The sequence below is a fragment of the Chenopodium album genome, chromosome 7 (assembly GCF_948465745.1).
Source record: "Chenopodium album chromosome 7, dcCheAlbu1.1, whole genome shotgun sequence".
Classification (NCBI taxonomy): domain Eukaryota; kingdom Viridiplantae; phylum Streptophyta; class Magnoliopsida; order Caryophyllales; family Amaranthaceae; genus Chenopodium; species Chenopodium album.
In genome coordinates, this window is record NC_137840.1 from 16,524,243 (window position 1) to 16,590,557 (window position 66,315).

General features: G+C 32.1%; 2 protein-coding genes across 3 annotated transcripts; both read left to right on the top strand.

The window, feature by feature from the left end:
- Positions 1–2,074: 2,074 nt before the first annotated feature.
- On the top strand, positions 2,075–4,948 carry LOC145640954 (uncharacterized). Its single transcript, XM_081692179.1, has 4 exons — positions 2,075–2,298; positions 2,641–2,839; positions 3,246–3,332; positions 4,524–4,948. The coding sequence occupies exons 1-4, from the start codon at positions 2,075–2,077 to the stop codon at positions 4,677–4,679; spliced, it is 666 nt and encodes a 221-aa protein (XP_081548305.1). The 3' UTR covers positions 4,680–4,948.
- Positions 4,949–10,720: 5,772 nt separating this feature from the next.
- On the top strand, positions 10,721–20,749 carry LOC145640955 (amino acid transporter AVT6A-like). 2 transcript variants are annotated; one of them, XM_081692180.1, is made up of 5 exons: positions 10,721–11,237; positions 11,380–11,538; positions 17,778–17,981; positions 18,900–19,365; positions 20,113–20,749. In XM_081692180.1, the coding sequence occupies exons 1-5, from the start codon at positions 10,802–10,804 to the stop codon at positions 20,246–20,248; spliced, it is 1,401 nt and encodes a 466-aa protein (XP_081548306.1). In that variant the 5' UTR covers positions 10,721–10,801; the 3' UTR covers positions 20,249–20,749. The 2 variants fall into 2 exon arrangements, with proteins under 2 accessions (XP_081548306.1, XP_081548307.1); XM_081692181.1 differs by lacking the exon at positions 17,778–17,981.
- Positions 20,750–66,315: the final 45,566 nt, after the last annotated feature.

A 66,315-nucleotide genomic window follows, 5' to 3' on the forward strand; every position in this document is an offset into this window, starting at 1 on the left:
ACAAACTAAAGACTCACACTCAAGTTCCTCTACGAACTTGAAACCCCGAGGAACAAGTCACCCAACTTGTTACTCTTCTCTTCTCTTTCTCTCTTCTCACTTCTCTGTTCTCTCTTCTCTTTCTCACTTCTCTTTCTCATACACAGAAGTTCACTCAAACTTCCCCATTCCTCAAATTACAACTCGAAAGAAGAAATAAAAACTCTAGTATAAGAATATTAAGAACACTCTAATTAACTTGTGTGGAATTGGACTCTTAACTCGAATTAAAGCTTGAAAACATATGTGATCAAGGGTGAGTTTTTCCTTCTAAAATCAATAGCTATATATAGACCAAAATTCGTTTAGGAAAAACTTCTTTGTGCATCAAATCCACTACGCCACTACTCCAACCCACTAAGAAGATCATGTTCCTAAAATTAAGGAAGCATGAACTCCTCAATGTGCAAGACCATGACTTGAAGAAAATCATGGAGGAGTAGGCCGCAAGCTTTTAGAAAACGTGAGAGATTTTATTTTCAGAAGATATTTTTGAAAATCAGAAATAAAATAAAATCCTCTTTTTGTTTGAAAAGATAATCGTTAGAGGATAACAACTTTCCTAAAAAATAGCATGCACAATATTATCTTTTTAGACCAATTCCACACAAATTTTTCGAGTGCAATTTAATATCTTATACTTACATAAATCCTAGAATATAAAATATATTTTAGTCTTCATGTCTCTGATGAAGCTTCTACTCCGAGGCTTCCTTCTCCTTGGAAGGAACTTCTCTTTTCTGATGAAGCTTCTGTTCCCTGAGGGGAACCTTCTCTTCTCAAGTCTTCATTTCTGAAGCACCAGTTTCTGAAAAGGAACTCTTCTTTATGGATAACTCTGCTTCTGGCCTTCTTGTTCCTCATGGTATTTTTATAAGACACTTAATTCTTCTGGTCTTTGCAACTGAGCACACACTTAAACAATCAATCACTTATTACTTGATAAGTAAGTGAGGTTGTGTCATCATCAAAATCATTAAGTCCAACACACCAGCCGACCACCAACAATCAACAAAAATCCCTCACAATAACTGCAACAATCTATAGGCCTCAACCATAACTAGCAGCCCAACACTAACCTCCAACCAATTATAATGTCACGTGTCGTTGTCTCGTAGTTTGGCTGCGAGATCTGGCTTTATTATGATATGACATGGTATTATTGTATTAGATTATGACATGACACCCTCCAAGCCAACTAAAATTTATCAAATAAAAATATATAATTGCCTACGATTTGTCTTTTTTTTTTTTTTTTTTTTGAAAATATAGATGTATTAAGTTTAAACCCGGGACATTGCACTTGCACTATCTAGTGCACAGATACTATAATACTCTGTAAATAAAAAAAAAAATTCACTATTATTTACTCCATATGAGTCCACATGAACTAACTTAGACAAGGCCCAACCTAAAGTCAACTCACGTAATTGCGTAAATCAGTCCAATTACATGATATGACCCTACTAAAGTATGACTTGAGTACATTGACTCGACCAAAATCTAACTCGATTATGACTTGAACACAATTTAAACCCGACTCATACACTTGAATTAACATCTCTCACTATGAAACATTATTGATTATTCAAACCAACACGATCCAAATACAACCCGAACAAAAACCGATTTAAATTTCAACTTGTATGCCACATAATAATTTAGTACTCGTAGAACCCGTATTCAAATAAACCCGACCCACCTGACCACATCAAATCCTTCCGATCACCCGAATTAACACATCATCCTTTTTTTAAAAAAAATATATATACAACACCTCATCCTCAAACTTCTCCTCTCCAAAAAAAAAAAAAAAAAAAACCCATGAATTTTTAGACTTATACCAACAAAAATAAAATCAACAAATTATTTTTTACCACTAAATTTTTTAAAAGTTTTGTTTTGGCGGTAAAAGAAAAAAAAAAATCCAAAAATCATTGTACTTGGAAACTGAAAACAGCTTCTTTCAAAGACCGCCAATTATACCAAAACCCCAAAGAGAAACCCCAAAAAATAACCAGCAAAAATTGAAAAAATGGAGTTGAAATGCAACGATGTGAAGATCTGGAAAGAGGCTCTAACTTCCTACCAATCTCGCATTCTCTCTCTTAGTCTCAACAAACCAAAGCTTGTTTCCCTTGATGATTTCTACCGTACTCAACTTCCTTCACTCATTCATTCCCGCCTCCCTACTCCCTACCTCACCCAATCCGAGCTCCACTCCCTTATGCAATGGAAGCTCACCCGTGGCAAATTCAGGTAACTCGCTTTATTATCATTACGAGTAGTTGGTTAAAGTTTCCGGGTGGTACCCAAGACTTGAGATCAAATTTATCGGATAGTTAAAGTTTCTTCCGGTTTTAGAAGATTTTGGAATTGATTCTCGTTATTCGCCTATCTAAACACAAATTAGTTGGTTAAAGTTTTTACGGGTAGTAGCAAAGACCTGAGATTAAAACCCGCTAAAGTTATTGTTATTAATAGCTCCGTATTCAGACCAATGATTAACGTATCTGAATTTGATTATAATTGGATTGTTTTAATTCAAATTAATAGAGTTTTTATTTTTTATTTTTTTCCCAATTTCTCTGGTTTTTGTAGACCAAGGTTACTGGGTTTTGTGGCGGCTCTTGATGAAGAACTTGTGAAGTCTGCGTCTCAAAAAGCGTTTCTTTCTCTGCCGGATGATTTATCTAAAGCGGTTTCGGAACTTACAGTTCTTAAAGGTATCGGGCCAGCCACTGCCTCTGCAATCCTCGCCGCCTATGCCCCTGACCTTGCTCCATTTATGTCCGATGAGGTATTGTTGTGTATATTTTAAAACCTTTGTCATGTAAATTGATGTTCCATAACATCTTAAGAAGCTGGTATAGCAGATTGTTGGATTATTAATGAATTTAGTACTTGATAAGATCATTGAGGTTTTAGGTTCTAGCTCAAGCAAAGGTATCCTAAATTGTGTAAAAAAAAAATTGATGTTGAATTTTCGAACGAAATGATTCTAACTGAATTTGAATGTTTGCCTGTTTGCCACTAGTCACTAGCGTGGCAAAAATATGCAGTTGCTACATGAGTTTAGCAGGAATTTTCATTTTTATTGAATTTGCCTGTAAACTTCTATAGTTTGTTTTTGTTGCCCTTAGTATTTGAAATGTGTATGTTTGGTTGTCAAGTCATTTACAATGTGTTTTATGGTTAATCTTTAGGCTATGGAAGCCGTGTTGAGTCAATCAAAAGATTACTCGTTGAAACAATATCTTCTGCTTGCCAACAAGTTAAGAGAGAAGGCAAAGGTTGGTGTTCTATGTTTTATTTTTCATGGTGCTTGATTTTTCATGATGTATTAAGTAGGAAAATAGGATTAATTAGATAATAAAATGAAGAATTGAGTATGACCTTTCTTTGAGAAGGGGAATCGACTTGACTAAGTCACAGTGAGCTATGTAGTTAAAAACTAAACAAAGATCAATTACATATTTACATACAAGTCTTGATGCTGAGATCAATATTCAGATGGTCAGTCGTGTTATTGTGTTTTGCTCGAGTATCAGATTTCATTTTTGCATTCATATATATTTTGATGATGATGGCAATTAAAAAAAAAAGAAAAAAAAAAAAAAAAAAAAAAAAAACATGATTTGATGATGGAAGGGGAATATATACGCACATCTTTGACCTTTTGGTAGAATCCTTATGTTGATACATTTATGTCCAAGATCTTTTATATATAATTTATTATAAGAATTGCCAGATGACCTTTCCTTATATGAGTATCTAAGTCTGTAACATCAACCAATATCCGAAGGAAATGAATGTCAATGTAAAATCACTTAAGCGACAATAATAATCTTATATCACATAAGTGTATCTTGTAATTTAGCAATGAGTTTGTTATAAATGTTTGTAACTGAAGCTTATTTATCTGTCCTGTGAGGCTGTGACATTTGAGTCAATTTGTTCCTTTGAGTGAATGTATTGAAGGCTTGTATCTTCAAATTTGGATCTTCTTGTTCTATCACCTATCTCCAATTACAAATCTATTGCAACTTTTATCTAAATTTCTCCAAGTTCACTATTTAATAGTACTATTGTTTATTTCTTGGCAAAAGTTATATAAATAAGCTGAGTACTTGCTGTCAATCATAGACAATTATATAAAAAAAAATCCACTATACTCCTGACTTGACTAAAACATGTGAAGTTGATGTTAGAAGTTATTCAGCTACTTCCACCTTGTGAATATTTAGTCGAACTTGCTGCTCTTCCAGTTATTTGTCTATGCTACACATCATCAATTATCGCCATACTGCAATGAGTTAACATGTAGTTAATCCAAAAAAATGCTTCTGGGGTCTCCCTAAGTTTCAACCTTAAAATCAAAATACATGTATTAAAGGTTTTGATTAACTTAACCTTTTTGGCGTCTGTCCTCATTGCATACGTTAGTTTTCTTTTATCAATAGGTTAATTGCCTGTCATTTCAGGAATTAAGTTCAGAAGATGAGCAATTCACAGCATCCGATGTGGAAAGGGCTCTCTGGAGCTCTGCTGTTGGAGCTAAACTGACTGCTTCCTCTGCAAAGGGGCAACAAGATACTTCAACGAAATCTTCTGGGAGAAAAAGAAAAAAGTCTGCTTAACTCTTGCTGTTAGAATGATGTCAAGGATTTGTGTCAATAATCAATTCTTAGGTCACACTAGAAAATTAGCCTTCGTTTTGGTAGCTGAAACTGTTACTTTTAAATTCTGATAAATTAGCTGCTGCGGTTGTGGTTTTAGGATGTTTAAGACGTACTTTCTGCTAAGTTTGCTAACAAACTTGACAATGGTTAGAAATAGCTATCAACAGCGTTTATCTGACACTGTACTTGATGTAACTAACAAACTTGTTTAATCTTCTCCTGCTCCAGCTCCTATCACTACTACAAAAATGCCCAATTAATAGTGCTTAGAAATAGCTGTTATTTGTTAACAATGGTTGTCATCCTTGTCAACTGTTTTAGAGTAAGTGATGTTGTAGGAGGGGGTAACATATGGTTGGGACCTGGAGAACCATATAATGATTGGGGTAGGTTGATCCGTTTGAAAAAAAAAAAAAAAAAAAAAGTGCAAGATTGTTGAATTAGAATGTAAACCTTAATTAAGTATAACTATACTTCTACCCAAAAAAACAAAAAAAAAAAAGTACAATAACTATACATCCCTATTATATAAGTCAAGGGATGTGGTGGTGTTTTTCTAAAATCACTTTATTTTTTCACAAATTCTTGGTCTATGACTATATACACTTGCATACTAAAGCAGTTTGAACATTGAATCTCATTGAATATAAACCTCACTTATGAGTTAGGCCAATTGACTCAGTACACTCGGTCAAAATACATGAGTTATAAAAACGTGGAAAGAACTTTGTATACAAATACAAATACACGTGCAAAAATAAAAAAAAAAATTAAAACGATTCTCCTCTTGATTTTAAAGATTGATTTATTATTTTTATTCCTTGATTCATTATTTATATTCCATATTACTTTTGATATACAAAATTTCATTTTTTTTGTTAAGAGAAAGAAATTGGGTTTATAAAGAGAGAAACTATGGAATTTTGAATTTCAAAGTGATTTAATGTTATTTCGGAGTTGATTTTATTGTTTTGATGAATCATTTAATTGAAACATCGATGTAATTGACAAATTCGTTAGTGAGAAAAAGGTATTTTCAAATATTTTTTGTTATCAATTTTTATGTTTTGGTGTTATTTTCTAAGGTTGAAGATGATGTTCTTCCTATTTTGATGAATGTTCTTTTATCATTTTTTTTAATTGCAATGAAATATGTTTTTTTTAAAGTCTAATCAATATGTTCTTTGAGTCTAAACTATATGTTCTTTACAATACAAACAATGTTCTTTAAGGTAATATATATTAGTCATGTTCTTTGGTTATAATAATACAAATTATGTTCTTTTTACTTATATAATATGTTCTTTTATTTTGAATTTCGAATTTTTGATATTTAAGAAAAAATTAAATTATATTTGTGTAAAATTAATTTTAGATAGAGAAATTTTTGATATCTGAATATTTTCTAATTCAAATGTAATATTTTAAAATGATTTGACATTAAATTATTGGTAAAACTCAATTCATAATTATGTTTTCTTTCTAATAATAAGTATCTCATAATATAATGTGTTTTTTTATATTTCAGTGATATGTTCTTTTATAAAATCATGATGTACTTTAAATTTATTTGCTATGCTCTTTCCGTTTTAATCTGGGTGTACCATGACCCGTGTTTACAAACAACCAATTGTCATATTGGTAAATAAAAAAGACCCATAGCAATAATTTGGTAAAAAAAGCTTACTCCGACGACAGTTCGGTAAAAACAATAAACTACGACGACATTTAGACCAAAAAATCTACTTTTTTTTCCGACAAACTCTTTAAAAATCATAATATTAATTTATTTTTAAATTTATTTTTAAAATCTCCTTTATATTTTGCTAAATTTCGATACCACATTTATTTCCAACTCCTTTTAAAAACATTTCGTTAATAGGTGGTATGAAACTTAAGTGAAAATTGATCTTAACACGTTTTTTTTTTTTTTCCATAAAAAGGGTTGATAAAAAAATCATGAAAAACAAACTAAACTAAGTATTCACGAGTAATTTGTTGGAATTTTTTATATTTTTGGGTTAAATGTTGCTTGAGATAATTTTTTTTACCAAATTGTCGCTTATGGCTAACTTTTTTTTACCAAATTGTCGTCGGAGCTATTTTGTTTTACCAAATTGTCACTAAAAGTCTTTTTCATTTACCAATCTGGTCAATTGGCCCTTATGAGTTATGACCATCTTAACTAGAAAAAAACCATGCTGTAATAATCCGCACAAATATCCCAACTTCCTAATTTATCACAATATACATCATTTATTTACTGAATTTACTTATTTATCTATTTTGAAAATTTTGTCAAAAACCACATTTTAAATTATTATTTTTGTAAAAAACTAATTTTGAAAAAAAAAATGTGGTTAAAAACCATCATATTTGAATTTTTTTTTTTATTTTTTTTTTTTTTAAAAAAAAACCACTTGATGGAGGAAAATGAACTTTGACTAACTCACAAATCAATCATAATTTGTTTCATTGTTGGTTACCTGGTGGTGAATTACAACAACAAAAATTTGACTTTAATAGGTTTTTAGGACATCTATTAATTATTACTAAACTAAACATTGCTAATATCATCAATGCCTAATTTATCTAACATGTTATTTTCACGTTAAAAAACTAGATTAACTCCCGTGCGATACACGAATATAATGAAAGAATTTATAATTATGTAAACTTGTAAGACATATCATTCAAAATATGTAAAATCTTTGTATTACATACGATATTATTAATATAAACCAAACTACAAAAATTAAAATAATATAAACAAAAGAAAATTCATGTCTACAATAATAAAATTTTGCAAACTTAGTTAAAATAGAGTAATCAGATATATAAAAGGTTGATGTTTGTTTTCCTTAAGATTTTTAAAAGGTTTTAAAAAGAAAAAGTATTGACAACTAAAAAGTTTAATGTATTGTATTAAACTACTTTGCAATCAGTACTTAGTTGTTTTTTTTTTTTTTTTTTTTTTTGAAAGAAAAAAAAAAGTTAAGGCGGGAAAAAAATGAATGAGAAGCTGACACGTGTACTGCTTGAAAAAAGTAATGAATTCAACGGTTGTTACTTTAGTAATATTTACTAGGTTAGATCCCGTGCCATGCACGGTGATTTATAGTTATAAATTGAATTAGCCCCATGCGATGACAACATAAAAAATTTCTTTGAAAAAAATATATTTTATACATGTACCTCATATGTGAAGAAAAAATAAAGAAACATAACCATCAATTGCAATGGTATCTAGATCTAAACAGTTTTGAACGTAGTAAAAATTTAACCAAATTATAAAATACAGAGTACTCTTAAACCGAGAGTAATTATATTTGGAAGCTAGATAGTTTTTTATAAATCCATAATAATGTAAAAAATAATAAATAGAAAATAATATAATATAATAATTGTCTTCAAAAAAAATATACTTGTATGTATAATTTAATAATTTAAGGTAAAAAAATAAGAAGGTTTCAAAAAATAAAAATAAGAATATGATTTCAGCAATTAATTTAGGCGGAAATTTTTTTTACCACAACTTGACATGTGTACAATTTAAATAGGGGATGATGCCAACAGTTTTTACTTTAGTTATATTTATAGACTAGATTAGTGTCGTGCATCGCACGGTAGTAATAATTTTTTTCCATAATTAATTTGTGATATAATATAAAAAAAATGAGGCAATTTATATGAAATATGCAAATGTAGTGTGTATAGGAAAATTGAAATAATAAGGCCAAATTATTAAAATTAAATTGAGAAAAAAAATTACTGTTGATTAGTTGTGTTGAAAATATTTAAAAGTAATATACATTATATTGCATTAATGATGCATGTTTATACAATGTACTTTTAAAAAATATGCTAAGTAAAATAACAAAAAAAAAAAAAAAATTAACGATGACATCATATATTGTTTTGGCGGGAAAATTTTTAATGATAGTTTGACATGTATCAAAAATGATTTAAGCATGTTCTGTTTTAGTATTAGTTAAAAGATTTATAGATTTCCCTTCATTTCTCTATGTGATGTCATCAATTATGAACTTTTTTTTTAAATTCTACATTATACATTATATATTTCAAACAAAAAATAATTGTCTCTCTTTTACATAAATGATAAAAACTACTCTGTATTTTTTATGCATAGTAATAAAATTATTTAAACTGTGTAACACAGGAGTCTAATTTTTTTTTTTTTTTAAAAAGGTGGGTTTTCACAAAAACAAGGATTTAAAAGGTGATTTTTGACAAAAAAAATTATTATTATTATTATTATTATTATTATTATTATTATTTATTTATTTATTTTTTTTGGGTTAGAAAATTGAAGAGGAAAGAAAACGATAATGGAGATTAGAATCTTAGTCTTTTCATTTGGGATGATTTACATAAATATGGTTACTTGAAAACTTATTTACACTTTTATGTAGGAATGAAACTTAATCACGGAATTATTATCCATGTAGGCTCGGATAAGTTTATTTTTGTTTTTGTTTTTGTTTTTTTTTTTTTAATTTTTCAGAGTAAAATCGCTACCTCAAATAGCGGTTTATGTACTACCCTTTATAAATTTCTACTCCATATCATTACTTGTAGTATTAAAGACAAACCGCTACCTTGTCTCTAAATTAAAAATTACTCCAAATGTATTCCCGAGCCTACGTGGACTGTATTTTCGTAAATAAGTTTTATTCCAACGCAAAATCGTAAATAAGTTTTTTAAAAGCTATATTTTTGTAAATCATCCTTTTATTTGTTCTAAAAATCTATTTTACAGATGGCTCTTTAATTTTTATTTGATATTAATGGGTTGTCAATGAAAGCCCTTAATTGCCCAATATGTTGAAGGGTCTGTTCACATTTACTGAAGTGAGTTGAACTGAACTAAACTGAACTGCATTGAACTGAACTGAACTGAGTTGAAATGAATATTTTACGAGAGAAGAAAATTAAGAGCTGAACTGATTGGAACTGAATTGAACTGATATTAAGCTGAAGTGAACAGACCTAAAGCTCTTTAATGACCATGTCCATTAAGATATTAAAGGGTTTAGAAGACTCGATTGACTGATTGAGCACGAGCATTTTCAATCAAGTCTAACTCAAACATGCTATTACAAAGTAGTACTTGTTGACATGCCTCCTTCATCGTAGATTTGTCAGCACGGTCGAGCTCGAGCATTCCTCATCAAGTCTAGCACAAAAAAGCTAACTATCCGACTCGTTGATATTCTGAAGTAAAGAACTAAAGACGTTCATTATAATCCGCCCATTGTCAGGTGTCGTCTTCAATATCTCCAACACCATTGTCGGCGCCGGAATCATGGCTCTTCCCGCAACCTTCAAGCAGCTCGGTCTTATTCCCAGCGTAACCTTAATTATCCTTGCTGCGTTCATGACTGAATTCTCAATCGATATGATTCTTCGATTTAGTAAGGTTGACCGTGACGGATAACCGGATTTCAGCTCCGTTTGCCCACGGTAACCGGCGTGGAAAATCGGTAGACCACCACGACCAACCGGTGTTCAAAACCGGTCAACCTCTCCGGTCAACCGGCGCACAAAACTGATTACTGGAAAGGTTGACCGGTTTCAGCACTGGTTGACCTTCGTCAAAAATCAAGTTTTTGCCTCAAATTTAAATTGCGAAATCATACTTGTTCAAAAGCTTACGATTGATATTGCGGTTGGTTTTCCGACGAATCATCGTGATTATCATCCATAACTTTTTCGTTCGTGGTGGTGGTCCAATCTAGGTAGTTGACGCGGTAATTGTAGTCGATTAATTAAAGTTAGAAAAATTAAAAAAAAACAATTAGGTAAATATTTATTAAGGGTAAGAAAGTCATTTTACTTGAATTGATGACGGGGTTTTATCATTAAGGATGGCGGTATTTAACACCCGTTATAATCCGGCCAAATTATCTCTACTCGATGAATCCACGTGGTCACCACCAATTGATCATCATCCACAAAACCCGCATTAATCACCCAAAATCCCTTCCCGCTCAAACACCCCACTTCCCCAAATCTCCCCTCCCCTAAATTCTCTCCCTATCTCTCCTCCCCCCTCCAAAATGTCCCTGACCTCCGCCTTCGCCGGCGATCGTAAATTCCGGCGAAGCCCAAAAACTCCCCTCCTCCCCGAAAACCACCACTACTACGACAAACACCACCACCCTCGCAGCGCCGAACACGCCGAAGGCTTCGACGGCGCCTCATTCTCAGGTGCCGTCTTCAATCTATCCACCACCATTGTCGGCGCCGGAATCATGGCTCTTCCCGCAACCTTCAAGCAGCTCGGCCTTGTCCCTGGTGTAACCCTAATTATCCTTGCTGCGTTTATGACTGAATTCTCAATCGATATGATTCTTCGATTCAGTAAGGCGTCTAAGTCTAACTCTTACTCTTCTGTTGCTGGTGATGCTTTCGGCGTTTTTGGTCGTACTGTCTCGCAAGTTTGCATTATTGTCAACAATCTTGGGCTGCTGGTCGTCTATTTGATCATCATTGGTACCATTCTTATTCTCATTTTCGGGAATTCAAATGATTTTGTTATAAATTGTTACAGAATCAGTACAAAATTACGAGTCGATTGGTGTTTTACTTATTTGATTTGTTGGTTTGAATTTTATCTATTTCTATTGGGAAACAGGGGATGTGTTGGCCGGAACAGCGACAAAGGGATTATCACACCATAAAGGACTAATGGAGGAATGGTTTGGACAACAATGGTGGTGGACGTCACGCTCAATTTGGCTAGTTCTCACAACATGTTTTGTTATTGCGCCTCTCATTTCATTTAAGCGTGTCGGTGAGTAATCCTATCTTTTTTGTTTGATTGATTACTTATTTAGTTATTTGTTAATGCAAGGCAAATTGGATAAATGATTGCGAAGTTGATATATACTCTATTAAAGTATTAATTACAAATGGGGGAGGGGATTCGAAACTATGACATATTGTAAACAAGTACTTAGTCTTTGTCACAGCATTGGCATTATGATTGTAGTAAAAGTTAGTTGCTTTTGAGGTGTAAGGTAACCAAAATGATTTGACCAACTACATGTTCTTCAGTCTTTATCATCAGAATTGTTATTGTTATCTTATCAGGCATTTTAACTCTTAACAGACTGTTGGGTGTAACTTCTTTTGTTTAAAATATGTAAAGCGTAATCTAGAACTTTTATCTATGAGGGTGGTGTGAAAAGCCATAGTACTAGTATTAAATTAGAGTAGGCTATTCTTTAAGTGTGCTAAGGGATTACCAATTCTTAATTGATGCCGGTTTTGCCTAGATCTTGTGGTACCTTGATGTGGTTACAGCAAGAGTAGTTGACGGCTAGATTGGGAAAAAAAATTGTAGTAAACACATGCCTTGCGAGATTTATTATCTTATAAAGACATAGAGTAATTATTTAATTGTATTTGGTTGGTCTACAGTAATATTGATGTTAAGGCATGACACAAAGATGACATTAATGCAAATCTTACAATAGTTTTTTGGTTTGTAGTTGTTTAGATAATAAGGTTCTTAAATTTCTTAATATGGTCATTTAATATTTAATAAGATGGTCATTTAATATTAAATATGATGGTCATTAGTCTCTTAAAATACCAGCTTTTAGACTGATACTAATAATTCTGTTATTGCAATGGTGTCTGATTCATTAATCCCACTCTCAACAAGAGAGTTATGGGATAATGGTTATGATTTCTATAGTGTTTCTAGATGGTGCATTTGTTGCATATTACAATTAATTTTCATTGCAGTATTAGAGGCTTGAACTTTACATGATGCAAATATTTTGTGTGAGAAAGTAATTAATATTTCTTATGAAGTATTTTGGAGAGTTAAGACTAGGAATTTTCTGTTATTTACCCAAAAAAATAAAATAAAATTCTGAAGAGTTAAGACTTAATATAAAAAAACAACTGATGTTACTTGTGTTATAGCTGATTACCACTTGTAACAACCTTCTAATTGGTTCTATCAACTTTTAAAATAATATATAATTTTGGTCGTGATGGTGGGAAATTTAAATGATGCATTGTTTGCAGAGTGCGGACTGTGTTGCTGCTGTCACGATACGCAAATTCTTGTAGGATTATATAATAATTGTACACTATTAAATAAGTTAGAGTAGACTATTACTTTGAGCCACTATTGAGGAGACATAGGGATCTTTCACTTTATCTCTAAATAACAAGTTTTTTTTGAGTGAAAAACAGGATGCAATGTTCAATGCGAGGGTTAAAACATCTAATTCGGCTGAGACCTCAGGTTTTGGAAACACTTATATTGAACCAGTTGACTTTGGCAAAAATCCCCTTACTATACAGTCAATCAGAAACTATGTGGCAGAGATATTGAGTTTCAAGATTCTGAATGTTTCAAGGCTTTAAACCCTTTAATTAAGATAGCCAAGACTCCAAAGGGTTACCACCTTATGGTCAATAATGTCTTTTTCAATGTTGCTGGAAAACACAGCAACTGAAAGTTTGCAAATGCTGATTCGATATTTAGATTAGCATTAATTGTGAAGGACCTTATCGAACTTTTTTGTTTTGGTCTAGATAGAACTTGGTGACGTTATAACCTAGTGTATGGCAGCTAACATTTATGTGCCTCTAGAAAAATCAGTTACTGTGGTGAGAAAATATGTGTAGCCAGTACGAGTAAGACCCTGTTCTATTCACATTAAAAAAATAATATTAAGTAAAAATAATTTCAGTTCAGTAAAAATAAGTTCAATTCAGTAAAATTAATTTCAGTTGAGTAAAAATAAGTTCAATTCAGTAAAAATAAGTTCAGTTCAATAAAATTCAGTTTTCTTAAAGAAGAATTATAATAGAAAATCAGTAAAAATAATTTCAGTTCAGCAAAAATAATTTCAGTTCAGTAAAATTAATTTAAGTTCAGTAAAAATAATTTAAATTCAGCAAAAATAATTTCAGTTCAGTAAAAATAATTCCAGTTCAGCAAAATTAAGGTGAATAGAACAGGGCCTAACAATGTAATATTAGTATACAGACCCTATATATCAATATTAAGTTATAAACATATTTCAATGAAACTGGAACTGAAACAATGTAGGTGAAATCTTCCTTTACGGCACTGATAACCACACACACACACACAGTCTCACACACACACACACAAAAAAAAAAAAAAAAAAAAAAAAAAAAAAAGGTAGCTTCATGATTCTGAACATTTTAATGCTCTAAGCCCTTTCATCAGGATAGCCTAAGAAACTATAGGCTTACCACCCTATGGTAAATTTTATGTCTTTTATTAAAGTTGCTGGGAAGTTGAAAGTTTGCAAATGTTGAAGTTTTGTGAAGGACCTCGTATGATTTTTTTTTTAGTTTTGGTCAAGAACTGAAGTTAGAACTTGGTGACCTTATAATTAAATGTATGGCAGCTAATTTTTAAGTGCCTCTAGAAAAATCAGTTTATAATCTTATATGGTAAGAAAATGTGTAGCCATGACGACTAACAATGTAAAATTAGGATAAGGACCCTGTATATCAATATAAACAAGGAACTGAAAGAATGTAGATGAAATCTTCCTTTAGGGAATTGGGAAAAGAAAAAAAAATTGTGAAGTTTTGTATGCCTATGTATCTGAAACAGATCCAGTCAGTCAATAGGAAGATGAAAGCCATGAAACCATTATTGAACTATAAATAGTTTACTACAAAAAATCTTATCCAGGCCATAACTTGAAATTTCCAGTGCTTCTCTCTGTTCGGTGATTCATAATCTGCAGTCTTTTCCATAAGGTCCCCTACCAAGAGCTACAAGAATGCATTTTAAAGGAACCTGAATAGGCTGAATTAAACATTGAGAAGGTGTGCAAACAACATTTAATTGCAATTATTTGGTTATTTTGCTGGCATAAATGAGGTAAGATGGATTGTGACACATGAAGTACTCAAAATAAGTTCAGGTAAATTTCATTTATAACAACATGCTAGACAGAAGCTTTCGTTCCATTCTGTATAGTAGCTGTACTAGGTTAATAAGGTTTATGTTGGTCGTCAATCAAATGAACTATGGTGTAATATGATCAGAGATTCCACTGTCTATGATCCACTTGTGTGAAGCTAAACAACGACAATTACCTGCTCTTGTGCTTTTGATCACCATTATGAGATGTGGCTGAGAAGAGTGGACTGATAGTCTGGTACTGCTCCCCAGAATAAAAACCCAAGAATTGTACAAGGCTTCTAGTCACTAGTCAGACCCCTTTTCTGAATATGCTGACACTGGCTGATTTTTAGAGCATTGATTGCACAATAAAAGCCTTCCTCTTGTTTTTGGCTAACTTCTATTTTGAATGCAGTTTAAATAATCTTTCAGTAGAATGCTTGCAATCTTATAGCAAACATTAGAGCTTATTTAAAAAAAAAAAAAATAATAAAAAAAAAAATAAAAAAATAAATTCCAGAATTGTTATTAATTCCTTAATTCCAACCAGAACCAAATCTGGATTTGTGTTGTTTGTAAAATACCGTAGTGGAAGATTCCACACTGAAAGAAGAGACTGATATTTCATTTTTTTTTTAAAAGCTTGAATAAGCAAAAATCTTATGAAGTGTCATGTTTGTACCCATTTCAAAGTGTTGAAATTCTGGCACGAGCATTTGAGGCATTAATATTGGGAATAAAGTGCGTAAACAGTGTCCATATGTTGCTATTTTCTTAGCATTTTACTAGTGCAATGCAAGAGCCAGTAGGAACCATCCAAATATTCTAACTATTAATTCTTGATATGAGTGAAATAGCCACAATTGATATCTGATCCCTTTAATGAGCTTTTCTTACTTTGGTACAGTTGTGCATCATTGGCTTTTGCCAAATCTCTCACACAACTCGTATTTGGAAAATACTCTTTCTAATGTTCTTAGTCACGTATTAGTGATCTTAGATGTAACCACATCATTACAATGTTGCCATTTTCTATATGAGCTAGATGCTAATTTTTGAATGTCACTGTCAAGAAGAATGATTTTAGCTATGTTGATGAGTAATTTAATATTGATCTCTTATAAGGAGTTGACTGCTAGAGTTTAGTAAGAGATTCAGTGAGATAACAAGCTAGAATGATAGAAACAATGGCAGCCAAGGGAATGATAGTAGTATTATTGAACAGAGTATCCAACAATACAGCCTTCTTTCGAGAGGAAGGAGCTCTCCCAAAACAACTTTCTTAATTAATTTCTCGATACATTCCCCTTTAACAAATCACCTATTAATACCCAAAAAATTAAGCCAAAAACAAACTTAAACACACCATAAGCATGCCAGCCAGAGATTGCCAATCTACCCTTTTCCCCAAAACTGAATTTAACCACCTGACAACTCAGCAAACTTCTGGCTATTTCTTGATCCTTCTAGCATAAGTGAAACAGATATTAGGCTTAGGCTGAGTCCTTGCATTGACCTAGTGTTGTTAAAGAAACTGAATCCAAGCAATTCCCTGCGTTTTCAAAGGAATGAAGATTGTAGAGATCAATCATTGTTCTAAGTATACAATTAAAATCATATATTTATTGTTAACACGGAGGTGATTAAACTGATTACATTGTATACTCTCATTGTTGCTGTTATTATTGTTGTTTTTTTTTTCATAAAAGTGGATTTAATTAATGATATACTTTAATCAAATGACATATGAGATTAGTTTTGATAAGAAAAATTGTTTTAGGCTAGAGTGCTAGACCAATTGGAGGAATCACCTATGAAACTTAAGTTCCAAATTTGCACAAGAAACTGCAACATGCAAAGACATCCAGATGAGAATCATGTTGCCAGATTTTCCACTCGCTCTATTGCCATTAAACATTTCAAATAACGAAGTACGTAATACTTGAAATTTTTAGGAGAAGCTTGAACTTGACATGTTGCAAAAAGTTTTTTCATAAGAAAAGAGAAGAATTTGGAATTTTCTTTGGGAACAAATTGAAACTGTATTGTGTACATCATATACAATTGAATAATTGATGCTTAAGTGTATCAAAGTGAACAAACACTTAAAGAGATTTATACTGTAGCATAGGACATAGGACAACATATTTTATGCAATACACAAATCTTTCTCTGGTTATGTCATGAAAAATTCAGCTTGGTGAAGTTAAGACAAATATTACTAGTGAAGTGCATTTTTTGACTTGTAAATAACACAGAAATCATATTCTTTTTATCTATTTTATGATCAAAAGATTTTAATAGTTTTTATCTTTTTACATTTGGTATTTTGGAAAGAGATTTGAGGATGGATATTGGCTTCTTTTGTCAGTAGTTACCAGTTAATAAGAATGTGGTAGCAGCAATGAGCGGTTTGGAGGGATGCCCCCTTTCTGTAATGAATAAGCTATATCTTCTCAAATATAGATCGAATTTTTAAGTGAAAAATAAAAAAATAAAATAAAAAAGATGATATTTTTGTACATGTTAAAATGCTTCTGTAGTACTACTGTATATTCTCCACATTCTCTCTCTTTTACTTCTGTCTTCAGCACTCTTAATAGGCAAAATAACTCTCTGTACCTCCTCTAGTTTTGTTTTATTACTTCCCTAATTTCTGTCTTATCCCTTCTCTTTTGTTTTTGAGCCAATTTAGTAGTAATTCTTAATCCCACCCAAGATGAAATGGTACCGCGATGCTCTCTGAAAAGAAAATTTAAACTTTAGATTAGAGTTGATATTCAAGAAGTTGTCTTGAAACTCTTGATAGAGATATGTACTAGTTAGGAACAAAGGTTACTTCGGAAATTAGTATTCAAAACTAGTTAGAGACTTAGTTTTTGTAAATTGGTGTATCTTGTTAATTTTTTGGAAGCAAATTGATTTTTGGCTTTTATTATTAGTGTGTGTGTGTGTGTGTGTGTTTGGCCTTGTTGATGCTGATTTGTACAGCTGCTCTGATTGCACTAAAATGATACTGCTGGACTTGTCATGCATGTAACATTTTTGTTGTGCAATTGGTTGGGTGTTTTTAATTCCTTTTTTTTTTTTTTTTTTTTTTTCCTTTTCTGATTTTCTAGATTCATTGAGGTATACATCAGCCTTGTCTGTGGGTTTGGCTATTGTATTCGTTGCAATTACAGCTGGAGTAGCTATTGTAAAGTTGTTGGAGGGGTCCATAAAAATGCCTCTATTGTTTCCCAAAGTAGTGGACCAAGCTTCATTCTGGAAGCTATTTACGACTATTCCAGTTTTAGTGACTGCATATATTTGCCACCACAATGGTAAGTTGCATTTATCTCTCTCTACCTATGATACATCACTGTAGGTAACATATGCACTATGTTCTTTGCCTTATCATTTATTTGGAATTATTGGCCTCTAAGGGCTATTGATTATATTATTTTATTATGTTATTGTGGTGACAAGACTGTAATTAAACAAAGTTTTTGTATTTATGCTGTAAGGCTTGTGGTAAAATTATAGGTTAGTGAGGCTGACCCTTGTTTGATTCAGAACATCATCCTTTGCTTTTGCTGTAGCAATGGCAAACATATCTCCATTTCTCAAGATTCCATAACGTAGTTGGAAAACTTGTTAGAGCTTTAGAGTTACCACATTGGATGAAATGATGTAAGTTATGGGCAAGAGACAACTCTCTTTCCTTTTTGGCTTAAGATATCTAAACCATTGAATTTGGAACCATTGCAGATTTTGTGAATATGTATTAATTCCCTGTAGAACTGGAAAATATAGAGCGGGGGGGGGGGGGGGGGGGGTTGCTAACCTAGCCATACCATGGTGTAATTATGCAGGGTAGCTCATTGTCAAGAACACTCCTAATAATAACCCTTATGAGGGGTCATGCTATGTAAAGAACATTATTAAGTATCTTTTGGCTTGTCATGCTGCATTTCCTTTCAATTTACCATGTTTGTGCTTGCTTTCTCTGAATCATCTGAAGATAATGCTTGCTGTATTTTAGCCTACCAAGTCTCAGATTTATGTTATTCTCTTTCATTTCATTTTGCTGGAACTCTGTTTTTTTGTCGATTCCAATATGCATGGAAAAAACCTGGCATCGTGCTTTTTTTATCAAAAAATCTTGTGAACGTTGTTTTTACAGACTTCATGAAACATTGTTGTTCAGCGCTTCTTCAAAGTATGATCCCAAACTGATTTGTTTGTTACTTATTTTTCAGTGCATCCCATTGAGAACGAACTTACAGACCCTTCTCAAATGAAGGCAATTGTTAAAACGTCACTCATGTTGTGTTCCTCTGTGTATGTCGCCACCAGCTTTTTTGGCTTTCTTTTGTTTGGGGAACAAACACTGGACGATGTGCTTGCTAATTTTGATGGAGACCTTGGGATTCCATATAGCTCACTGTTAGATGATGTGATTAGAGTGAGTTATGGTGTCCACTTGATGCTTGTGTTCCCCATTGTATTCTACTCCCTTCGTCTCAATGTGGATGGGCTGTTATTTTCACATGCCATACCCATAGTATATGATAATAATAGATTCTATTCATTGACTGCATGCCTAATGGGTTTTATATTTCTGGGTGCCAACTATGTCCCTAGCATCTGGGATGCATTTCAGTTCACCGGTGCTACTGCTACTATATCTGTTGGATACATCATACCAGCTGCAATTGCCCTTAGGTGAGTACTGCTCCTCTAATTGTAATTGGTAGAAGATTTTTTCAGAGGGGGCAGGGTTTGGAACATTAGGAACATTGAACTATTGTTGACTTTGATCTATCATCATGCTACTTAGACAGTTCAGCAGTTCTTTCAAAAAAAAAAAAAAAAAAAAGGCAGTTCAACCCTTGTTGGACACAACACTCCAAAGGGTATGGAATCCTCACATACCTTTTGGATTCCCACCCTAACACCACAAATATATTTATTTACCAGGTAGTGAAAACAAAATTTTAGAAAGAAAATGAATGAAAGTCATGGATGTGCTTGAATATGAGGGTTTTAACTTTTAGCCAAAACATTCAAGTCATTATGAATTGTGTATTTGTGGTTATAAGGTGAGTTTACAGGGTTGTCATTAATATCTGGAATATTTTCCATAAATGTCATTGCACCAGTGGGCAGTGGACTTGGAGAGGTCCGTGTCCAAGATTTTGAGTCCTTGGCATGTTTGACACTTTGATATGTACTTGTATAAGTAATAAGTAATACGGCTCATGATTATGGTCTCTTTGCTTGAGGCCTGTGGAAATTGATTTGTCACTTGACTTCTATATGCTAAATTCAGTATGGCTTGTATCCTGGAGTGAAAAGGAATATTGTGTAATCTTGTGGAGGAGTTATCAAATTAGGTGTCAGTTATTTCCTATTTGCTTTCTACTCTGATCCATTTACTGTCCTTTCTAATGAAATTGTGTAATCTTGCAGAGACAACCACGGCATTGCAACAAGGAAAGATAGATTTATATCATGGGTAATGATTCCGTTAGCAGTGTTATCAAGTACTGTGGCCATTACAAGTGACATTTATAGCCTCGTGACCAATAATGAACATGAATTTTGAGCTCTAACGATGTCCTCTAATCTGGGAAGTGGGCACAACATTCTGTTTAGCACTATTCCCTTGATGGATACACGATTACAAAAATTTGTGTCAGGAATTTACTTTTCTTCTTGCTCTGATACCTGGAACCTGTCAGAAAAAGGTTTTTCAGTTGGGCTTGGAAGAAGATTCAGAAGGTTGCAGAGATGGTGTTGGGTTGTTAACATAACAGCAACATTTGTGCAGAACCAGTAATACGAGGAGGTTGTACGCAGAGGAAAGTTCTGCATAGTTTACAGAAGAGCACCATATGTTGGTGACTGGTGCCTGAAAATGAGGTTATTGTTTTGTTTATACAGTATATTTATTTAATTATTTATTTTTGTAAAGAGAAAACCCAGGTGAATAACCTGAGATATTCATATAGAAGTACAAAAGTGGTAGAATTACAGAAGCATGGATGTAAAGAAGAAGAGCATATTGAAACATTATTATTGGTTTATGCCAATCTATTTGCAATTAGGTTGGTTTTGCGGATTATAGGAAAATTGACATAGGAATACTTGAAAGTATGTTCTGTATCATTTTCAGTGGAATACGAGAGGTCTTAGCAAGTAACAAAAGGTGAATTTTCTATCATCCAACAGTGTAACACTAACAAATTTCATTTGTGCAGCATAATGTTTATTTGTTAAACTTAGTTTTTGAAATGTGTTCTCTTTTTCTCTCTTCAACCTTTATGTCTTGGACTCCTTATTATGTGTATTTCTTTTCTATGTGCTCCACACTACCACCCTTGTTTGTAGTAATTTTTGCATCATTCACCACTTTTAGTTCAATAATCTTGAGAAATCATGTGAAATTTTGTTGAATGTATCTTAATAGTGTAGTTTTATAATACTCCGTATTGATTTTGTTTTTTTATACATAAATTAAAAAAAAAAGGGGGGTTTTTAAGTTATGCCCAAACTTCTTCGATTTCTAAGTTGTGCCCATGTTTTTTCAAACGTCTAAGTTGTGCCTTCAACCTCACTATTTTTTTTTAACAATAACCTTTTTTTTTTTTTATTATTTTATTTTCTGATTTTAAATTTTTTTTAAAGCGTTAAACCAATTAGAGCGGGACACGTGTCAAATTAATAACACCACGATACCATTGTTGATAAAATAACTTAACTTTTGTGAACGGATATGGATGTTAAAGGGTATTATTGATAAAATATCGTCAGGTGGAGGGCACATCTTATAACTTTGAAAAAGCATGGGTACAACTTAGAAACCGAAGAATTTTGGGGGCATAGATTAGAAAAAACCCAAAAAAAAAAAAAAAAATCAAATCAAATTTGATAAGAATAACATGGCGCTACTACATGCAATTTTCTGTAAAAGGTAAACTTACATAAGACCTTATTCTCTTAATTAATTACTTTACTAATTACTTTAAACTTGGTCAAATGAAGCATGGTAATACCATGATAGGACCCTATTTTGTAGAGGTGTCAAATCGGGTACCCAAATGGAGTTTGGGTTGACCCACGACGGGTCGGGATGTTTGGGTCGAGTAATGATGGGTCATTTTAACTTAACAAATCAAATCAAATCGGGTTGAGCTTAATCAAATTCGGGTTTAAGTTGAGTTCAAGAATGGTCGGATACATACAAATCGAACTTGGCCCAAATCAAATTTGGGTCGAGTCATATCGAGTTCAGAAGAACTCGCGTCCGGATTTTATCGGGTTTATTTGGGTTAAAATGGATTCATTTAACTTTGGGTCGGGTCATTTCGTATTCGATTAGATCTCGGCTCAAATCAATTCAGTTCCGGCAAAAATTTGAATCTCGTTATTTTGATTGCTAGCTCATTCTTTTGGGTCGAATAATTTGAATTCGGGTCAATCTCGGTTCAACTCGGCTTTTAGCTATATTAGAATAGTCATGTCATTTATGTTATTGGATATTCTATTCATATATAGTTCAGATCATTTTTTGGGTTTCGTTTAAGATTTTGTATTGGCTTATCAGAATTGATATAAAATTGACAACTCGAGTCATCGAAGAAATTATAATAATTATTTATCTCCATGATTAGGTGATTATCACATATTATAAAATGTTTCCTTACGTTTTGGTTTATCATCGTCTTTGTGGCTAATTATCATCGCCACTTCATTGGCTACTCAATTATTAGAAGTATCAAGATTGTTTATTGTATATTAGCAACTAACTCGTTTCGTGATTAAGAATACAAGATTTTCATATTTTAGTAATGTTTGATTTTGTTATTGTTAATGAAGTTATACCCCTCCATTTTGTAATAATCGCAACACATATTTACTTTACGTTGGTTTCATAATAATTCTAACATCTTATTTAGTGAGGACAAGTTACTACGAATAGTTTATTATTTCTCCTCATTAACCCTACCAACACAAATATTTTATTATTTCTTACTCATATTAACAATTAATTATATTTCCACTAACTACACTTTATATTATAAAATTCTCAATTTGGACCATACCTTGTAATTTTCTTACAACTTTATGCAATGCAAACCCTAATTTAAACCCTAAACCAATACGACAATAAGATAAGATTAGTGACAATCAGATGAAATGAACACACTATCATATTACACTGTCTAATATCCAAATTCATAAATTACAACTAAAATAAGCTAAATAACCCTAATATGTTAAAGTCCGTTTAGATAAGAGTTTGCTCAACTCGCCTTATTTTCTCTTATTACGAGACTATAAGTTCAGATAATATCATATAAGTTTAGATAAGTTTTGATAAATTCAAATTAGTTAAGATAAATTCAAATTATTTAAATAAATTCAAATAATAAATTCAGATAAGTTTAATTAAGTTGAAATAAATTTTAGGGAAATTTGTCAAAAATAACAACACCTTTGGGTGGTCTTCCAATAATAGCACCACCTTTTGATTATTCCAGAATAACACCACCTTTCACATGCATTTGCCAAAAATGAAACAAAAAATCGGTAACCTGTTTAATAGGTAACCCTGGGACACGTGTTCTAATTTGATTGGTTAATTTTTTTATTTTTATTTTTGATTTAAAAAAACTTTAAAAAAAATCAAAAAAATTAAACCCCCCTTCCCAGCCCCTATGCCCACCCCCTTTCACCGGCATTCACCACCCCCACCAAGACCATCCACCTAACCACCCTCTCCCTAGCTCCTCCACTTCCCGACCCCATTTCCAGCACCCCCTCCTCTTTACCGACCCATTTCCGGCCCTTCCCCTTCTTCCCTTTTCCGATTTCGGCCCCTCCCTCCTTCCCTTTTCAATTTCGGCTTTCTCTCCCTAATTTCCGTAGGCTAAGGTTTCGGGGAGGTGGTTTAGGGTCAGATTTAAGGTCGGGTTTCTTGTTGTATAGCTGTGGGTTTAAGGAGGGGGCACCGATTTGCGGTGGATGAAGGGGGTCGTATCCGGGAGGGGGAAGGGAAGAGGGTTGTTCACAAGCGGTGTTGGGTTGTTCAAGGGCGAGGGAATGGGTGGAGGGGTGTCGTTCATGGGAGGGGGAAGGTTGGGGAGGTCGATCGGTAGCGAGGGTGGGGTGGGGGAGGGGTGGCGGTGAGGGTGGGGGTGGGGGCTGGGAAGGGGGGCTAGGTGGTGATTTTTTTTTTTTTTTTTTTAATTTTAACTTTGTTTTTTAATTACTTAAGTTTTTTTTTAAAATAAATAAAAAAATTGACCAATGACATTGTGACACGTGTCACATGTAACCTGTAAATCAGGTTACCAACCGGTTTTGTTTCATTTTTGGCAAATACATGTGAAAGGTGGTGTTATTCTAGAATAATCAAAAGGTGGTGTTATTATTGGAAGACCGCCCAAAGGTGGTGTTATTTTTGACAAATTTTCCTAAATTTTAATAAATTCATATTCATCAAAATCGTGAATATAATACAGCTAGTTAGTCACATTAATATAACATATATACATATTTAATGCCATAAATATCAAATTTTATACATTGTAGGAAGTATATTTCATGGTATAATGATAATATTGGATTGTTTGACTTTAGAGTACAAAATCATGGACTAATTGTCTAATATATCAATCAATGATCATTGTACCGTCCCTAATCCATGCACTAATATCAATCAATGACCATGGTACATTTGTAATCGTCCCTAATATGTTGACTCCATTCAAAATTGCCATTTCTTTGCGGCACCACTCTATATTTCTTTAGTATCTATGTATTTCCTAAAAATTAAAGTTTTCTTTATACCATTTTATTACCAATTTTCAATCCATTATCTGCCTCGCTTCTTTGTTCATTGTTCTCACTATTAGTCACTACAATGTTGTAGAATATTTGGATGTGTGAAATCATGGGCTCTTGGATGTGATTGTAGTTTGTTAGCTTAGTTAGATGAATGCAAAGGATAACTAAATGTGATAGAGTGTATGTCTCACTTTTCCTAATTATAACTAAGCTTGAGCCCCATAACTTAAAATGTTTGAGAAGATGGTCATGGAAAATTTTGGGTTAAGTTAATTAAAAGGGCCGGGTAAAAATGAATCATGAGTAGTTTTGGATCGGGTTAAATTGAGTCAAAGGATGTTTCAAGTCGGGTAAATAGAGGTCGGGCAATACATAGATCGGGTAAAAAGAGAAATTTTTGGGGTTAAAATGGTTTCGGGAAGATTTTGTTTTGGATTAGATCGGATTCGGATATTGAATTATTAGGTCTTATTAGTTTCGGATTAACTATGAGTCGATTTCAAGTTGGGTTTGGACCATATATTACCAGCTGAATTCGGTTATGAGTTAACTTCGGGTTGACTCCAGATCGAATTCAGATATTAAATTCTCGGGTTAAACCAGTTCGAAAACAGTTCGGCTTTAGATAAACCTTTCGGATCGGGTGAGTTTTTGACACCCCTACTATTTTGTTCACTTTATTCAAATAACATTTAGTATAAATAATTTCAATTTAGTAAATATAATTGAGGTTCAGTAAAAATGAGTTTAGTAAAAATTATTTGAAGCCATTTTTTTAAGAAATTAATGTAGTAGATATCCATTATTAACTAACATTTTAATATATATATCTTCCGATTTAGAATCAAGAATATGTAATGGACCTAAGATTTCAAACCAAATTTGGAGATAATACAGCTTTCAATCATTGAGTGTTTCTCGACAAAACACAACTAGGTATCTACAATTACAAGATAAAGTTCTAATCTTATTGATCGTCTAAATTGTCCTTGCTTAAGAATAAACAATATAATCATTCAAATAATAAGATAGTGACACTTGACATTTCAACTTTTGTCAACTTTCATGCCACGTAGATATATTCAGATTGATTTTTGAGGGTAAAAAAAATTGGTTTGGAGTTTTCTTTTCAAAACTTCTTATATTTCATATGTATAAAATAGCTATAGTTTTCAATAAATATTTCATAACTTTTCTTTAAAAAGTAAAATAAAACAAAATTCTCTTTTTTAGGGGGATACATTATATTTGTGGACACCCCAAAGCTGGGATTATATATATAAAAATTATCCTCAATAATTCCACCTTTGCGGCGTTCGTGAAAAATAATCCCACTTTTGGGATTTTTTAAATAATCCGACCTTTATACTCAATCCGCTCAAAATGGTCCCAAGTGACCTGTAATCGGTTGAATTGGTAAAAATAAATTTAATAAGTTTAATGTACATGTGTCACAATTTAATTTGTCCAAAAAAATTAACAAAAAAAAAAGGTAAAATCAAATTAAGAAAAAACCACCGCTCTTTCCAAAAAAAAAAAAAAAAAAAAAACCACCACTAAGTTTTAGCCACCACCATTCTCATCCACCACCCAAACCTTCAGATCCACCACCCCATGTCCAGCCCTAAAACCCCCGCCACCAGGAAACCACCGCGCTAACGACCAGGATCCCACCCCGACTAGCCCAACTTTAAAATCCCAAAGGTGGGATTATACCCCTTAGAAAAATCGAAACCCACAAAACCAAACCCCAAGAAACGGCGTGAATCGAGGTCAGGGGATGACGACGCGGTCGGAGTGGGGGAAAGGGAAGGTCGGCGTTATCGGGAAAGGGAGATGGGTAGGTGGTTTAGGGGAGGGAAAGTGGGTTTCATGGGTTAATTGCTGCCTGGTTTTGTGTGTTGGTGGTTTAATTGCTGCCTGAGTTTCATGGGGGAAGAAGGTAGGGTTGTGGTTTGGGCAGCTAGAATTGGGGTTAAACGCTGCTTGGGTTTTGTGGGAGAGGGAGGCAGAGTGATAGTTTAGGGGAGGGGAGTCAGGAGCCGACTCTAGGGTTGGGGGTCTAGGTGGCCGGAGCTATGGGGCAAGGGAGTCAGGGACGGCATGGTAGGCTGGCTATGACTGGTGGGTGGTTTTTCAATTTTCTTTTATTTTTTCTTATTGTAGAGAATTATTTCAAGCATCCCACACTTGAGCCCCCACTGTGATCATACACTTAAGCATGGTGGCGTCAAAGGGAAGGAAACTAGAGGAAAGGAGTCGTCAACAAGTTTTAAAAACTTGTAAACCGTTCACAGGGTGAAGGTTACACCCCTTCACGATCCATGAGATCGCTAACTCCATATTGGTCTGGAACCATGACCAGATATTCGGGGATGAAGGTACAAATCCAACCTAAAAGAGATTGAACCTGCCCTAAATAGGTCTCTACTTTATTCTTCTCATATTCACGTGCGCTTTCTGACTAACATACAATCAATATATTAATCCTAAGCATATTTAATCTATGTTGGTTGAATATTAATGCACAAACAAATCTATTATTGGTGATCACTTGAATTAAAATCATATTAGCCTAAGTAAAATTATTAATTATCTTATTAAGCATGATTTCAAATATAAATTCCCTTTAATCCTGCAAGAGAGGGCGTGATCAAGCAATAACAACAATATATCAAGCAACATAATATTATTGATACAACAAATCATCATTATAATAATAATCTCAATCTCATCAAAGCATAATAGTATTAGCAAGATCTTATGCATGATACTAACATGATTAATAACAAGTCCTAACATGTCACTAAACATTAAAGATCAAAGCTTTAGCCCTAACATGATATTAACATGATAGAAGAAACAGGAAGCAACCTAAGCATGATACTAGAAAGCAATAAATAACATCCTAACATGATACTAGGAATTAAAATAATATAGGCATGCTTTCTAAAGGTATAGATCAATAAAATTACTCAATTTGTTGCCTCGTACCTCTTTTTATTAAAACAATACACTCGTTAATAACTTCAATAAAAATACTAAGTCAAACAATTCATTTAAATAATTAAAATGCGGATTTGGAACCAAACCCTCAGAAATTATCAACCTTTCACATCTAGGGCGAAGGAAAATTCAAGCTTGGTTAGGTGCGTCCAAGACTCGTGAATACGGTATTGTATTTTCGAAAAAGGGAAGGCTTAGAAAGAGGGAGAAAGAACAAGCTTCTAGCTTAAAGAGAGAGAATATAATTAGATGATTGTTGGTGATTAAAACAGAGGAAATTGACCCTATTTATAGAGGAAAACGACCTTAAACGATTAGAAAAAAGTTAGAATTCGAATCAGAGTAAAATTCCTTTTGACGCGGCAAGATAAGGACTATCGCGGCACGATAGGATTATCGCGTCGTGATAAAAACAGTTTTTTGCGGATTTGTTTTTATCATAAATTTTGATCCAGAAGTCCAAATACGACATATAATATGTCGCTGGAAAGATCTTGAAGTCTAATTTCCAATCCAATTAAAATAAGATTAAAATATTTTGTAGAATAAAAGATTTAGCAGAATAAAAGATTTAGCAGAAATAGTGGAAGAGTGTCAGTTTTGGATAAAGTTTCGTGTTTCTTTTATATCTTTTTTGTTATAGATCAGAATTAATGTTATAATATATCATTGGAAATATAATTTCAAGAGCTATCCAACCATGTAAGATTTTGATAAAAATTATGAGGAAAAAAAAAATAATATCTTAACATATTACATTTCACACAAATAATGATTCTAAAAAAGAGGAGTTTTATTCAATTTTAAATTGTTTGATCTTTATCTTTTCAAAAAGGATAATTAAGATCTTGTAGAAACTTATAGAAGGTTATAATTAATCCTAATTGGTTTAGAAATACAATTAAGATTAGTGGACCCTCCACATGATCATCGGGTCGCACATAAAACTCGTTTAGACCCTATTTAGTATTTTGACAATAACTTCCTCGTTATCACTCGAAATTGGGCTTATAATATATCGTTGGAAAGGTATTTTCAACTCCCCTCCAACTACACAAATATTTTACCCTTATTATGGACTAAACTAAACTGGATTGGACTTTTTTTTATAAATAGGATACGAAAAGAAGTATTTTAGAAAACAGAAATGAATTTATTTTATTAGAACATTTTAGAAAACAGAAGAATTCACTAGACTCTTCACATTTCTCCTTGCTCGATATTCAATGACGTGAAAGGTACTCATCACTGGGTTTGGTTCAATTTCCATTTTGGGGTGGTTCAAATTACTTGCAACAAAAAATATTTTTCTTTATTTGGTAACTTTTTCCCTATAAAATGACATTTATGCCCTTACTTTTTTTTTAATCTATCTTATTAACAATCCTAATTCATTTGCTTAATTTTCTGTTTTAATTAATTATCCTAACCATTCCCACCAAATATACCCCTTCCCCTTTAAATTCATTCATCTCCCAATACCTTCATTGTTCCTGCATTCAATTTAAATTGAAGATGGTTGAGAGCATTCAATTCTGGAAATTTTTTCCAGATATCCCACCACCTCCAAAACCTACCTCTATAAATCTCTCACTCTCTTACTCTCTCTCCTCTTTGCCTCCTCTTTCTCATTACAAATTCTGGGTTATTTCCTCTCTCGCTCTCTCTCTTGATTTTCTAGGTTTTCGACTCTGTTTGACCTTCATTCTCTTGGATAATTTCTTCTTCTCAACAAAAAACCCCAGATCTGGCATGCCATGAGTCCCTCTCTTCTGGATCCACACGATCTCCACCAAAACCAAGCGTGATGTCATGTAGTTGTTCTTCATATATTGTTGATTCTTGATTTCTTTAGTTGTTTGTTGATTAGATGATGATGTTAGATTAGTTGTTTGGCTAGGGATTGGGTAAAATTTGTGTGATTGATTGATTGTGCTTAATTTGGGGATTACGTTGATTAAATGTTGAAATTAAATTGGTTAATGGAAATTGTGCATGTGTGTAGTTCGATAGGCCTTGAGAATTATGCTAGATTGCATTGAAATTGCTAATGATACGGACCATTGATTCAGGAATTAGAATTGTCGATTGAGTTTGATTTGTGACGTTCTTAGTTAATGTCTCTCGTAGTTGGCGCTAGTTAGACTTCTAGGAGATAGCTTGTCGAGCTCTTTTGATTGCTCTTACCATTAGTCTTCGCAACCATTGATTTGCATCTTGTTCCCGAATTGCTACAATTGTCATAATTGCTTGTTAATCCCAATTCCCTAGTGCTTTATTTTTTTGGTTTCTTTGTTTGTTAGTTGTTAGTATTCTCTCTTTATCTTTGTCTTCGATCTAGCTTAGACGCATAATTGAGAGCGCTTGAACATTACCATTCCTTTGGGTTCGACCCTTGACTTGCCTCTATATTTGTATTTAGGTTTGTTAAGTGTTTATAAATTTAGTTTGACCGAGGGAGGATTAGTTTCAACGGCCTAGTTCCACCCACGCGTTAAAATGGCGCCGTTGCCGGGGAATGTTTGTGTGCCTTTTGCTAATTACATGACTTGATATGCTTTAGTGCATTGGTTTGGATCAAGATTCAAGGAAGTATGATTCAAATTTTTCTAGCATAAGGAAGACAAGATTCAATCAAAGAGGAAATCGGCTTTGAAAGGTTGAATTGGGTCATTTGTGGGTAAGTACACCCACCTAAATTCGGTAGTATATTTCCTTGCTCTTTCTCTCATGGTTGATGCCTTGTTGGACATGTGTTGATATTGTTGGATTGATTTCTTTGTTTACCCCTCCCGTGGATTATTTGATTTATGTTTGAGCATGTTGTCTCATTCAAGCTTGGGGTAGGGTTTTCTACATGTTTGATGGGATTTTGATTCATATATGCCATGCACATTTGTATATGCATTTCCATATTCTTTAATTTTGAAAAAAAATTAAAACTACAAAAAGATTTTTGTTTCTTTCAAGGAAAATTTACAATGTGTCTTTGTTTTGTTTCTGCTTTGGACATAATACTTTTGGACTTGTACATTTGAATGCTTTTCTTCTTAAATGGTAATGGTGTGCACGGTTTGAGAGTATCTTTGGTTGATTCTAGGATAGAGCATGATAAGCCTTTAGAACTTTTGAGACCTTGAAGCCGGATTCTATTGTTTTTGAAAATTTTCAATTGCTCCCTTTTGGTGAATTTAAAGCTTTTAGTGAGTTTTTGCCACAACCTTGTGAGGTTTCATGATTTTCAAGCCTTCTACAATTACTTGCATGAGCGGCATGGATCCTTGACTATTGCGGACCTAATTTTGAATCTTGACTCATAATTCTCAAGCACGAGACCGAACCATCTAGGGAGGACAAAGGCATCTTTTCGGGGTGGTATTTTTCTTTTTTAGGATAATCTTCTTTATTTTTAGTTCTTGGGTTTACATTTGCCATCTTGATAACCATTTGAGCCTTTCCCTTCTTTTCAAGCTACATCTTTAGAACTTTGAGCCTTTTGTTTATTTTTGTTCCATTTTTGGTTTTTGTGAAGCAAATAATCATGTTTTGGAGATTGTGGTATATGAGTTTGGATTTTGGTTCTTAATTGTAAGCAAGCATGTGTTTCGTATATCTTGTGAATAATGGCAAGTAAATAAATGAAAAATCCGTCCAAAATTAAAAAAGGCAAATACATTCAAAATGAAAAGTTGAAAAATTCGTCCATAGTTAAAAGAGGCGAGGACAATGAATAAAGTGAAAAATGAAAAAAAATTGAAAAAATATATGAGAAAAAGCAAAGAAAATTAAAAAGCTTTGGAAAAAATTAAAAAAAAAGTGAAAAATGAAAAATTTCAAAAACATTTTGATGCAAATGTTTCTCCCAATTTTAAGCATAGAGGACAATGCTTTGTTCAAGCTTGGGGGGAAGCGTTCTTACGCTTTTTGTATATATGATTGTGGTTATATCTTTGAATAATCTTGGGGGAGTTAGTTTGTTTTTGTTTGGTAATTGCTTGGTTTTGGTGTTGAGATTTGGCCAATCTTTGCATCACAACTTAGGTGTACCACCAAATTCTAAATTTTAAGCCTACCCTCAACCTTTTTCCCTTACGTTACAACCTTTGGGAAAGCCCTTTTGACCTAGAGGTTGAGTCACATATCGAGGGAGGGCATTGTGAGTTAAAGCCTAAGGAGAGGGGATGCAAAGTCAAGATGTCGAAAAACCTCAAATCTATTTGTTTTTTTTTCGGTTCCTTCGAGGAACTATAGAGACGCTCACTAAAAAGTAGATTTGAAGCTAGTTGGGAGAATGTGCTAAAATGTTTTGAGATGAAAGTGAATCGCGTTTCATTAGCTCTCTATGCTTAGCATATCCTATGTTTCAATCAACCTTAGATATCTTAGAACGTGCACTCCCTTACTTGTTTAGTAAGACTTGCATTCATTTATGCTTGTACATTTACAAAATGTTCACTCATGAATATTTTTTTTTCTTTCCTTTTCTTTTCTTTTCCATGCTTCTCCTTGTTTGTTTGGTTTGTGAGAGTTATGGGTCAATCTCTTAGGAAACCCTTACGAGAGCATTACTTGTCCTCTATGGTGATCTAGGGGTTTAAATGGCTTGTCAATTGTTGCTAAAATTGATCGTGATTCTTACAAAAGTGAGTTAGTGTATATTCTTGTCTCTTCTCTTTTTCTTTTGTGTGCTTGAATAAGCTCATCATTTCTCCCTTGGTTTGGTTTTGCTCGAGGACGAGCAAAAGACAAGCTTGGGGTATTTGATGGGTGTCATAAATGACACCCACTTGATGAGAATTTAGGTTGTTTTTACCTTCTTTTCATAGCTTTCCTTCTTAATAAATGCTTAGTTTTATGCTTTTGCTCTTTGTTTTACCTTTTCCTCTCTTATTTTTTTTTTTGTGCATTTTGATGGGTTTTCTAGTCTTTTCTCCTTTATTTGCTCTCTTTTCGTGGATGTAGGTATTATACGTGGTTCGGGTCATGATATGGATTGATTACTAAGGTGGAAGATGCTTTTGGAGCAAGCTTATGGCAATAGGAAAGCTCAAGATGCAAGGAAGTGGATTCTCCAAGTTCTAGCTCTTGCGCTCTCAAGCCGTGCTCTCATGAAGATAGGGTGTTGAACCCACTGTCAAGTGCTTTTTTGGACTGCCACTCTTGGTGTCTATCATCATCATTTGGTGCGCTCATTCGAAGACCTTAGTCAACGCTCGAAGCCGCGAGAAGAGCCGAAGAAACCCAAAGAAGCGCGGTTGCGCAAGCCTCGGGTGCGGGAGCGCCTCCCTGGGTATTTTCTTTGCTCAGTTTTTATTTTGTGCCTCCTATATATACCTATTGGAACCCTGATTTTGGAAGAAAAAAATGAGAGATTGAAATTAGATCATATTCTTGTAGGAGATTATAGGTACTACGCAGCGAAAATAAACATGAATCATATTCATACAGTACCTAATCCCAAGATCTAATGCATAACACATAAAGAACATATAATTGTACCTTTGAAGCGTGATTCCACGTGCGATCGAGCAAGAATAATGGGAGATAAAGAACCCCAAGCGTGATTCCTCTACTAAGTCCACAGGCACATATTAAGACCTCCACTAATGCTAGTTAGTTGCAATTGAACCCTTCAATTGACCTTCTACGGAGAAGAGTGAGCAACGAACAACCATGAACCACCACACGTGCCACCAAGGGTGGCCGGCGGTATGAACGAGGGGAGGAGAGAGAAAACCGTGAGTTAGAGAGAGGAATTAGGGTTTTAGGATTGGTTGCCTTGATGTCAAAATACACTGTGTGTTAATTATGACTACTTACTTTTAACCCTATGCCTGGATCTTATTTATAGATCTCATCTCTAAATAAGAGCCCATGTCAAAAGCCCAAAATCTAATTCCAATCTAACTATGCTAGCCCAATCCATTTCATGATTAGTTAAATGCTCATGAGGCCCATTAATGGGCCTCTAACTTGCTTAACCCAATACCCTTGTGTGTGACCTCATAGGATTCATTCTAGCAGGCTTTGGACTATTTGACTAGTCCAAAGATCATCTCCCATAGTCTAGCAATAGATGATGACGCCCTAAGAGAACGAACTTATTATCTCCATAATAGTGATCCTTGATATATCTAGTAATTGCACTTATCGAAGACACAACTCCCTTAATCTCCCACTTGTCTGAGACAAGTGCGCAATATTCAAATTCCTTAAGTCAATTTGTGTCGATTTGATAATATGATTGCATCTCATGTTGTGATCATATTAGTCTACAAATCTTTTCTTGAAAACTGAGTGAGAATTACAAAACAAATGGTTATTATGTAATCCATTTGAGCACGACCATGCATTTTCTGAATTCTCCCTCTTCAAGGGGCCAAAATAAGGCACATTCCTAATTAAATAGGTAGACTCTATCCAATCTTATGGCAACCAAAGCTCCCACTCAACTTTTGAAATAACCAGGAAACACCCTTTATAATCTCCAGTTACGGGCAGACGTTTGAGTGTACCACAGCCATAACATCCATTAAATGAAATCAATGTTCCACTCATGTCAAAGGAATCCACTAATATATCCGGAAGCTCTATACTTGAACATCAAAGTAGGTCTATAGTTCGATCATGCATCATTCATGCATATCCATGTGATTGACTGAGCTTCACTATGCTCCTATAGCCCATGAAATTGCGCTATCCAATCAATCTTACATGCTAGTCCATTAATTGAAATCATTTATGTCCAGTTTAATGATTCTGAACTAGGAACTTAAATAATGTATGAATTTAGTTCACCCGTGGGGTTTCATTCAACAGGTCATCAACCTGATGAGCCCATCAATTCATAATTATTTTGGACATTTTATTTAATCTTGAAACCACGATTAAATAAGATTGAAACTTTGTTTCAATTGATAAACATAATTCTGCAAATGAATGTATTACATATGTAACTTGTTTTTCTCCAAAAACAAATACAACTTCTAATTACATCATTTGCCTCAATCCAATTTCATTAGCATGTTTCTCATGCTTTGGTAATGGAAGGGGTTTAGTAAGTAGAGTTCATGAGACATTCTCATAAACATGAACTTTGCAATTTCTAAATCTTATAATCATTTTCATCTCCATACACTAAGAATTTTCCTTCGCCCTTTCGCAAGGAACTCTGGAAATTCTAATTTGTATTCCAACGTTATATTGGATTTCGATTGTAATCTATTATCACTTGTTCTTTAAAACATGTGAATTAAATAGACGAGTATAGTCCATGGCATGCACTATGCATCCTTTGCGAATTGCATAAGGATCATCACTCAAAATATTAATTTCATCAACCTTTCTCAAAGCATTGAATCATTAAGCAAAGTGTCATGTTACATAGGATTGAAACTCCTTTCAATATAATGTTGAACCTTATAAGAATCTTATCAATATAAGCTTCTTAACCAAACTCAAACATCCATCAAAACCTATATCTATAGATTTTGAATCCCAAATGTACTCATCATTCTGTTCAAGGTTTTTCATACAAAATGCACTACCCACCACTTGACTCTTCAAGCAATGAATAATTTCCTCTTTATACTAGACCAAAAAGACTTCATAGCTCCCACTAAACATCTTGTACACAATGACCTTTTCTTCATTTTACGAGAACATCAAACGATTTGATTAACTCACAAAATTAAGAACATTAACTCCATGATGCTATGCATCCCTAGGATTATTGGATCTTCAAACTTTTGATACAAATCTTCTTTTAGGAACAACTTCAAGAAAGCGTTTTGAAATCCATCTACCAAATCTTATAAGGTAGAAATCACTAAAATATCTTTAAAAGATCTTTGCAAAATGACTAATGTAAAGGTTTCATCGTAGTCATAGTCATACTATGGATTAGTTGAATCCTCTAACAAGTCTTTGCTTTAGTTAGAAAACATTTTTCTATCTTGTCTGTTTTGCTTATAATGGGTCTCACCCAATTAAGAAAATTATTTAAGTGTCATACACTTGCTTACAGACTTAGAATCTATTCCAGATTTCCTGGTTTTTAAACCACTTGGAGTCATAGCTTGTCAAATCATCTTTATTACTTGCATAATCATCATGTTCCAAAATGAATATTTTAGAACTCTTAGTCAATATGAAATCATATTTCTTTGGCTAAATTTTACATATGCCAGTCATCATTGTGGGTTTTTATGCAACAATTGAGACTCATACAACAACTTTGTTTAGTTTTCAATGAGAAACGACAATTTGAGGATGTGCACTTGGAATGTACTACCTTCGACACATGGTTATTACTCCCATTACACTTAATGAGACCACGCGTTGTCATTTATAACATGAGGTGAATCATGCTCATATTGTTGTTTTGATTCGATTACTTCTCAAATTTCTTCATGATTTTTGAAATCATTTTTCTTGAAATCTTTCAAGGCTCTCGAACTTTTCGAGATTCTTATACTCCCACTTGCCTTTTTGAGGAGGCACTTTTAGCATAGGGTGAACCAACCATGGTTTGAACCATGTTTGTTTGTTGCTTTTCTCGAACTCTTTCAAGATTTACACTACTCCCACTTGACCTTTTGGAACAATTTCCATAAGGGCACCTACTTGAGCAATAAACATTTTGTGCTAAGTATGATTTGTGTAGTAGTTACTCGTGCTCTGTATAGGAATTGATCGTGCATTAAACGATTTAATATAACATTTGTTCCTTGCTTTGTAGAAAGACTTAATAAGAACTTTTCTTATCCATATCACATATGAAGCCTTTGCTATAATTTGATTTGACCTATGTAGTTTGTTTAGTTTTGTAATTTATCTTAAAAGTATATCCCTTGAACAATGGTTGGAAGATAGGTAATTTTCATCCATCAAAATATATCTCATATAGATTGATAGCTCCCTTCATAAACACTTCACAAGGTTTTCTTTCGGAGTTTGTCGTAAAACGATTTCACAACTCCTCGATGTTTATCAAGGTCTTGACTTAAATTCTCATTATTATGATCATATCGCAATACTTTGAATGCGTTGCCAAGTAAATGTCTTGACTCAAATTTTCACAATTACAATCATATTGTAATGTAATCATTATCTTGTCAAGTATCACTGAACTTCATACCGAACCTTTTGAACTTTTCAGTATTTTCATTTCCATGCTTCAACTAAGCATAAATAGTGATCATATCACAAATGAAGTTTCATTGTCCGTCTCTAGCCTTTGAACCTTTGGTTTTCTTACATCGATATGTATTTGACCTCGAGTTCACATCATCATTTCTCTAAATGGTGACTTAGTCAAAATTCAAATTAGAATGATAATTACATATATCAATGGATTCATAATCCAATGATATTGAAAGTCCATCCCTTTGGATCCTCCGCATGCAATTTTCAATTTTTTTATTCGAATTAATTGACCTTTTAGAGAAAATTTATATATATAGAAATGGTTTAATTATTTCTATCATATAGAACTTTGAACCTATTTAGCAATCTCAAAACACATTATGATTCAATGAAGCATAGAATAACATTTATTCCACGTTTTTTTTAATATTCGATGCTTAGTCATTACTAACAATGAATGGTGTTTTGATAATGGCAAGAATGAATAACATTTATTTAATTCTAGCCAATAACAAGGTAAGGTGAAATATAGGTTCTACTTGTAAAGTTGCAACTTTTCCTTCCAGACTCGTAGATTCTGCTTGTGAAGTAGCAACGTTTGCTTCTAAACTGGTAGATTTATTTCTCTTTTATCCATATTTATTCTTTTAGTTCAACCTCATTCTCAATGAGAGAGAACTAAACAAGACATCAGATGTCCAAGAAGTAGCAATGTGCTAAATCAATTCTATAATATACTTCTTAAATTGGAACATTTTCCATTCTTTTACCTTCCAACTATATGAGGTAGTTTCTAATCAATTGGAATTGGTCCATTTAATTAGAAACATTTGTCGTTCATAACAACTTTTAGCATATAAGTAGTTCTAGGTTTGAGAAGTAGAAACTTGTTTGCATTTCTTGGCCTATAACTTCTTAATGCAATCCTCATATATTCCTAAACCTTTTCCATTTGAGCCACTTAGAACACTTCTCTTAGGTTCAAAATGATGCTTTGCTTAACTACTTTAAGCACTTATCATGATTTTGCTAAGTCTATTAAATCATTATTTATAATAGAGTTTAATCAACTATTTAACTCTTATATAAAGTGGATGAATAATAGCGTCATTTGATCAACTTTTGATCATAGGAATTTCCAATCACTTTCTTATATTCAATCATATTGAAGATAAGATATTTTATTGGACTTCTATAATGTCATTTGGAAGGTTTGTACTTCCCATCTCATTGTATCCCTTGAAACACTTTTCAAAATGAAGATGTGTTGGTAATTTACTCAAACATTTTGAATAAAATCAACCTTAGACATGTGACATGGGTTTCTAAAACTTGCCTTTTAGAATCGTCTTAGCAAAATTGGAATATAGGTTTCTGGATTATCTTTTAACCTTTTGAGAACGTTTCTCAACTTTATTTTCAATCGAGGAGATTATATATAATAATAAAATTAGAACGACATGTTACTTGTAAGTAAATACAAAATTCAATTATGTTTAATAAAATTTAAAGTACCATAAGCGAATTAAATATCGATAACTTTAAAGCATTTATTCAATTTTAATTTGATCCCTATTGAATAAAATGATTCCAAGATCCTTTATTTGTGCAATGATTGACCGGACTTTGGCCCTACCATCAACCATTACATTTTCAAGGTGAGTAAACTCTTTACTGATTACAACTCTTTGTAATTCTTGGTTGAATAATTAACCATCACATGTTTAATTATTACCCTTAGCTTCAAGGTTCTAAACTCTTTAGGTAACCTTGTTGAGTATAACCTATCAAAAGTGTAAAATTTGTTTTACCTCCACTCCCCTAAGATATAATATGACACCCTGCTTTGGCATGACCCATCATAAATATCGAAGGTTTCATCGGGATTTTGATTGGAAAAGCTACCTCAATATTACTGGGACCTAGATTCATTATGTTGTGATTATTTAGTGAACTCTAGCGCATCATCAGACAACATAAATAAAATCTAACATGCATAATCTACCAATGCATAAATAAAAACATGACATAGTATGACTCCTTAATCCTAAGAAAACTAATAAAGCAAAAGCTCCCACTTGAACCTTCATGGATCTCATCCATCTTGCTCCTTTGGGCCTCCACTCCATGGATTCTTGGATTAACTGCAACCTGTAATACTATTCTATTCTATCTACTACTTTAATAAAATAAAATGAATTACAAAAATACTTAACGGTACGCAGACCGTATTTAGATTACAAAAATACGAAGCGATGCGCAGATTGTATTTAGAATCTATGGGCCATACTAGTCTATATAGCAATAAATAACATCATATATTATAAAATTGCCACATAATAAATCACTCATCATGCTTTCCTAAACTACAACATCGAATGTTTACAATTAAGGAAACATGGCACCATAATATCTCATATTTTTAATTAATGCAATTAGATAATATCATATATTATTCATGACCATCAATAAAATATCATATATTCTAAATTAGTCATGAGATAGAATCAAATCTTATTTTAATCTTAAAAGATAAATCATATTTATCCTCAAAGATTATTCTAACAATGTTAGGAAATTCTATCTTAATTACTAGCCAATCACAAAATTTTAAATCAATTATATCCAAAATTAATTATGGGATAATCACATTATTTAAATCAATTATTATCCTTTTGGAATATGCTCAGAATATCCTAACAAATCTTATCCAAAATTAACCACTTTAATTATGGATAATTACCAATTTAACAACTTAAAATATGGATAATATCAAATATAACAACTTTTGAAAGATTTGATATTATCCTAAAGTAAAAGATTTTATCCAAATAAAACCGAATTTATCTTTCAAAATAAAAGATCATATTTTCAAAATATTTTATCTCATTCAAAATAAATCATATTTATCTCGAAATATTTTTAAAATAAAATATTTTTTTTTGAAAGCTGTGCACCAACCACCATGGTGTGGCCAGCCAAAGCCGGCCACGGTGGCCGTACACCATGAGGTGTACGCTGCTCTGTAGCGGTGCACAACAGCAGCAACAGTGCCGCGCAATCTTGCACGGTGCTGCTGTTGCTGCCTTTGCTGACCTGTCCTTCTGCCCCACCCCGCCCCTCCCTCCGGACCACCTGCAGTGGCAGCCGCGGTTGCCGCTGCTAAAAACCTTTTGTTTTTTTTTTAATTTAAATAAAACAAAACATATTTTGTAAAATTAAATTAATGTTAATTTGGTCCAATTAATTTCAAAATTAAATCACATTCAATCTTGAAATTAGGGTTCTTCATGAAATTAATCCCTAATTTAATTTAACACTTAAATTAAATAATTTGATCATGAAAAATTCATAATTTGTCATGAAATCAAATAGATTAAAATCATTAATTACATAGTAAACGAATTAAATCAAAACCAAAACACAAAATTCATAATTTAGGGTTAGGATTTCGAAATTTTCAAAATTAGGGTTTGGGAGGGTCGAAATTTTCGAGTAATCTAGGGCAAAATTCGGATCTCTTCATGGCTTTTTTGAGCATTAATAAATCACATTTAATATAATAATTGACCCATAATTAAATTATTCTCCCTCCTAATTGAATTAAAATTGTGAACTATCAAAGAATTATAGTCGATATGCGTAAATGCAATAGGATAACTGATACCATTGTAGGAGATTATAGGTACTACGCAGCGGAAATAAACATGAATCATATTCATACAGTACCTAATCCCAAGATCTAATGCATAACACATAAAGAACATATAATCGTACCTTTGAAGCGGGATTCCACGTGCGATCGAGCAAGAATAATGGGAGATAAAGAATTATAGTCGATGACGCCCCAAGAGAACGAACTTATTATCTCCATAATAGTGATCCTTGATATATCTAGTAATTTCAATTATCAAAAACACAACTCCTTCAATTCTTAGCTTTGTTGAGAACTTCTCTCTCTAGTTTTAGGGTTAGTTTAGGAGTAGATTTTAGAGAGAGAAAGTGAGGAATTTCAATGGTGATTGGGAGATTGAAGATTCAATGGTGATAATTGTGTTGAAGATCTTCTCTATTATCAACGAGCATTTCTAACTCTATCTCATTTTATTGCTTTGTTTAATACTCTTGTTTGTTTGGATTGATTTTGATGTTTGATGCTTGATTAGTGTAGTTGTTCTTCATATATTGTTGATTCTTGATTTCTTTAGTTGTTTGTTGATTAGATGATGATGTTAGATTAGTTGTTTGGCTAGGGATTGGGTAAAATTTGTATTATTGATTGATTGTGCTTAATTTGGAGATTATGTTGATTAATTGTTGAGATTAAAGTGATTAATGGAAATTGTGCATGTGTGTAATTCAATAGGCCTTGAGAATTATGCTAGTTTGCATTGTAATTGCTAATGATACGGACCATTGATTTAGGAATTGCAATTGTCGATTGAGTTTGATTTGTGACGTTCCTAGTTAGTGTCCCTCGTAGTTGGCGCTAGTTAGACCTCTAGGAGATAGCTTGTCGAGCTCTTTTGATTGCTTTTACCATTAGTCTTCTCAACCATTGATTTGCATCATGTTCCCTAATTGCTACAATTGTCATGATTACTTGTTGATCCCCATTCTCTAGTATTTTATTTGTTTGGTTTCTTTGTTTGTTAGTTGTTAGTATTCTCTCTTTATCTTTGTCTTTGACCTAGCTTAAGTGCATAATTAAGAGTGCTTGAACATTACCGTTCCTTTGGGTTCAACCCTTGACTTGCCTCTATACTTGTATTTAGGTTTGTTAAGTGTTTGTAATCTAGTTTGACCGAGGGAGGATTAGTTTCAACGACCTAGTTCCACCCTCGCGTCAATTACCTGAAACCATCTTGTTGTTGTTGATCTATGCCCATGATGCTTTCTCGCCAAACTGGATAAAAATCATCTTGGCAATGAGTCCCCCTCCATGTTGAGCATAATCTCATCAAAAAGTTAGCGCTTTCTTCCACTGTCATTTCACTGCTTTGTCTGCCATGCATATGAACTTCACCTTGTTGCTCACCATCATCATCTGCATCATAACCAGCTTCTTCTTTTGAGTTGCTGCTGTTTTCTTCTGTTTTTGGTTCAAAGTAGACTTCATCTGTGAAATGATGCCAATGTTTGCTCCTCATTATACAGTTGATTTTCATTAAAAAAGAGGTCTTCAAATAACTCTGCCATGAGTCCCTTCCTTTTTTTTTCAGGCTGTCTGAAGGTGATGAAGTGGTGGCTGGAACTTTTTGGATGGTCTTCAACTGAGCCTACAAGAACTGAACATGGATGCTACTTTTGATTAACTTAGCACTGTGAATTTAGGCTAATTTAAAACTAATTGTAGAATTTTGTAATTTGTAGGGATTCTGTTTTGTAAAACCTTAATTATCAACCCTATACCCCCCAACCCCTCCCTAATCTCTAATTTGGTTGAAAAACAAACAGTGAAATCTTTTGGAAACTCCTCAATTTATAAGGGGGATTTGGTATGAATGTTATGAAAAGTACAGATTTGGGGGTATTTGCCAATTTTTTTCAATTTGGCTTGAAATTTTGGGAGGGAAATTAGTGTAAAAAAAAAAGGGAGCTCCCTCCTAAATTTGGCTAAAAAATAGGGAGGGAAATCCCACCCAAGTCAAATTGGGAGACCCATGTGAAAAATCATATTTTTTTAGGTGGGAAATGTCTACCTTACCAAGTTTTCTCACTACTTCTACTTTATTAAAAAAAGGGACCACATGGTTTCCCTCCTATTTTACTCCCTTAATTAGTTAATCTACAAATACTTAAACACCACCTCAACCACCAACTACTCCGCCTTCTCAAACACCTCAACTAAGCTCAAGTTTCTTAAAGAAGCCAATTACACCAAAAGATTAAAAACTAATAATTATACCAGTATTAAGAACGATAATGTTAAGGGTTCAACCACTGCAGATTCAACTGATTGGATAGCATCTTCCTTGACCCGGCGCTTCGGCCTCGGCGCAGGGCTTGCTTGGGTTGGTTTTCTTGATGTTAGACTCGTCTTGAAGTTTCTCAGGAGCAAGCTGACACTAGGCAAGTTATGATTTTCATTTTCTTTTGCTGTTTTCAATGGGAAATTCCCTGTTTCTCATGGTGAGAAACAAATTTGTTTCTCATAATGGTATTTTCGTGAATAAATCAACAACTTTTTCATTATTGTGGGCTCCACAATTAAATAAAGTTAAATAAATTTGTTGGTTTATTTACGAAAATGCCATGTGAGAAACAAAATTTGTTTCTCATCATGAGAAAGTGGGGCATCCTCATTTTCAATTATACTTACAAGTTCATCTTTACACAAGTAAGTATATACTTCGTATGATTTTTTGGTTGAGTCTAGTCGTCTAGAAGACTAGAATAACTTTAAATTGTGCTATGATGTAATGTTGTAATAACTTTAAATTGAGCTATGATGTAACATAGTACTTGTCAAAAAAAATAAAATTGTAACTAATAGAAAATTTCTAATTCTAATTGTAAAGAGCAAATCAGAAGATTAGATATCAATAATCAAAACATCGTAGTTTACGAATACTGTTATTAATCATTCATGTGTTTTGGTTTACTTGCTTAGGGTGTCATTATCTAATACAAGTTCCTATATATGCCTATTGTTTTATCTAACTTTTAGAATAAATAGAGGGTCTGATTATTCAAAAATTTCAATCATTTGGCTGATTAAGTAATTCACTTTCATTTCCTTTATCAAATGTTAAAGGGTTCATGCATTTGAAAATTTTCACTTTTATAAAACACTATTTGATCTAAAGTTATTAATATAGGGCAAAAGCTAACAGCCTAAAAGTAGAAAGATTATATTAAAATGAACATTAATTACACCGATCGACGCGTGATTTTGTCATGCTTTTATAAATTAATACTATTTTGGTTTTTTTAGATTTTAACACCTGCTAAAAACCCGAAAATGGTTTTTAACACCTCCAAAAAAAAAAAGGGTATTAACACCATACAAATTTCCAAAAAATTGGTATTACCACCACTTAACGGTTTCCGTTAAAAAATTCCGTTAAATGTGGTCCACAGTGACACGTGTCACTATTTTATTTGTTAAAAAAAATTAAAAAAATTAAAAACCTAAAACTACCCCAACCCCACCACCGCGCCACCACCGCCGTCCCCAAACCCACCCCCTGCCGGTGTCCGGTGTCCCAGAGAATTGCCCGGCGCCGGCGACCCCACCCCTTCCCTTTCCCCATTTTCGTTTCCTGACCCACAACCCCGAAACCACCCTAAACGGGTTTTAGAGTTTCGTTTGGGGTGGTAGGGAATCAATTAAGGGAGGGGGAAAGGAGAAGGAGGGCGTTTCCGGGGAGGAGGAAGGGGAGAGGGGGCGTTTAGGGTGGTTTCGGGGTGGTGGGTCGGGAAACGAAAATGGGGAAAAGGAAGGGGTGGGGTGCATAGGTGGAGGAAAGGGGGGTGGGGGTGGGGTCGCTGGCGCCGGGTGATTCTCTGGGACACCGAACCCCGGCAGTGGGTGGGTTAGGGGACGATGCTGGTGGCGCGGTGGTGGTGCTGGGGTGGCTGGGGGTAGTTTTAGGTTTTTTAATTTTTTTTTAAATTTTAATTTTTTGTTTTTAAATTTTTTATTATTATTTTTTTTGGCCAATAATAAAGTGACACGTGTCTGTATGGCCTTACTTAACGGATTTGTAAACGGAATCAGTTAAGTGGTGGTAATACCCAATTTTTTGAAATTTGGGTGGTGTTAAAATCATTTTTTTTGGGAGGTGTTAAAAACCATTTTTGGGTTTTTAGCAGGTGTTAAAATCTAAAATATTTTAGGCAATATTTTAAATGCTTATCCAACGCACCGGGGGCGTTCGTTAGCAAGTCATTAAAATAATGTCCTACAATAATCTAATTACTACTTCGTACTCCCTCCATTCCTTTTTGTTTGTCCCATGTTTCTTAGTTCAAACAAATTAATTGCTTTCACAAAATTTTAGGCGCCATTTTCTCTCTCTTTTGTCTCTCTCCTCGACCATTTCTCTCTTCTCTCTTTCCTCTGCCATTTTCAACTACTCAAAATCATCGGAAAACCACCATAACAGCCATTTCCAACTGCTTAATTATGCTATATAAGCACAATTGAAGTTCTATCATCTATATTTCTTAAGTTTCGAATAAACATCGCGAAAAATTGGCAAAAAAATAGCAAAAATTATGAATTTATAGACTAATAAGTGCACAATCGATTGTACATGTGGCACATCATAATGTTTTAGTTCAAGCAAGGCTCCAAATCCAACACTTATGACATCTAATTTCTGTTTCTCACTGAATTCCTTGATCATATCAAATACTGCAATTGGTGTGCACTGTACAGTGTGTTTTCTTGATGTCCAGATTACCGTCATCATCGTCTCTTCCTTCTTTAACCTCTATAACTTCTTGTACCTCCTTATCTGAACTGTCAAGCTTCATTTTCTTTATAAATGAGCTTTTGTATTTATTCTGTCTTCTTCTAAAGATCCACCAAATTCTTCATTCTTATCTTGTTCTGGATCATAATTGTTATCTTTAACTTCAACTTTTGTTCTTTTTTTTGGTTCCTAGAAGATATCAAAACATTTACTTTTAAAATTAAATATTCAATAACAAACTTTAGATCCTAATACAATAAAACTTTTGTAAACCTTTTGAAGGTTCTAGTTCCTTAAGCTTTCTCTTTATCAAGTATTTGCTTTTTTGAAATCCTTTGAGGTTTACCACCTAATACAGTTAAGTTTAACAATGAGTTTATGTTAATACAAGGAGTATATAAATATAAAACATGTTAAATAACTTTTAAAACATATATATTTACTTTATAAGGTTTTTTTTTTTTATTTAATTTATTAAACTTATCATTTACATAAATATGAGTTTATGTTAATATAAGGAGTATGTAAATTTTGATAATTACCACCATCTATTGTTGCAAAAATTGAAAATACCACCTCAAGTTTTTTTTTTTGAATTTTACCACCTAGTTTTTTTTTTTCCAAAAGTTTTGAAAATCCCACCACTTTGTGAGATGACATCATTGTGGGACCCACAATTTCGTTTTTCCTCTCTTTCCCACGATTTCCCCTATTCTTCTACTCCCTTCTTTCAATTTCATCTCTCAAATTTTATTTCAATTACACAAATTTCGCAAATTAGGTTATAATTTCTACAATCTAACCTAAAACGAAGTTAATTGATTAGATTAATTAGGGTTTGGGTAATTAATTTGGGGGGTTTTCTAAATTGGACAAATTAGGGTTTATGAAGTTAAAATTGAATGAATAAGTGGACAATTAAACAAGTAATTACCACGAATAAACCCCTAATTTGTCGAGTTTAGCAAAACCCCCAAATTTATTACCCTAATCTGTCGAATTTAGCAAAACCCCCAAATTGATTACCCAAACCCTAATTAAACTAATTAATTCAGTTCGTTGTAGGTTAGATTGTAGAAATTATAACCTAATTTGTGAAATTTGTATAATTGAAATCAAATTTGAGAGATGAAATTGAAAGAAGGAAGTAGAAGAATAGGGGAAATCATGGGAAAGAGAGGGAAAACGAAATTGTGGGTCCCACAATGACATCATCTCACAAAGTGGTGGGATTTTCAAAACTTTTGGAAAAAATTAGGTGGTAAAATTCAAAAAAAAAAAAAAAACTTGAGGTGGTATTTTCAATTTTGACAACAATAGATAGTGGTAATTATCAAATTTTCCCTATATCTATATTAACTTTCCATACATTACATATCACACAGTTTCCTTCTTAAACACTTTCTACATTCATATTCCTTCATCTTACATGCTCCCTATATACATCATTCACCTCACTACACTCTTTTCCCATCCATGCATGTTGAATCGAGTTTGAGTCATGTTATTGACAAACAAAGAAAAAGGTAATGTTGAAACAAATGCACAAGGCAAACTTCTCAACAAGATTTCATGCTTTCTTCTTTTTTTTTTTTTCAAACCCTTCCCCAAAAAATCTAGCATAGGCACCCTTCATCCTCCTTAGATTTATTTATTAGAGTTTGATTTTTACCCTTTACTTTTTAAATAAAATGAGCATTTCTTTTTCTTGCATATGTTCATTGGATTGCATTCAAAAAAAAAAAAACATGTCAGACTAAGAACAAAGTATACTTATAATTTGAGACACCCCTTGTAGCCATATAATATCATCTTCACCTTTCAAATATACAATCCTTTCTTGAGAAACCACTTTAAGCCTCGTCTAACGATATACCTTTCTTTCTTCAACCTACATCTACCTAACCTTGGGATGGGATGGTGTGCAACTTATGCAATTTCAAAAGATTGAGTGATTTCAAAAGATTAAAATAGCAAAAAACAATAACAATATAAAAGTGTGCAAAAGGGTAAGTGTTCCAATGTCATTGATATGAACATGTCTTTAATATGAACACGTCTTTGATTGCGTCTCTTATCGAGTGCTCGGTACCGTGCCTGAGAAACATGAATGCTAAGTGAGTGATGATCGGGATTTCCCACACTTATCAAAAAAGATTCAAGTAAAAAATAAATGCGAAAGAAAAAAAAAATAAGAGCAAAAATTTAAGTGAAAAAGAGTTCTAAAGTGAATACAATTACTAAGATTCAAAAGCAAGGTTGCACACCTTGGGGGGCTTATCTAGGGTCTTGATATTTTATCCCCTTTCTTTTTCAACCTTTATCATAACCGCATTACAACCCTTAAAAGACCTCCTTGAGGTATACACACACTTGTGTGAGGTTCGACTAGAGCTATGTTCGGCCTGATTCCTAACGGATACGTAGGAAACCTCACATTGGGGTGCGACCATAATAAAAATGCATTCACATTCATATTTATATTCATACATGATCATATTGAAGGATCTCCAATGCACATCCCTATCCATTTAGAACTAGACCTGGGGGCTTGATCCTTACATCATTAGCCTACCCAGCCTAAGAGTCACCACTATTTGACTCTTCTAAAAATATTCTTTCCAAACTGTTAGCCTTTACGGCCAAACTGTAGTGTCACTTTCACACACATCACACATACATAGATAAATAATCCTTCCCTTAGGAACCCTTTGTCATGAAATCTTAACACAACTTTGAAGCATGCCTTGTCATGTTAAGATCACTCATTATCATAATCCTTATTGCATCACAAAGTATGAAGTGCTTAGCCTCCATGCCTAAGTTACCTAAATACTTTCATCGTCGAGTCAACAATTGAGATAGCCTAGGATGAATTAATCCTTACACTATGAGATACAACGACGACGCATACATTTGACTAAGCTCATTCAACATGCATCACAAACACTCAAACACTCAGTTCGATTCTTTTTTGCGTCTTTCTTTTTCGGGAGAAAGTCGGTACCCTCCGCAAAAATGACAGAAAATTTTTGTTTTTGCATTTCTACATCTTGAGTCAAGCACAATCACAATACAATGCACACACCAGTCATGCACATTGAGTCATGTCATGTCATATCACGTCGAGTTGAGTCTAACACATGTGTCAAAACACATAAAGTCGCACAAGAGTCAAAGCAATCATAAAACACAAAAAACCTTAGGTCAACCCTAAGAAAAACATAAGAAAAGTTTTGTAGCCCAAAACATAAATGCAGATACATTAAATCCCAAACGGACAAGTGATCTTTCCAAGATCTAAGGCAGAAGACACAAGTTTTTTTCAAGACATGAGAATCTATCACTTCCAAGGCGTGAAGATGAGAGAATTTGTCAAGACAGCTTAAGGCGTAGTGATCTTTGACAAACATTCCCTAGGATATGAAAGTTGTCACCCAATTTGAGAAGATAGCTCAAGGCGAAGCAATCTTGGATAGCGTTCCCCAAGAAGTGGAGATTGTCAAACAAAATAACTTTGACTCAAAAAAAATTGATTGTGTCTTAAGGCATGGAAGATTCACACAACAATTTTCTCAAGGCGTAGAGACTCATAATTATCGGACTAGTTTTCCCAAGAAAAAGAGAAATCGTCAATTGATGCACACTTCCCAAGGCGTAGAAGTTGGCGATTGCATCCCAAGGCGTGGGTACTTAGTGTAATTTCACTTAAGAGATACTCAAGGTGTAGGGGCTCACGATGGGAATCTTAAGGCATGGAACTTTTAAACTATTAGACTTCCCAAGGCGTGGAAAATTTTCATTCAAAAGACTGCTCAAGACGAAGGAGTCGACGACATGTTGCCCGAGCGAGGTAATTTATCGTCATTCATTTGTGAGTTGCTTGAGGCGCAGAAGCACATGATAAGAATTCCCTAGGCGTGGAAAACCATCATCTAATGGATCGTTCAAGATGTAGTGGTTCACAATAAGAATTCCCAAGGCGCGGAAGACCGTCATTCAATGAGTCACTCAAGACGTGGTGGTTTGCGGTAGAATTCCTAAGGCGTGGAAGATTGTCGTCTAGTGGATTTCTCGAGGCGTGATGGTTTGCGATAGAATTCCCAAGATGAGAAAGGACCTCACAGCAAAACAGGAGATGCCTTCGATCATGTTCCCTAGGATGTGGAAGATGGTTGCAAAGCGGCAGAAGATTGTTACAAACAGAGCAGCCTTCGATGGTGTTCCCTAATATGAGGAAGACTGTCATAGCAGAAATTGAAGGCAGCTATAAGCGGAGCAGTCTTCAGGAGATGTACCCTAGCTTGTGGAGGTCATCAAACAAAAAAGGTTACCCTAGAAGTGTGTACTCGACGGTGCAAGATACACGTTTCTTAACTCTTTTATTTGTTAAACTAACACTAGTTTGCAGGTATCGGTGTTACAAGAATGATTTAGGATCGCAGAACATTTTGAATCATTCTCCGTCCCTATCGCTACTTTGACTTTTGTTTTCAAAACTTGCGTTTCTAAAAACTCAGTCAAAGTGGGGGCTTTTGTAGACACCTGATTGTGTCTCCCTAAAAACCAAACCTAGTGATGAATATCTTTCACATCATTGTTTATTGAACAAGGTAAAATGTGAAAGAGCCTCGTGGAATGCAGTCATTTTAATAAAATACTTCTTTCTGCTTTCAAAAACATTTATTTTCTTACTCTATTTATGAGAATGTCTATTCTAGTTTATTTTGGTCCATGATAAGGGTTTAATAATTGTGTACTTGGATGGGGCTTGAAAATAACTTTCCTACGATTTATTATAAGCCCAATTCGGATGAATAATGAGGAAGTTATGGCCAAAATACTAAACAAGGCTCAAACCAGATTTTACCTACGACCCAATTATCATGTTAGGGTCCAAAGGTTTAATCCCATTCCTAAACTAATTAGAATTTATTAGAAGCTTCTAAAAGTTTCTAAAAGATCTTAAGTATCCTTTTTAAAAATATAAAATCAAAGAGTTTGAAATTGAATAAAACTTTCCTTTTTTAAGTCCTAATTCTATTCGAAATGAAAGACGTTCAAAGACTGTCACATATTAGTTTCATACCTTATTATTTTAATCCAAATCTTATATGGTTTGATAGATCTTGAAATTATCTTTCCAATGATATATTATAGGAAATTTTGAATTTTGGTACCTCGAATATGACTCTAATTGAATTTTCGTCCTCGTTTAAAATTTATTTTTATTTTGGTACCCATCAAAGTCACAAAATATAGGTTTTTGTACCTCCGTCCAACTTTCGTTAAACTTTCCGTTAGTGGGGCCCATTATCTAATTATTTAATGATTTAATTTATTAAAAAAAGAAAAAACTTTAAAAAAACAAAAAAAAAAAATAATAAAAAAATAAACAACAACAACCACCTACCCCCTCCCAGTTAGCTGTCCGTGCCCAAACATTTCCCCGGCGCCGACGAGCCCACCTTCTACCTTTCCCTCTTTCGACTTTAGCTGCAACAACCCTCCTCTTCCCTTTCCCTCCTCCGATCTCAGCCGCAACAACCCTCCAAAATAACCACACCACTCACCAAAACAACCCTCTTCCCTGAAAGAACCACATCGCTCGCCAAAACAACCCCCCTTCCCTTTTTGCACGACCCTCAAAACCCTATAACCCACCTGAAACAGCCATTTAGGTTTTTAAACAACCTAGAAAATTGGTGATTTTCTTGGTTGTTTCAGGTGGTTTTAGGATTTCGAGGGCCAAGTGTTGTGTGCTAAGGTGGGGGAGATGGTCGGTGATAATGGTTGTTTTGCTGGGGATGGCTGGTGCGTGTTGCAGGGGTAGTTTTCGTGGTGGTGGTGTGATGGAGCGGCGCTGGTGCAAATTGAAGGTGCTAGTGGTGTGATGGAGCGGCGCCGCAGTGAATTTTGTGTGTAGGGGGTAGTTTTGGTGGTGGTGGTGGTGTGATGTAGCGGTGCCGCTGTGAATTGTGTGTGCAAGGGGTGGCCGGAAGGTGGCTAAGGGGTGGCTGGACCCTCTAATGGAAAACATAACAGAACATGGACGGAGGTACCAAAACCGATATTTTGTGACTTTGATGGGTACCAAAATAAAATATTTTAAACGGGTACGAAAATTCAATTAGGGTCATTTTCAAGGTACCAAAATTCAAAATTTCCTAAATTATAATATTAATTCCGATCTATAACGAAAAAGATGTAAAAGAAATACGAAACTCTATTCAAAACTGACACTCTTCCACTATTTCGCCCATATATTTTATTCTACAAATTATTTTAATCTTATTCAAAATTGGTTGGAAAGTAGACTTCAATAGCATTCCAAATATATATTATCTTCCTTATTTGGACTTGTAACACCCCCAAATCTCCCTCTACAGAAATACTAGTATAATACGTATAATTATACCGTAGAGATAGACTTGGGCGTATTACCGCCGCGTGATTACGCAAGGCTACTCAAAGTACTTAACTCAACTACTAAACTTGCAGCGGAAACTCAATTTTCTTTTATTAATACTTATAAAAATAGTAACATTGTTATGAGTGCTCAAAAATAAAAACAAGACCAACATTCCTAAACTAGGTGAAGCAAATCCCTGGACACCCATATGCTCATTCATGACTCCACCTGAAAATAGTCAACACTGCTTACCATTACGGTATACAGGGCGAACCAGAACAAATAAGAAATACGGATTAGCAAAATATGCTAAGTACGATAAGTGCAAGATAGTGTAAACTCAATTTATTTGCAAACATGCTTTTAAAACCAATTCCAATAATTAATCCAATAAATTAAAAGCTCATTGTTCCAAAACCGATTCCAATGATTCAATATTCAAAATAATAGTTAATAAAACCAATTCCTTTATCAAGAACCAATTCCTTTTAATCCAATTCCTCACCCAAGTGTGCACACCCTCCAAGTCAGTCTCCTTATGTTACAAGGCTATTCTTGAGGAAAGACCCGGTCATACAAAGTCCAAGGCATTATCAATAAACCAAATCCGCATAATGGGATTACTAACATGTTTATAAAGCATTAATAATAATAATTCAATGGTTCAATAAATCCTTTTAATATCCAATAGTTCCCAATATTATTTAAACACGGTAAGTAATCCAAACCATTCAAAACATGATTTAAAAATTAATCATTCAAATAAATACCTTCAAACATAATTTATTTCAAAATCAATTTAATTCAATCACCAATCAAATCATGTAAAACATGTTATTCAAACCAATTACTTTCAAAGGTATCTAGCCACCTAAACGTACCTTGATGTTTGCTAGAAAAACCACACAAAAAAAACCTCAAGAACCTTGATTGAACACACCCTACAAATAAATATAACCTTAATCAATATAAGATTAAGGTTAACAAATAATCACAAATAATTAATTTAAAACCTCCCAACTATATGTACATGAACCTTTCAACATAAACATTATTAAAAATATGATTTTATATAATTAAAACTACTCATAATAATTATTTATAAATCCCCCATAATAATAATAATAATAATAGTAGTAGTTGAATAAGAGAAGAGAATATGAAAAGATAAGAACCAAGGAAAAGAGAAGAATTGGATTTGCGTTGGAAAGAATAGGCAAAACTTGCAGATGCTATAACTCCTTTGATATAACTCCAAATTAGGTGGTTCTTGAGCCTAACCTCAAGGATTTTTCAAGAGGAACAATATTTTGTGAAACTTCAATACCCCAAAACTGACCAGAAGTGTCAGAAAATTGGTTTCAAAGATAAACGGATGATTTGTGTAAAAAGAGGAGAAGAAAAGTAGAGAATTGGTGTGAATAAGTGGGAAGAATTAAGGGTCTATTTATAGTGTTGAGGGTGTAGAAAGGATAGAGCTTAAGGTGAAATGAGATTAGAATAAGAACATGATAAGTTTAAGTTTGTTAAATGAATTTGAGTAACATTTGGTCTAGATTACTAGGTTGGTTAAAAGACAAGAAAAATTAAATGGATACACATATGGTTGGGAGAAGGAAGATAGAAACAAAATGAGATAGAGAATTAGAGGTTAAGTTAAATAGTTATTAACAAACTAAGGTGATAAAATCACTCTTAAAAACATGATAAGCTCACGTTCACAAAAATTTCTGTTTTTTTTTTTTATTTAATAAAAACGAAAATCATAATAAAATAATTGAATAAATAAAATATCAAAATTAGTTAAATACATAATGTATATTAGATATTTCTCTTGAAATAGTTAGTATAATAAAGTATGGAGCGACCTTAAATATAGATAATTAAACCTATATTATTAATTAGAAATCCAAAAATAATTAATTATTCAAATGATTAAATACTTATATTCGACGCCAAAATTCAAATATTATTTTGGCTCCAAATAATGAATTTACTAAAATACCCTTTTTATAAAATAATTCTTAAATAATTAATTAGAAAATAAGTATGAAAATATGGGGTATTACAGGACTTTTGGATCAAAAGCTATGATAAAAAAAAAAATCCGCAAAAAGTGCTGACCTTCGATTTTTATTGATTTGAATTCGGATTTTTTTTTTCTAGCCTAGCCTTTTTACAAATACAATGCCGCTATCACGAGTCCTAAACACACCTAGCCAAGCTCGAAGTTGTCTTTGCCCTAGACGTGAAAGATTGATAATTTCTCAGGGTTTGATCCCAAATTCCTATTTCAATTATTTAAATTAATGTTTTGATTTAATATTTTCCTTGAAGTTAATAACGTGTGTCTTTTGTTATTAGAAAGAGATACGATGCAACAAAGTAAGTTGTTTTATTGCTATATTTCTTTAGAAAGCATGCTGATGTTATTTTAATTCCAAGTATCATGTTAGGATGTTATTTATTGCTTTCTAGTATCATTCTTAGGTTGTTTCTTATTTCTTCTATCATGTTAGTATCATGTTAGGGCTAAAACTTTAATTTTTATTTTTTAGTGACATGTTAGGATTTGTTATAAATCATGTTAGTATCATGCCTAGGGTCTTGCTAATAATATTATTATGCTTTCACTAGGTGAAAAAACAAAATTGGCACCGGTTCAAAACCCCTCAATGCCACCGGTTTTGAACCGGTGCCAATGTGTGGGGTGCCAATTAGAGGATGGAAAAGCCACTGGTTTGAACCGGTGGCAAAACTCGAAATTGGCACCGGTTAACCGGTGTCATAAAAGCCCATAAAAAAAATTAATTATAAGTTAAAAAGCCCAAAAAATCATTTTTTTTTTAATCTTTTTTCTCTTAAAAATTAAATTGACAAAAATAAATAAGAACAAAAAAATATAAATCGAATATAATTCAATATAATAAAAAATTTACAGTATATAATAAAAAAAAATTACAATATAGATCTATAAAATTGATCAATTACAACAAATAAATAAAAAAAAAAAAACTACAATATAAATCATACAAAAAATTACAACATCACAATCTAAAAATTCCCATATTCTTTATTCTTGATTCTTCGATTATGTGCACTATTTTGGGTTGCAAAGCAATAGTATACCTACGCCAATTAAAACATCCAAAATAAATCGATTAAAATGAATTAGCTGCGAAAAAAATAAAAAAAAAAATAACCCAGAAATTAAAAAAAATTGAATTAATATCGATTAAAAGAAAAAAAAAATCAATTAAAATAAAAACAAAATCGAAAAAACCCAGAAATCGAAAAAATAAAAACAAATCGAAAAAAAAATTAAAAAAACCCAGAAATTGAAAAAATAAAAACAAAATCCCAAAAAAAAAAAAGAAAAAACCCAGAAATCGAAAAAATAAAAACAAAATCGAAAAAAAATTGAAAAACCCATAAATCAAAAAAATAAAAACATAATCACATTCATGTGTTTTCAATTTTATCCTTGATTAAACGTCCTTATCTCCTTGACCAAGTGTTGTGGAAAGGGAAATTGGAGGTAAATTTTATTTTTGACTCCAAGCTCTATTCAACATGCAATAAATGAGAAGAGATCGGGGAAGAAGAAGAAGAAGAATGATATGGATCCTCAACTCAAATGACAAAAAAACAACTCATGCATGAACCTAAAACATGGTCATGGTATACAAAGTGTGTGAATACTTGTGAGTGTAAGTGATATGTTCAAGACTCGTGTCATGACCATGTGACTAGACTATGTGACTAGACTCAAACAAAGACTAAGTTAAGACTTCACGTATATGCACTAAATTGGATAGGCTGTAGTATTTTAGTCATAACTTTTGATCTGTAACTCCTAATTGGACGAAACCAACGCCAAATGAAGGGTAAAACTCGGGGCTAAAGATTAAAGCTTGGTTCGTGGAGGCGGATGCACGATCCGCATGGTGCATCCGCTCCAAAGTACAAAAAGGCGGAATGAACATGCAGGTATATACTAATGTACATGGGCATATTAAAGAACATAGTGTTCATTTATAATGTACATGGACATATACATAAAAGAACATGGTGTTCATTTATAATGTACATCAGATTTTTGTGCAACAATTTTGTATATTATTTTTGTATAATAATATAATTTTTTTTTGTATAATGAAATAGATAAATACATAATAATATTTTTTTTACTATAGATTAATTACAATCATTTCATTTTTTTTTTTTTTACCAAAAGTTCACTTTCTCACTCCAAACAAAAACCCATTTAAATTCCTCAAACCTCAAGCAAAATTTCAAGAAATTCAAAATTTTGAGTCCAAAATTGTTCAAGATGACAAATAAAAACGAAAGGTAAGGCCAAATTCGACATTCATACTTATTTATTTGACATTCATACTTGTTTATTTTGAGTTTGAGTGTTTGTTTTTTATAAATTTGATTGAAAATTGTAATATTTGATTTTATTGGGAATTAATTGCGATTTTGATGTTATTTTGTTGTTGCAATGAGAAATAAAATGAAGTTCTTGAAGAAGATCATCCGATTAATCCATTTTTGAAGAAGAAAGCAAGAAAATAGACAATTTTAGAAAAAGTTGTAGATTCAAATAATACAATGTACATTAAAATACAAGAAAATGTTCTTTTTTTCATATACTTGCATGATGCAAATAATACAATGTACATTAAACATGTAACCAACATTATAACATATATGTTCATTAGAATATAATACAATGTACATTATAATACAATAAAATATACTTTTTTATATGCATACATGGTCATTTATACCAAATGTACATTTACTATATGAATAATGTTCTTTAATATTATTATGTTCTTTACTAATATTACAAATGTTCTTTAGATTTACAAAAAAAACATATAAAACTAGATGTTCTTTATAAAATAGCTATATGTTCTTTATAAAACAACTATGTTCATTCCACCCTTTTTTAAAGAAAACCGGATGCACCAAACATGGTGCATCCGCCTCTACAGAAAAAGTTTCAGCTAAAGATCCATAGGTTGTACGAATCGTAATTCTTTCTAAAACTCTGGCTATGACCAAAACAAGTTGACACTTGTGCAGTATACAGGAATAAAAATCCTGGTTGACTCAAAGGAACTATGACTCGATTTTAGACATTTATTAGCTCAAATTAATTAATCAATTAATTAAGCAAAGTCTTTTAGTCCTTGGTAAGTTTATGTAAGCATATTTATAATTACAAGTAAAACAAAATGGTTAGTTTAATCACATGTAGGTTATGCACAAGCAAGGAATGCACAAGTAGTCAAGTAAGCACAATATGATGCAATGAGTTTGCAACCTAACCATGACTCTAGTTCTCTAAAGTTCAAGGATATGGGTTATTCAAAGAGAGTCCATGGTTATGAGTCCTGATGAACCGCGCAGAAGCCTTACCTTTGGAAGGGTTGGCGTGAGTGGATGGGACCCCGTGAGTAAAACTCGCTTCCACGGTTTGGTGAATTCCACAAATTCGGATATACCCTTCGTTGCCAATAGCGTTCGATTGGGTAGACGGAGCGTGAAACCCCAAAGGGTTATGTCCATATGTAGAATGCATATGGGTTAAGAAAAAAAAGGGAAAAACTCAATCGTGAAGTAAAACCGAGCAAATAGAACTAGAACTGATCGAAACAAGAAGGTAAATTTCTGGCTCGATATTGGAAGAACTTGGCGCGAGACTACGGCGTCTGTCGCCAGACTATGACTCTTTCGCCGGACAACAGTGCTTGTCGCCGGGCGACAAAGCCATCGCATTAGCGATGACACTGTTTTCTCATCGCTAGTTCCTATATGCCTCAGCAGCTTTCAGTTCTTGAATTTTCCAGTTATTCGCAGCGTTATTTCGATTCTAGTTGCGAAAGATATTTCCCTTGTAAAAATCCTATATTTTTGACGCATTACCGATGGTCTTTCCCAAGCAAAACTTTTTTATGCATTTACCAATAATCATAATCAAAATTACGCACATAAAATACTTAGAACTTTTCGAGTCTCATCCACTCATTCAAAATTATTGCCAAAATAAATTTTATAAATTAAAATAGAAATCCTTCTCAGTGGAGTCGCTAAAAAACTGTAGGGAATATTTCGAGCATCCCACATTTGAGCCCCACTGTGATCATACACTTAAGCATGGTGGCGTCCAAAGAGAAGGAAGCTAAAGTAAAAGAGTTGCTAACAAGTTTTAGGAACTTGTAAACTGTTCACATGGTGAAGGTTACACCCTTTCACGATCTATGAGATCGCTAACTCCATAGTGGTCTGGAACCATGACTGGATATTAGGGGATGAAAGTACAAATCCAACCTAAAAGAGATTGAACCTACCCTAAAAATAGGCCTCTACTTTATTCTTCTCGTATTTATGTGCGCTTTCTGACTAACATGCAATCAATAGATTAACCCTAAACTTGTTTATCTATGTTGGTTGAATATTAATGCACAAACAAACCTATTATTGGTGACCACTTGAATTATAATCATATAAGCCTAAACAAAATTATTAATTATCTTATTAAGCGTGATTACAAATACAAATTTCCCTTAAACATGCATAAAAGGCGTGATCAAGCAATAAAAATAATAATATCAAGCAACATAATAATCATCATCATAATAATATTCACAAATCATAATAATAATAATAATAATAATAATAATAATAATAATAATAATAATAATAATAATAATAATAATAATAATAATAATAATAATAATAATAATAATAATAATAATAATAATAATAATAATAATAATAATAATAATAATAATAATAATAATAATAATAATAATAATAATAATAATAATAATAATAATAATAATAATAATAATAATAATAATAATAATAATAATAATAATAATAATAATAATAATAATAATAATAATAATAATAATAATAATAATAATAATAATAATAATAATAATAATAATAATAATAATAATAATAATAATAATAATAATAATAATAATAATAATAATAATAATAATAATAATAATAATAATAATAATAATAATAATAATAATAATAATAATAATAATAATAATAATAATAATAATAATAATAATAATAATAATAATAATAATAATAATAATAATAATAATAATAATAATAATAATAATAATAATAATAATAATAATAATAATAATAATAATAATAATAATAATAATAATAATAATAATAATAATAATAATAATAATAATAATAATAATAATAATAATAATAATAATAATAATAATAATAATAATAATAATAATAATAATAATAATAATAATAATAATAATAATAATAATAATAATAATAATAATAATAATAATAATAATAATAATAATAATAATAATAATAATAATAATAATAATAATAATAATAATAATAATAATAATAATAATAATAATAATAATAATAATAATAATAATAATAATAATAATAATAATAATAATAATAATAATAATAATAATAATAATAATAATAATAATAATAATAATAATAATAATAATAATAATAATAATAATAATAATAATAATAATAATAATAATAATAATAATAATAATAATAATAATAATAATAATAATAATAATAATAATAATAATAATAATAATAATAATAATAATAATAATAATAATAATAATAATAATAATAATAATAATAATAATAATAATAATAATAATAATAATAATAATAATAATAATAATAATAATAATAATAATAATAATAATAATAATAATAATAATAATAATAATAATAATAATAATAATAATAATAATAATAATAATAATAATAATAATAATAATAATAATAATAATAATAATAATAATAATAATAATAATAATAATAATAATAATAATAATAATAATAATAATAATAATAATAATAATAATAATAATAATAATAATAATAATAATAATAATAATAATAATAATAATAATAATAATAATAATAATAATAATAATAATAATAATAATAATAATAATAATAATAATAATAATAATAATAATAATAATAATAATAATAATAATAATAATAATAATAATAATAATAATAATAATAATAATAATAATAATAATAATAATAATAATAATAATAATAATAATAATAATAATAATAATAATAATAATAATAATAATAATAATAATAATAATAATAATAATAATAATAATAATAATAATAATAATAATAATAATAATAATAATAATAATAATAATAATAATAATAATAATAATAATAATAATAATAATAATAATAATAATAATAATAATAATAATAATAATAATAATAATAATAATAATAATAATAATAATAATAATAATAATAATAATAATAATAATAATAATAATAATAATAATAATAATAATAATAATAATAATAATAATAATAATAATAATAATAATAATAATAATAATAATAATAATAATAATAGCAAGATCCTAGGCATGATACTAACAAGATTAATTACAAATCCTAGCATGTCACTAAACATAAAGATCAAAGCTTTATCCCTAACATGATACTAACATGATATTAGAAAGAATAGGAAGCATCATAAACATGATATTATAAATATTAGTTATTACCATAAACATGATACTAGGAATCATAAAGACATCCTAATATGATACTAGGAATTAAAATAATCAAAGCATGATTTCTATATCAAAAGAATAATTAAAGTAATTACTTACTTGGATGCCTCGTATCTCTTTCTAATGATAAAATACACGCGTTAGTACCTTCAAGGAAAATATTAAATCAAACAATTTAATTAAATAATTGAAATAGAGATTTGGGACCAAACCCTCAGAGAGTATCAGCCTTTCACGTCTAGGGCAAAGACAACTTCGAACTTGGCTAGGTGTGTTTATAACTTGTGAATGTGGAATTTTGTATTAGGAAAAGTTTAGAAAAAATAATAGAGAGAGACAAAGCTTCTAGCTTTTAGAGAGAGAATAGAGAGAGATGGTGGTTGGGAATGATGATTATGAATGATTGAAAACGGGGAGATACGATCCCTATTTGTAGAAAATATAGTCCGGAATTAAATCAAGTCCTATTCGGAATAAAATACCTCCTGTCGCCAACGACAGGAGTTAGCGCCAGACGATAGGCTTAGTGCCAGGTGACAGACTTGTTGTCTTGCGCTAAGTTAGAAATCAAACGCGCTTTGTACGCGGAATCCTCTTCTTAATACGATTAAGCAGCTAATTCCCCGTTGATCAAATTAAAATCATGTTTGTGACAAATCTTTTATTTTATTCAAAATAAAAGTCTTAAAAATATAATTATTAATCTAAATCTCATCAGAATTTAAAAAGAAACTTCTAGATTATTCAAGAAGATTAAAATCAAGCCTAATAACTTTTTGAATAATAATAATAGGCCCTCCTCTAGATCATTGAGCCACAAATAAAATTCATTTCGGGTCAAATTTAATTTAGGCCATAACTTCCTCATTATTCATTGGAATTGGGTTATAATATATCGTTGGAAAGCTCTTTTTGAGCCCTATCCAACTACATCATGGACCAAAGTAAATTGTAATGGCTATTTTTATAAATATAGTGTTGAAAGAAATATTTTCAAAAACAGAAAGAGAGACATTTTAATATAAGCATCCACATCACTAGACTTTTCATACTTTCACTTTGTTCGATAATCAAATGACATGAAATGTATTCACCATTGGGTTTGGTTTTGGGGAGACACATTTGGGTGTCTACACATAGAGTTTTATAATCGATAGAATTCTAATATTTCATACATTACAAAATTAATCATAAATTTTCATAAATATGCTATATTCTATTTTATTTCCATCATCAAATTCAAAAAGTTTGGATAGATTTTTAATAATATTTTATAGAGTTTTGTTATCGATATACCTCTAATATTTCATACATGCAAAATTAATCATAACTTTTTTTAAAAAAACTTATACTCTGTAACTCAGTATTATTTCCATCATATGATTCGTTTTGAAAAGTTATTTAAAGTAAGATCCATTTATAATATATTTATTTTATTTAAAAAAATTATAGAAAACCGGTGAAAATAAGTTCAATCAGAAAAAATAACTTAAGCTTTTGAAAAAATAGTTTTATTTCAATAAAAATAATTCCGATTCGATAAAATATAATTTTAGTTTAGTATGTCTAAATATCCTGCATTATCAAAAGAGATTTATGATCGTATTCAACCTTCAATATCTAAACAGTGTATCCTAAACTGTTATCAACCATCTGGGCATCGCCCGGGCATAAAGCCAGGTCACGAGACGACGACACTAGGCATTTTTTTTTTCGCCAAGTGTCGAGCCACGTAGGCGCCAAATAGGTATTATTGTGACACATATGATACTAATTAAGTAAGCAAATTTTAGATAGATTTCTTAAGACCAAAATTTTGTATAGAGTTTTATTATCGATAAACGTCTAATATTTCATATATACTAAATTAATTATAACTTTTAAATAATATTGTGTAACTCGGTTTTATTTCCATCATAAAATGTGTATTGAAAAGTTCTTTAATATAAGATCCATTTATAATATATTATTTAATTTAAAATATTTATAAAAAAATAAAAGAAAATCATATAAAATAAGTTTTAATCGGTAACCGTAAAAATAATACATGTTAAATAAAAAATCAAGTTAATAATAACATAGATATCTAGTTACTTATAAAACTACAAAAAGTACATTACTATACAAATTAGTAATATGATATCGGATGTTTAGATATTTTGCATTATCAAAAGGGATTATATGAGTGTATTTAACTTTCAACCCAAAAAATTTATCCTAAATTTTATCAACAATTCGGTCATCGTCTGGGCACCAAATTAGTCACTAATAAATAAAGCCAATCTCGCAGTCTGGCCACGAAACATCGACACTTAGCATTCTAGATTTTCACCAAGTTTCGTAAGGCTTAGTAAGAGAATTTGGATAGAATTTTTAATATAAAAAATGTTGTACAGAGTTTTATCGATAGACTTCTAACATTTCATATTACAAAATTAGTCATAACTTTTAATAAATATTAACTTTGTTCTATTTTCTTCATAAAATTCATTTTAAAAAGTTCTTTAAAATGAGATCTAGTAATATTATATTTAAAATATTATAGAGAACTAGTAAAATTAAGTTTTAATCAGTAAAAATAATATTAGTTTGGTAAAAATACTTTAATTTAAGTAAAAGTAATTTAAAGTTAATAATAACATTGAAATTTTTTTACAAACAAAACTACAAAAGTACATTATTATATAAATAAGCAATATGATATCATATGTCTAAATATTCTAAATAATCAAACAAAATTATACGACCGTATTTGAGATTTAATTTAACCTAAAAGTTTATCCTAAAATCTTATCAACAATCCGAGCATCGCCCAGACATAAAAATAGTTAATATATGAAGGAGAGTTTTTCAAGAGATTTTATATCACTAAATAGAAAAGTGGTGTATTTTAGTCAATGGAAAAAGAGATTTGAAATTTCTTTAAAATTAATAAATCTATCGCTACATAAAATAAAGTAATTAGATTTAAAACTTTAAATTCAAGTGCCATGTTGACATAAAAAGGAACTAAAATGGATAAGTGATATGTTAAATTAAATAAAAATGAAAATTATTTTATAATTTTAATGATTCTATCTACTTAAATACTGAAAAATTTAAAATCACAAAAACATACAAAATCTTTTGTTAATAAAGAGCAAAACATTTTGTGTGCGTCTGTACATGTGATAGCTTGTAAAAAAGCAAAGTAATCCCTATAACACCTATCGAGAATCCCTGGTAATACTAGCTGATTGAATAACCCCTATATAACACTAATTGAGTAACCTCTATAATACTACGAATTAACCCCTGTATCACTACTAGCTGAGTAACCCTTATGACACTAACAAAATAACCCTATGATGCCTGGCTACGCTGTGTGGCCAACCACATATAAAAGTTGGTGAAAAAAAGTGTTACAATGTAAGTTAAAGTAAAAAATTTCAATCACCAACAAAACTAACTATGAGATATGTGAGTTTATTTTAATTATAAAGATAAAATTTATCTTCTAATATTTGATATTTTATCTAAATATATATTGAATAAGAAAGAGATTTACACTTTTTTAATAAATTAAAAAATTAAAATTTTGAAAATATATTTTATCATTTTTAAATAATTTATATTAAACTAATTTCAATTGATTTTTTATTTAAAAAAAAAGTTTAAAGAACTAAGGGTCACCGTGTTTTGTGTGTGCATGGCTAACAGGCTAAAGTCGTATCACCTAATCAAAAGTAATTCCTAAAATCACTAACTAAAATAAATAGGGAAGTAGGGTCGAATCCACAGGGAAACAATGTTCTTTTATTTCTAATAAATTATTATAATCTAAATTATCGAGAAACGAGGAAGAATTGTGAGAATTATACTACGACAATAATTAAACTAAGGGAATAATCAATAATAAAAAGATATAGGGTCATAGGTTCACCAATAATTAATATTTCGGGATAAAACATAATAATCAATTATCAATGCATAAATTAAATAGATTATAAGGGATTTCGCTACGTATTATAATCACATAATTAATCTATCGGTATTAAATCGCATCGCTCGAATTTGACTTAACCATTTGTAAATTAATTCTACCTATTGAAACTAGGCCTTAATATTAATCCTCGTCTCTTGAATCTTAAATCAAAATTGCGTAACTAATACAATTAAAAATGCACAAATCTAATTGCATAGCATTATAACAATTTATAGGAAATTAACCTAAAACATTGACAATCCAATAGTAAATCAACCCTTCATATTAGTCATGGATCCCCACAACTCTAGAATTAAACTACTCGTGCATAATTGAATCTAAACTAAACAAAGCTATTCAATCAAGCATGATGAATCAAAGCAATTAAAATAAACGTAATTAAAAGAAAGAACAAGAAATTAAAGAAAACAATAATAATAAAACTAATTATAAAACAGTAACAACATAACAAAGAAAAACTATGAATAAATTTTTTTTAAAAATATATCTCTAAGCGAGAGCCTCTCTCACTAGATTGGTGAGTTCCTTGCCAAAATCCCTTTTCTTCCGCTCCACTCATAAAGCCCATTCCCTTTAGCTCTTGGTTACTGTGGCATGCAACCACACGGGTAAAGATTTCTTGAGGAATTCTGAGGAAAAAACCTTCCATATCCCCCTCTATCTAGTTTCCCAATCAACAAGGAGCTTTTATTACATACTTTCTACCTCAAATCTTCCATCTTTTCTATTCACCTATGGGGTTTTAGCAGTTAATGCACTCTTTCTCCTTGAGCCCATCACCCTGCATCATTTGGAAACCAAAGGAAGTTATTGCTTTAGCTTTTTATTCCTTGCCACTTGTTTGACATGTACTTGCTTATTGTGTCTTTAAACAATCAGTTCTTTTACTATAAGAAGGATTTGTGTTTTATCCCTTTTACACATACTTTCTGCCTCTTCTTGTTCCTCGTATTTGTGCCTTTCTTGTCTGTACTTCATAATTAAAGTAGTATGGCAAATCATAACCCAAACAATCCCCATAATAATGAAAATGACCCACAAAATAATAATCTTCCTAGATCCCATAGAATGGGAGTCCTGGTAACCCCACCACCTCATCCAAATGCGTTGGGGAACATTAATTTTAATAGCTCTGCTATTGGTGTCTTCGTTGGCCCCAACCCCCCATCTGCTGCCTATGTGCAACATATTATTAATCAGAGGTGGGTGTCTAAGGGACATGTCCGTGTTCATCGAACAGGGGACTTTTTTCTCTTTGAATGCCTAGTCCAAAGTAATCTGGAAGGCTTGTTAAGACAGTACTCAACGGTGTTTGATGGGAGAATTATCAATCTTAGAAGGTATCATGTTAATTTGGTACCCCAACAACTTAATTTCTCCACTGCCAGAATTTGGGTTTGGGTCTATGGCTCGCCCCTCCAATTCTTGACCGAAGCATGGGCAAGGTGTATTTTTGTCCATATCGGCTATCTGGACACCATTAAACCGATTACGAATGGTCGGCTTCCGGAGAGGCGGAGCTGCGGGCTTGCATGGTTATTGATTTAACTTAACCGATCATCCCTGATTGTTTTATACCCATTCAAGGGGAGCGTGTTATTTGGGTTCACTTAAGGTATGAAGGTATTTATCGCTTTTGTAAATCTTGTGGGTGTGCTGGTCATCTTAATACTAGTAACTGTAACTGAGGGGTGATGTTACGGCTAGGCGCCTTCTACGGCGTTTAGAGGTGGTCGAAAGGGATGGTCTAATGGTGTTGCATGGCCCCTTAGACTACCCATATTACTCTAATTTTGTTTGAGGTTTGCCTAATGTTTTTACGTATCGCAATTGGGCTGTGAATCTCACTAGGCCACAAGAACCTGATGATATTCCTTTAGGTGAGCGAGCTCTATTCAATGAAAATTCGGATTCGGATTTTAATTCGAATGACAGCAGTGACAGTTTATTTCTCGGGGTCAGGAAGTTCAAGTGACTCCGAGGTTGCGCATGATAATAATATGGAGGTCAGAATTGATCTTGGGGCTGTGAGACTTTCACCTGGAAGACGACTCGGCATAGGACGTGACCCCTATGCTGGGTTTACTCCTCAAAATCTTAATAATTCACCTCCACAAGGATCTTAGCTAGGGGCCCAAAATCTTTCAAGGGTCAGCCCAGGCCTCTCAAACCAGGTGATCGATTAACGGATTGTCCAGTTGGAACAATAATTCCAACTCCTCACAGGGCGAG

What these genes read in the sequence shown, in the direction of transcription:
- LOC145640955 (XM_081692180.1), top strand. Translation starts at nt 10,802, where the DNA reads ATGTCCCTGACCTCCGCCTTCGCCGGCGATCGTAAATTCCGGCGAAGC. An exon ending in CGTCTATTTGATCATCATTG is followed by an intron (nt 11,238 to 11,379) that starts GTACCATTCTTA and finishes ATTGGGAAACAG; the next exon opens with GGGATGTGTTGGCCGGAACA. An exon ending in ATATATTTGCCACCACAATG is followed by an intron (nt 17,982 to 18,899) that starts GTAAGTTGCATT and finishes CTTATTTTTCAG; the next exon opens with TGCATCCCATTGAGAACGAA.
- LOC145640954 (XM_081692179.1), top strand. Translation starts at nt 2,075, where the DNA reads ATGGAGTTGAAATGCAACGATGTGAAGATCTGGAAAGAGGCTCTAACT. An exon ending in CTCACCCGTGGCAAATTCAG is followed by an intron (nt 2,299 to 2,640) that starts GTAACTCGCTTT and finishes TGGTTTTTGTAG; the next exon opens with ACCAAGGTTACTGGGTTTTG. An exon ending in AGTTAAGAGAGAAGGCAAAG is followed by an intron (nt 3,333 to 4,523) that starts GTTGGTGTTCTA and finishes CTGTCATTTCAG; the next exon opens with GAATTAAGTTCAGAAGATGA.